Here is a 72,089-nt window from a genome sequence, read left to right as displayed (position 1 = left end):
TCTCTTCTTTTTCCTTGATGCACCATGTGCTAATTCATTACCACTGAATTTACTGCCGGTGAAAGGCTCCATTTAGAAGAAAAATCATAAGCCCCTAGCAGCCAGCTAATAGTTAAAAAGAAAAGTATATTTTACTGCAGCTTACAGCTTAGGAATGTAAAATATGCGATAAGCCCACCCCATCTTATCTATACTGACTGGGTCAGAGCGCCTTGACCCGGGAGCTTACTGACTACACTTGGTATCTTATCTAACACTTGACTACAGAATGTACTTTTCAAATGATTCTGTAATTTTCTGTAAACGCGTGCAATCTGGCCCAAACCCCTACCCCCCCTAACTAGTGGTCTTTTCCCTATAAATACCCTCAGTTTCAGTGGCTCGGGGTCGAACTCCTATAGGAGTCGGCCCCAGTGCACTGGCTCCTTAATAAATCTTTATCTTTTGCTCATGGCATCAAGGACGTAGTCTCTCGTGGTACTTGACGTCGCTTATCCCGAGGTTGATTGAGGGTCTCCCCTCGGCGGGGTCTTACACGGGCAGCACAAAAACTCATGCCTGAAGGAACTTACCTAGCACATGTATTTTCCCCAGAAGGTACCTCACAGCCTCCATCCACTTGGAACACTAGGCAACATGGCAGCACGATGCTTGGGGTCATTTGAAATCACCAACAAAAAAGAATAAAAATGAGAGGATATTTGTTCGTGGTGTGAGAGTTGGAGCAGGAAGACACAGTCTTGTCTTCCTCAAGGTCTGCTGGGAGTTTGCATTGAGCAAGTCAAATGTTCTGCTGCTCTGCCAATATCTGCGAATGACCATGAAAGCTCTACCAGTGTTGATGTTTGGGTGCTGTGTTCAAGGCTCTTAAGTCATCCTACTTAACCGACTTCCTCAGGGGACAACTTTTCCCTTTTGGTTCAATTGTAATCAAAGATGAGTCTTCAACACTGATGCTCAAGCAAAGATTTTAGAAGATGGACAGCAGGAGGATGGATATGGTGGCGCACACTTGTAATCCCCGCACTTGGGAGGTGGAGACAGGACGATGGCACAGGTTCAAAGCCAGCCTTGCTGGCTTAAGAGACCCTGTTTCCAAATAAAATATAAAAAATAGGTCTGAGAGTGTATACTGGAGGTAGAAGGCTTCCATCCCCAGTACCACCAAAAAAAAAAAAAAAAAAAAGAAGAAGAAGAAGAAGATGGACAGCAGTAGCAAGCTAGTGGCACAAGCCAGATACAGTCAGGGCTCAGATGACTGCCTGCCTAAGAGGGTCTTCTCACCCCCTTTCTTGTATCTGCCTTCTGTCCCAGTTAGTCACCAGGAGCATCTTTCATAAGCTGCTGGTGTGATGGTGGGCTTTGTGTGAAGCTTTATGAGGGTCTCATCTGTGGGGAGGTGGCCTTAATTCCTGGAAACCTAGGACCAAGGCTGGAAATCCCAGGGCCAGGATTCATCATTCTAAAGGGACACATAGTGTGGCTTCCTCGAATGACCTCATAGTCATTATTAGTCTTATTGCCATGATACATCGCTTATTGTATACCACATGGAGTTACAAAGAAATTTTACTTAGGAGGCAATTTTACAAGTATAGAAGCCACGAATAATAGGATCAATTGATTTGCAAAGCATTTATCTGAAAAAGGATGTATCCAGAACATACAAAGTCCAATAACAAGATAAACTAATTTTTAAAAGTTAGGCAAAAGATTTAAAGAGATACTTTCCCAAAGATAACATATGAATAACAAATAAAATACTCCAAACATTAGGGAAATGCAAATTAGAACCACAATGAGCTAACCCTACATTAATTAGACTGACAATTACCAATTTACATTAATTAGACTGACAATACAGAGCATTGTCAAGGCCAAAAACCACTGGAACTCACATACAGGCTGGTGGTGGGAATGTAAGATAGTCTAGTCAGTCTGGAAAACATTTTTTCAATTTCTTATAAAGGTGAACAAACAAATATCATGTAACCCAGAAACACTCCAAGATATTTACTTAAGAGAAATGAACACATGTAACCACACAATGACTTGTACATCAATGGTTTTTTTTTTAGCAGCTTTATTCAAATAGTCCAAACCTGGGAACAACTCAAATGTTTTTCAGCTAACAAATTGTATATATTAATACAGTGGAATACACCTCACCAATGCAAAGGAGCAAACTACAATAACACGCAAAAATGTATGAGACACAGTGCATTTCAAAAGCATTATTCCAAGTGATCATTACCACCTGCTTAAATATTGTCTGATCCTATTTTGTAACATTTTAGAAAAAATCAAATCTAAAAATGCCCAAAGGTTGCAACAGGCCAGATATTAGAGAAGGGGAATGAGCACAAAGCAGCAGATAGAAAATTTTAGAGGTGGAGGAAATCTTCTACATTGTACCAGTATTGGGAATGGCCTAGGAAGATTTGAGAAAGCTCTGATTATTAATATATTCCAAAAATTGGGTGAGGGGCAAATCTGTGAAAGGACTTGGTTTCTGCCTAAAAGCAGGCAACTATTCCAATGTAAATTAACCTAGTTAAAGGTAATTAGCAAGTCTATAGGAGAGGAGAACTAGGCCTTTCTCTGTCTAAAGACAGATCTATAAGATTAGATAAGCTAGCTAGGATGGATGGAGGGATCAAGGTTCCTGAAAGGAGACACCTTTCCACACTTTTCTAGGGGAGGTACCTTACAGGGGTGTTTACTACGGCAGAATCACGTAAACAAGATGGAGGTCATGGGTATTAAAAGTCCGGTCCATGTGCTGTATCTTTGGGTGGTGAATTGGCTCGGGCCACCCCTCTCATGCCATTCTGGCATGGGGCTGTAACTATCTTCTGTATTTCTATCTTTTTAATAAAGTTCTTTAAATTTTCAGCAAGAATCTGGGCTAATGCATATTGACGCTTAGCTCAGGACAAGAACCCGCGGTTTTTCTGTTTTTTCTGTTTTGGGTTTTGTTGTGGTTTGAGGGAAATTGTGTCCGGGACCCTAACAGGGGTCCTCGGGGACAGTTTCCCCAAAACCATAGCATTCCCACACCGTAACATATTTCATCATAACATATTTATCAAGTATGGAGTCCCTCCCCCAACATACACATTTGCCAAATAACAAAAATTGTACAACTAAAAATGTGAAAAATACCCCAATGGAGACAATTTTTAAAAACAAACAAATATACTATCCTGGCAAAAGAAGCAAAAACAAAAACAAAAAGACTCAAGCCACACAATTTTGGAAGCTGGAAAACAGATGACTTCACAGACCCAGGAAAGCTGGAAAAACAGCTGGACTAACTGCTGCAATCGGAACCAGAAAGGTCCCCCACGGACCCACACGTGGAAGGCTTGGTCCCCAGCCTGTGGCACGATCAGGAGCTGGTGGAACCTCTAGGAGGTGGAGCTTAGTAAAGGAAGTTATGTCACTGGGGGTTTGCCTTTGAAGGGTACATTGGGATACTAGTTTCTCCCCCTTCTCCCTTTCTTTGCTTTCACTTTCTCTATCATGAGACCCCTACCATGATGTTCTACCTTACCACAAGCCCAAAAGCAGCAAAGCAAGCCAACCATGAACTAAAATGTGAGACCCTGAGCCAAAATAAGGCTTTCCTCCCTGTGAGTTGACTCTCTCAACTTACAGGTATTTATGGCAGTAATAGGAATCTGGCAAACACATTGCCCAAAGATTCAGGTATTGGTAGATCCATGTTTCTCTCATAGGAATAGACATGGGGCTGAAAATGGGAGTTTGGTTCAAAGACCATTTGAGAAGCAGTTAAGCCCCTGGATATAGTTATCAGGTAATATAGGTCGCCCAGTTAAATTTGAATTTCAGATAATTAATGAATATTTTTAGTGTAAGTATGTCCAAAAATATTTCCTGAATAATATTTAGATTAAAAAAATACTTGTTGTTTGAGCTGGATGTATAACTTAGTTGTAGAGCACTTGCCTAATATGCCTAAGGCCCTGGGTTCAGACCCAACACTGAAAAAACAAGGAAGTACTTACATATGTGAAATTTCACTAGGCATCGTATATTGTTTGTTTGTTTTTATTTTTATAGTGTGTGTGTATGTGTGTGTGTGTGTATTACTGGAAATTGAACCCAGGGACATTCTCCTACTGAGCTACCTTCTCAGCCCTTTTTATTTTGAAACAGGTTCTCGCTAGGTTTCTGAGAGTCTCACAAACCTGCCCTCTTCCTGTCTTGACCTCCCAAGAACTGGGATTATCTTACCAGCATGTGCCAACCACGTCCAGCTCTAACCGCTATTTGTTTAATCTCTCGACCTACTCAGATGGCTTCTCTGACTTTGCCAGAAGCCTGGAAGGTTATTTTCTGGAGATGGTAAAAATAGAGTGTTGCGCAAATCCATTTGAATGTGGACCTAGTGGGTGAAAAGAGGAGTGTTTATTTAATTGGTGGTGAGTCGTTCAATATCTGCGCAGACACCTGAGAACCAGGCCTAGGAGTTTGGGAGATTCTTCCCTGTTTGAAAGATTCTTTGAGCTGAGATGATCAACCCAAAGCAAAAGACTTAAAAATGCTGACGTTGGAACTTGTCCAGATAATTACCCTGCCAGGTCACCCAGCAGCGAACACCACGGTTGATAAGCCTCCTCGCGCCATATGCACACAGAGCTGTCAATCAACTGTACAGGCTCCTCTCTCACATAGGAACAGCTAGCCAAGGGGTATCAGATGAATGGGGTGTCCAATATGGAAAGTAAACACACGGGAAAAAAGGCGACATGAGAAAAAAAGCAAAAAGACAGTCTTCGGTATTAGCATGTAATTGAGAAAATACTGGGTGCATGGAAAGAAAATTGTTCTAAAAAAAAGTGGAACGGAGAACACAAAAAAGCTTCTAAAAATTAGATATATGCTTGAAAAATTAAAATTAAGGTTACAAAATAAACTTGGAGAAATTTCCCTAGCGGTAAGCCAAAAGACAAAGAGACAGAAAGTAAGGGGTAAATAATAAGAAAATGAATGGCCCAATGTAGAGATCGACCTTCAGTGGTATGCAGTTTCAGAAGATGAGAAAAATGAATGGGTGGAAAATCTTGGGCTGGGTGACCATGTGCCCAGCTATAAATTATATTTCTGGGTAGGAAGGCAAGAACACATTCCAGAGACAAGTGGCCGATTTAGCACAATAATAAACATACATGTTAGGAAAATTAGTCTGGTTATGGTTGAAGGGTAGATCGGGAGGAAAAAGGCTTAGTAAATTGTGGTGGTTAGTGTTTGTTGAATAAGGAGAGAACTGTTAAGCCCCTGGATATAATTAGGAGATAGAATGATAATAAATACACATGTGTAGGGACGAGATGAAGATGCAGACTGGACAACAGCCGTAGATATGGGCAAGTTTGGAAATATCTGAGAGGAAATTTGCAAAACAAAATGGTACCTTTTGGTGAACAGAGGAAACCAGGTTTGAATCTCTTCTGGCCTGGGTGTCAGCAGAGTAATTTCACTCCTGAAAATACTCGGGATTGGGAGGGAGCTGTCTTGTAGAAGCTAAGATGATAAGTTCTGTCTTGAATATTTTGAGTTAATTGAGGGGGAAAAGAGGCCTGGCAGTGAATAAGGTGCTTTTTAAATGGCGAACATGTAAGAATGAGTAGTAAAATAGTCTCAGAGGAATGCTGATTATCTCAAAAGAAAAGAACAGTTTGGAAGTTATTTTTTAATGGATCAAAATTGCCTCTCAGCAAATGTAATGTGGTAATATAGACCTGGGCCCTACCAAACAGATTAGAGAGAAGCAATTAATATAAAAAGCAAAGCTAGACTTGGTGCCTTGAATGCTCAGGGGGGAAAAAAAAGTCAACCTGCAAATTTGTTCTGAGCTCAAATTGCCAATAAATAAGCTCAGCTTCAGCTAGCTTCAGGGTTATGGAGGGTCATGGGGCCATTTTAAAGCCAGGATCACTTCCTGGAGAACAGACACCAGACCTCCAGCCTTGGGATTCTGGTCAGGTTGGTGTGTGGCCAAGGGACAGAAGGGACTGTGTTGCTCAGGAACATGAAAGAATTTATATATGAACGAGAAAGTGAGATTCATTTCTATGAGTTATTTAAAATTTTCCTCCAGCTCCCCAGAGATAGAGGGGTTCAGAATTCCAGATGTGGGGCTTTGGGATTCTCCATGTTGGTGTGACCCTGCATCAAGTAGCTAGAGGCCTGTTACTTTTGTCTCATTGCTGATGTTTGGTGTTTGCTACTGTCTGGATATTTGTGTGCCCCATATTCACATGTTGAAATTTTGCCCAAAGGTGATGATATCCTTTGGGGAGGTGAACAGATCATGAAGTTGGAGCCATCGTTAATGGAATTAGTGCCCCTTTAAAATAGGCCCACGAGGCTCATTCGTCCTTCTACCAAATGGGGACAAGCGCAAGAAAGTACAATCCATGAACCAGAAAGCAGCCCCCACTTGACACCAAGTTACCACGGCTTATTTCAAACTTATCAGCCTCTAGAACTGTAAGAAATATATATTTTTTTTGGTTCACAAGCCACCCAGTCTAGGCTATTTTATTCTATAGCCTGATAGGGCTAAGGGCTAAACTAGTGTGTTAATCCTATTTTCTTTTGGTTCTGTAACCTTATAAGAATAGACTTAGGGAACACAATGACTTAGAAATGGCTCAACATATATATCAAGCCTAGATATTTACAAAGGGCTTCAGGGTTAAGTTTCTAAGAAGAGCAAAAGGGTTGTGCTAATCTATGGAACACATTTTTGGCAATGTGTATGCTAATTCCAAGAACATGCTGGTTCAACATGACTTGCAGTCATCACCAAGTATCTAAATAAATATCTTTGTAATTTCTCCCGTGTGTGTGTGTGTGTGTGTGTGTGTGTGTGTGTGTGTGTATGGTACTAGAGATTGAACCCAGTGGCATTCTACTTCTGAGCTTCCCCCCCAGCCCTATTTTATTGTTTGTTTTGAAATAAGGGCTTGCTGAGTCCTAAGTAAGGACTATATTGCATTGCTGAGGCTGGCCTTGAACCTGTGATCCTCCTATCTCAGGCTCCCAAGTACTAGGATTACAGATGTGTACCACCACAAATGACTACAATTTCTTCTTAAAATATATCACAAAACTAATAAACCCCAAACACAGGGAAGCAAACAACAGGAGTGTGAGCAACTGTAAGATCTTTTCCAAAGCTGCACTAGACGTGGGAACCCGCAATTAACTGATGCTGTTTGAAGAACAGCCAGCAGGAAGGTAAGTTGCTCTTTAGGGTCATAGCAGTTGTTCCCAGAAAGTACAAATTATTATTACTGAACTAGAAGAAAAGGGGTAATTTCATTCTGAAAGAACAAGCCACAGTTATTATGATAACACAATCAACTAGAACACAGTCAGCAAGATTTTCACCAAAGCCTAGCCCACTCTGGATCCTGCAGTATGTTTGGAATTTAAGGAGACAGACGCAGTCTTCAGGCCCTTGGGGACTAGTTAGTGATGCGCTGTCTAGACAGCTCTCAGCACTGACTTGCTGAAGGAGGAGTAGAGATAAAGGGGAAATGGCTGCAATTACTCGTTAAGTGCTGTGTGAACACAGTGGTAACATCTGACATAAGTTAAGCAGAATCTCTTTCCAGAGATCTCTAAAATTATTTTGCTTCTCTACCCTTGTTTTAAAATTTTATTTCTTTTTTAAAAAATCACTTCTGATAATATACATACTTATGGGTATGTGATAGTTCAATGAACGTATATGATGTGCAATGATGTATCAGAGTTCCTGGCATATCCATCACCTTTACCATTTATAATTTTTTTAATTTTTGTGTGGAGAACAAACAAAAACCTCTCTAACAGCTTTTTTGAAATATATAATTAATTGTTGCCAACCATAGCTATCTTATGCTGTTATAGAACATCAAAAGTTATTCCTCTTACTGCTTCAACATGTTGGTGGCAGATCCTGCCAGACCAGATCAACTCCAGAACTTAAAGATAACGGAACCCTTTAGGGTCCCAAGGACTTTGTAAGCTGGAGGATGAGTATCCAGTGGGCATGAGAGAATGAGAAGATTCAACCTCCCTTCAACCTCGGTGTAGATCATTTCCGTTTCTGTAGATTGGAGCCAAGGAGCACAGGAGCATAAGAAAGTGTCCTGGTGGAACAGGAAATTTAATCCAAGCCAAGAAATAAACTCGGGATGTAGCCTCTGCCCCAGAGACTTCATAGGAAGCAGAGCCCATAGAACTTGTAGAAACTGCTGGGTACGAAAACGTGGACCCTACTTATGAATCTTTACAGCTTGTGGTCATCTTCGACCTGACTCATTGTGACTCTGTTGTGATGGTTGGTGAAAGGAGGTGGCCAAGGAGGGACTGAGGGAGGCTGCACCAGGACCTTGCAGTGATGACTGAGGACGTGTCCAGGGGACTTGTCCAGAGGTGTCTCTGTGGCCACCCCCACTCCCAGAAATGCCAGGGATGAAGGAGCTATAGTACAGAGACCTTCTGCTACTGTTAGATGTCCAATCTGCCGAGTCGTGCAGAATGGACATTCCATTGCTTCTACAGAATATGGCCATGTCTTCTGCAGCCAGTGCCTCCATGATTCCCTTAAAAATGTTAACGCTTTCCCAACTTGTAGAAAAAAGACAAACTGCGAATGGTGACACCGCTTTTCTATAATGAAATGTTCAGAACTGCTCAGAAGAAACAATGGGCAGACAGCCCTCCTGGGCTCTCGGCATGGTATCTGCCTCCAATTCCCTGAGCTCAAAAAGGCTGTTTCAAAGCCAACATCTGACATGTGAACTGCTCTTCTGTTTCCAACACCCCTTGACTTTTTATTATCTCCAGTACAAGGCTACAGAGCTGGAACCCGGGAACCTCTCCGTCTGCCAATACATGTTTGCTCCTCTCGGGTGGTCTCATCCCAGAGCAGGAGAAAGGGAGTCAGGCAAATCAGAGTTGAGATTTGTAGTTCTAGCCTTTCTGGAACTTACATGTTTGCCAGGAAGTTTCCCTATTTGGAAAGACTTGCCTCAACTCTCCTGGTCAACCCAGCTCCCTGCCACACAGTGACCAAGCCAGACAGGGTCTACCTGGCCCAGGGACCCCAAGTATAGCAGCAACCCCCTGGAAAGCGCACCCACTGGACGTTTTTCCTTCCCTGGAGAGTCAGAGGTGACCTGTGAAACTGCTGGCACCTTGTGGATGTGCAGTATATCTTGCAAATCATGCCCATTTCTAAGAATGAGAAATGCAATAAGCTTGTTCTTGACCAACTTTTCAACCGCCCAGGAGATGAACCCTCATGTTACCCGGGCAACAGTGCCCCGCCCACCCCATCTCTGCTCACCAACTGTTCTTAGGGACCTTACTTATGTTCCACAGGGCATTCAGTCAATACAGTGGACACATGTTAGGGTGTGCACTCTCTTTTCTGATAAACACTTGTCCTGTCTTGGCTACATTCCCTCCTGTCCTCAGCTCCTCGGTCCCCACTGCCCAAGGTCTGCCCAAGCGTGGATACCAGAAGGTGGAGGCCACTCACCTCCATGCTTTATCCAGGTCACTGGCGCCCCCTGTTTCAAAGATGGTGGCGCCCGTGACCTGGCACTGACTTGGCGTCTCCCCTTTCCCTCCAGTCCACACTTCTGCGGAAGCTTTTCTTGCCACTTGGGCTTCTGACTGCTCCACAGGTTTCAGTTGTCAAAGGATGGTGACTCTTCCTCTCGAGGCACCCAGATAACAACCTTTGTTACTCTCTGTAGGAGTTTTCTCGGAAGGTTATCTTAGAGGCAGCAAGGGGATCCAGACCGCCCCTGAGGGCATCCGTCCAGGGATGGCTGGTAGGGGAAAGGCCTCGAAGTGCCAACCTGCCTCCACCGCCATAGCCCTCCTTCCTCAGAGGGCTGCAAGCCAAGCCTGCAGCCTCCTCATATGATGTCTTCCAGGTAGAAAAGTGGCACTTCTGGCTCTTCTAGCAGTAACTGACCTTCAGTGGGTTCTTATGATGGAGGAGCAGGGACTCAGCATAGAATTCACTTTAAACAGGGCCTTTATGTGAAAAGAAAATAGCTATATTCTTTTTTTTTTTTTTTTCAGTACTGGGGATGGAACGCAGGGGCATTCTACCTCTGAGCTACACCCCCAGCTCTATTTGTTAGTATTTTTTTATTTTTTGAAACAGGGTCTCACTGAGTTGCAAAGGGCCCCGCTTAGTCGCTGAGGCTGTCCTCAAACCGTGATCCTCCAGTCTCTGCCTCCCAAATGCTGGGATAACAAGCGTGTGTCACCACTCCCGGTTAGTTTCATCCTTTATTCTGACATTTTAACTGTTTGGTTTACTTCTAGTTAGTTTAAATGAGAATAATAACTTTCCCCATGGAGCTGAAGCGGGTAGGGGCGTCAGCTCTCATGATTGTGTCCTCTGCTTGGATGCCATGGCTACTAAGTTCCCTCCAGGCTTCACGGAAATGCTCCCACGTGCTAATGTTACACCGATTTCAGGGGCTCAGGTGCCCATGCCAGCAAATCAGTAAATGTGGTAACACCAGTTAAAACATTATGTTTTAGCCGGGCGTGGTGGCGCACACTTGTAATCCCCGCACTTGGGAGACGGAGGCAGGAGGATCACGCAGGTTCAAAGTCAGTCTCACTGGCTTAGGAGACCCTGTTTCCAAATTAAAATTATATATAAAAAATAGGCCTGGGCATGTAGCCCGGAGGTAGAAGGGCTTCCAGGAACCCCAGTACTACAAAAAAACACAAAAACATGTTTTATCCTTAAAGACAACTCATGTGGTTTATTAGAGAAATATATTATTTCATTCAAAAATAAATTGGGAAAATTGTGTTTAGTTTCTCGTAATAAGAAAGCGCAAACTAGGAAAAGGCTCCTGTGGGGGGGAAAAATCCCCTTTATTTCCTCAGTGTACAAAGTTCAACTTTTTCTTTGATACATTTCAACTATATTTATGAATATATGTCTGTTTTGGACTTCTCTGCTAGTGCTAAAGGTGGAAATAAAACCATTCATTTGAACAAAAAAAAATACAATGATGGTCTAGGCATAAATTAATATCTGTGGATCCAAAATCTTCATCTGTTGAATGGAGATACTGTTTTTCAGCAAAAGGCACAGTTAATAAAAATTGCCATAGGATTGCCTGTCCTGTTTAGAGTTTGAAATTCTTATATTGGATTCTACTACATTCTCCCCCATGTTCATTCTACAAGTCTAGAAGTAACTGTGGTGGTTAATCTTGGTTGTCAATTTGACTAGGTTGATAGATGCCCAGAAAATTAGTCAAGCACACTCCCAGGTGTATCTATGAGGGTGTTTTCGGAGAGGATTGGTATGTGGTTAGCAAAATGAGCGGGGAAGACACATGCTGAAAGTGAGTGGCACCATTCAATAGACTGAGGGCCTGGATGGAACAAGAGAAAAAAAGTGGGAGCTCGCACAGATGTGCCCCTCTGCTCTGCTTGAGCAGGTGGTCTGTAGACTTCAATAGATGCTACAATATAAACATAATAGGAGCTTAAACTATTTTAAAGGAGTTTATTAAAAAGATAGAAATACAGAAGACAGTTGCAGCCCCATGCCATTCAGGAGTGGTGTGTGTGTGTGTGTGGGGGGGTGTCAAATGAATTCACCCAGGATCATAAACTATTAACCTACAACAAGAGATGTAAGCAAAGAAATGAATGAAATTGAGGAGTGAGAGTGATTCCCACATGCTGCATGAAAACCAGAACTGTGGTTTCAAGAAAGTAGACTGAACACATTCCCCAGACTCTTTCACACACCAAACACCAGGAATGGCTAAAAAGACTGCACATGTGTGAATGCTCCTAAGCTGGATTTCCTGTGAAGGGTAGGAAGAGCCAAGAGTTACAGGCTGTTCTAGATGAGGAGGGAAGCAAATTGTTAGGTAAACATTTCTGGTAAACTTCCTTAAGAAATCTCAGAAGAAAGGAATTGGAAGCTCAAAGACTCCTAAAATGTGTTGTGGTTTATCTTTTTCATTCTAAATAACTTCACTTTCATAAATTATTTTGTATATTTTTTTACAGGAAACATTCAAACTGTATCAGAGAGATAAGAAGTATAATCATGGAGCAAGTATAGTGAGTTATCAAAAAGAACACACGCTGGCAATGTTGAAAATGAAAATTATAATTGTTGAAATTTTAAAACAACTGATTAAGTGCTTTTGAGTAGAACAAATGGATATAAAGAGCGAAGCAGTGGCCTGGAAAGTTTAGGTAGGAGTTCTTACAAAATTTCATGCAGATGAAAATTTAAAAGTTGAGAGATGCGGAGGACAGATCTTTGTCAAGGGCTCTCCAAAACAATCAGGATACTGGAAGACAGCAATATGCAAAGAATGAAACCACAGAAAACCTAGCAAACCCTCTAGCTTCACTAGCTTTAAGTTTTTAGGAACTGCTTTTAAAAATCAATAATGCTGGAGGCCGTTAGCTCAGCCATCTAGTAGCCTCCTACCAGCTTTGTTGTCAGTTGCGGGCTATGATGACAACAGTTGCCTAGTTACTTTGTATGTGTGTGGGGGGCGGGGGTACTGGGGATTGAACTCAGAGGCATTCTACCTTTGAGCTATATCCCCAGCCCAATTTTTTTATTTCTTATTTGGAAACAGGGTCTCAATAGGTTGGCGAGAGTCTTATTACTTGCTGAGGCTGTCCTTGAACCTGCGATCCTCCTGTCTCAGCCTCCCAAGTATTGGGATTACAGGCGTGTGCCGCCAAACCCAGCCCTAGGTTACTTTTTAAGGACTGAAGGGCACTTTTGTAGAAACCTCTAACTCTTGACTTGGACCAGTGTCCTCCAGTGAGTGACCTATGGACATCAGAAGGCTGTAACCCCCATCCTCAGATTGTTACCACTGCCAGTTTCTGAACATGTGTCTTATGAAGAGTCATGAAGTTTAATTACACATGCACAGACCCGTGGTTATTTCACCTTCAACCACCTTTCCCCATGCCTCATCACCCTGCTTCTTCACCCCATAAATATCCCAAATTCTATCCTTAGGAAGGTAGCTTTTAGACTTGGGTTTCTCACTCCATGAACATCGGCCTTGTGGATAAACCCTTTCTCTTTTGCTAAACTCATTGTCTCCGTACTGTGCACTGGGCAAACTGGGAATGGCTCAGTAACAGGAATGATGACTGAGAATTTCCCAGGACCACAGAAGATGTAAACTCTCAAAATGGCATGGCCCACTGAATATGTGAAGATAAAGAGGAAAAAAAGAAAGAAAGAAGCCAAGTATATAGTGGTGAACTTTCAAAATACCAAGGATAAAATTTCCAAAAGTGGCTAGTGAAGAAGCAGTTTATGTAAAAGGAAAAAAAAAGTCAAACTGACACTTGACATCTGCCCACTAGTATTGGAGGCGAGAAGATAATGGAGCACTATTTTTAAGAAATTAAGGAAAAACAATGTAATATAAACCTCTATATTTGGGGGAAATATCTGGTAATTATAGGGCAAGATCAATATACTTTTCAGCATCCAAGAACTCAGAAAGCTTCATGTCTCCTTTCTGAAAGGAGTGTCCCAGCATGAAGGGAAATTTATCCAGGAGACAATGACATTCAAGAGTCACTAGCAAGTCGAATAGCTTAGTCAAATATGGTTTCGTCTAAACAAATACTAATTGCAGATTTTAAATTGGAACTAACAGTCCCAATGGTATTAAAAGGAAGAAAGTTTTTGGGGAATGCTCCATGGAGAGAATAGCAAAACAGAAGTGTGCTTGGAATCCGTGTGTGTGTGTGTGTGTGTGTGTGTGTGTGTGTGTGTGTGTGTTACTGAGGGTGAAACCCAGAAGCTTTTCTTCCTTCAGGCAATACTCCCAGACCTAATATATATATTTTGGTGGTACTGGGGTTCCTGGAAGCCCTTCTACCTCCGGGCTACACTCCCAGACCTATTTTATTTTTGGAAACAGGGTCTCTTAAGCCAGGGTGGCTGGCTTCGAACCTGCGCGATCCTCTGTATCCGCCTCCCAAGCGGGAGGATTACAAGCGTGCGCCACCACGCCCGGCGACCTACTTTATATTTTATTTGGAAACAGGGTCTCACTACGTTGCTGAGAGCCTCACTAAGTAGCTGAGGCTGGCTTGGAACCCGTGTGATTCTCCTGTCTCAGCCTCCCAAGCACGGGGATTACAAGTGTGCACCACCATGCCCAGACTCCTTGGAATTTTATTTTGATAAGGAGATATTGATTCTGGCCAATGCAATATGTTAGGAGTAGGTTTAAGCAATTGCTAGGTTTTTGGGGGTTAACTCCTGGGAATAGATGCATAATTACATAATCAGTGAAGGTGGGAAAAGTGTAAAAAGAAAATGAAATCAATCTACTTGGAATCAAGAAAAGAAGAAAAAAAGCAAAGGGAAAATCCACTGGAAAATGAGAAAGGAGAGGGGAAAGCAATTGTATATAAAAAGAACAAAATGAGATGGGAAACATAGGTCAAACTTGACTGGTCACAGTAAATGCAAACAGGATATGTGAGGGAAAATATGTTGAGCATTATACAAATGAAAATATCTATATGTTTTTAAACCACACTGCAATCTCTCTCTCTCTCTCTCTCTCTCTCTCTCTCTCTCTCTCTCTCTCTCTCTCTCTCTCTCTCTCTCTCTGTTTTTGCAAAGAAGGGCCACTGGAACTTCTGACCATGTCAAAAAGAGATTCTTCATCAGGATTTGTTTCTTCAATAGTAATACAAAAAACGAAAACACATCTGAATATTGGAAGTTATCAGTTCTGAACTGTGTAAGTATGAGAATTCATCAAATTAATCCTTTACCTATCTGCATTTTTCAATTTCCTGAAAATGGTATTTAATAGAAGAAAGAGAAGGAAGGGAAGGGAAAGCAAATGGCTCGCTGTCACGGCTGATTTGGCTCTGACAGCTTCAGGAGAAAGCACATCCTTTCAGGGCAGTGGAGGGGAGGGAGGCAGACAGACAGGGGGAGGGGAGGAGGGCAGGTGTCAGCAGGCAGGAGTAGAGGGACTACATACATCAGAGCCACTTGCAAATGTCCTGGAATGAAAATCATCACTCACCATGTCTCACAAATGTTACTTTCAACTTTTCAAAAAGAAATCTATTATGTGAAATTTCCTCCCATAGCTTTAAAAATTAGAAATCAACATTAACGAAAGACGAGGGAGGCCTTTTCTACAAGCTATAGCTTCCTACTGACTCTCATCATTTCGTTTTTGGGGACCGCAGTTCCTTGCTGATCCTTCCTTTGGCTGCGGGTGCTCAGTTTGCCACCTTTCAGAAGCAATAGTTTTTTTGGTACTGAAAGAAAGTTAAATGTTGAGCTTGAGCACTGAGCTGTGGCCTAGGAACAGAAATACAAATCGTTTCCAGGGAAGTTCTGAAGTACCTACTCCATTCCTTGAGAGCCCAAAATTATTATTAGATGTCTTTCTCATTTGTTTCTCAGTGCCGGTTCTAACATATAAACTATTCTGCATTCTTGGATAAATTTTACACATGGGCTCAGAGATCATCTCTGCATAGTGATTTGTAGATTTCCTTTCATTGATTTTTTTGAGGAATTGAAGATAGTATCTAAAAGATAAATGTTGAACAAAAGTCATTAGGGAAAAAACATGGTCATTGCATTAGAAGGCACTCCCCTAATAAGCATGTCTCCAAACTTCGAGGTCAGAAAGCTCAAAAATCCACAGTAAAATGTGTCATTATTTTAAGGATTTAATTTATCAAGCTCAGTGAAAAAATTTTTAAATACATTATTTTCATCTGACTTAGGAAAAATTGATGACAAAATATACGCCAAGCCCTTTGGAACATCAGCTGTACTTCTTTTTGTAGTGGCTGCTCTAGATATTGCAATGTACTTTTGTAACTAATCCAAGTCCATTTTCAAATAACACTGCATTGCTTCATGCTAAGTATGCATACCTTATAATAACAAAATGATAAAATGATTCCAATTTCTCCCTCCTGTCTCTTGTGTCATGGCTATCACTCATTTTATTTATATATAAATATTCATAAATGTATAATATAAATATGCTTACATATAAACTTAATATATGCCTATATATTAAATTGTGTATGCTTATGAGTATATCTACAACGATATCTATCTATCTATATACTGATATACCTAAGTATAAATAATTAGACTGCTTGTACCTTTCAATCAGGCTTGTATGGAGCAGCAATGAGCGCACGAGCTATTTCAAGGAAAAGCGAGTTTTACTGATCCACGTCAGTAAGTGTACATATGTTTATTTTTACAGTCCAGTTCGAAGCTTTATGTTTAAAATACTAAAGTACGAAGCTGGGCGTGGTGCTGGATGCTTGTAATCCCCACGCTTGGGAGGCGGAGACAGGAGGATCGCTCAGGTTCGAAGCCAGCCTCGCTGGCTTTAAGAGACCCTGTTTCCAAATAAAATATAAAATAGGTCTGGGAGTGTAGCCCGGAGGTAGAAGGGTTTCCAGGAACCCCAGTACCACCAAAGAAAAAAAATACTAAAGTACAAAAACACTATTTTATATACTATTTTTAAGCACAGTAGTCTTTCTGCAGGCAGTATTCATTACACGTTTGTGACTTTTGCCTGAAGCTACAATTTAGTTTTGCTCCCAGAACAATCTCTCCCTTCATATACCACGCCTCTAAATTCAACCTACAGTGAGTTCGGGTATTTGCATAACATAGGCTGTTTCCTATTTAATTTGCCAATCCAAGTCTTTCATTCCTAATCTTCCAAATGCTTCATTAAAACAATCATTGAAAGGAATAAATGCATGGAAATGGAACGAGCCCTACAGTTTTATGAATAGGCAGATACAAAAGACATCTGTGTAGGAGTAATCCAGGAATCAGATTACTCTCCTTTGCCTTATTTTTTTCAAAAATGGTAGAAGGAAAGGATGTAACCATGGAAATGTTCTTTCCAAAAACACAAATCTTAAAACCCCAAAGCCTAGTAACACAGGAAACCAGAAGCTCCAGCCTTCCAACAGAGAACTCAACATCACCATGACAAAGAATAGCTAAAAAGAAATTCCTTCCAAAACGGAGAAAAGTGCTACAAAGACCACAGCCTTTCCCTTTTACATCAGGGGAATATGTTTTATTCTGTAAAATACTCATCAGTAACTACAGAAATTAGCGATGTGTCTAAAAATTTTTAAGGACTATTATTCAGTAGGTAAATTTCTTCATTTTCTGTAAATAATTGTGATATGGCATTTAAATCCTAAATTAAAACTGGATGTTCCTTATCTGCTGGTTGAAACAGGAGTAGTCCTATTGTGGGGCATTATTCTGTCCTAGACTACACTTAAATGGAACCAAATAAAATTTGCACAAATTCATGTAAAATCAACAGTCTTTTTGGTCAAAGTGCCTGGAGTATGGACTAACAACACTGAAATTAATTAAACAAATACTTATCATATGCCTCATATGCTATGCACTGTTAAATGCTAGGCAAATGGCAGCCAACAAAAACAAACAAGACCTTTGATTTTAGAGAATTCACATCTAATTTGGTGATCAATTATTAAAATAAAAGGGACAATTGTATGAGGTGTCAGGGGATGGTACCCAGCAGCATTCTACCTCGGAGCTATATCCCCAGCCCTATTTTTTTTATTTTTATTTTGAAACAGGGCCTCACTAAGTAGCTGAGGCTGGCCGTGAACCGCGATCCTCCTGTCTCAGCCTCCCAGATTCTGGGATTACAAGCCTGCACCACCATGCCCGTCTCAGAATGACTTTTGATTTTTGTTGTTGTTGTTGGGTTCTTTGGGGTTTTTTTTTTTTAAGCATTTATTAAATGGCTGTGAATGTATTATTATAAATTTCCGAAGTGTCTTCTAGGCCCTTAGAAGCAGAATTGTTTTAGTTGGTGAGATCTGTCACCACCAGTTTAATGCTAATTAGATTTATTTATTTATTTATTTATTTATTTATTTATTTTTGGTGGTACTGGGGTTCCTGGAAGCCCTTCTATCTCCGGGCTACACTCCCAGACCTATTTTTACATTTTTATTTGGAAACAGGGTCTCCTAAGCCAGCGCGCGCGGCTAGCTTCGAACCTGCGCGATCCTCCTGTCTCTGCCTCCCAAGCGCGGGGATTACAAGCGTGTGCCACCACGCCCGGCAAATGCTAATTAGATTTAAAAAGGCAAGTACCAGTCTGTTTACTATAAAATACATATATATTATAAAATTTCCTCTTACTATATTCACTTCTACTGTTATAGGGCAGTGAGTTTCCCTTAGTTCTTGTTTCTCCAAAAGAAATATTTTATTCAGGGGACTGAGATATAGTAAGCAAGAAAGGCTTTATTGGGTAGGTTCCATGGGAGGAAAACAGAGCTGGCTAGTCAGGAAACAGAGTAAGGGAGAGACGGAAGGTCCAGTCTGCCACATGATGTGTCTTTGTAGTGTCCAGAAATTCCATCCTTCCTCATGCATAGTAACTTGGGGTGATTACTTTTGGGTTCTGAGTCTCAGCTTATTGCGATGCTCATGATTGCGGCATGTGGGAAATCTAAAGCTGCAGTGTAGTAGGCTGGAAGTCTCTGACCACAGCTGGGCAGGGCAATCTCTGTCCCATTTTTCCTCTGCTCATAGCTAGCTAGTCACTACCACTACCACTCAAATCTCTTACTTGATGTCTGCTTCTATTCCTTTTCCCCCAAAGCAGCAAAGTGATGTTTCAAAATATTAGTCAAAGCAAAACTCTGTCAGTGTTTTCCTATATAAGTTTTTTTTTTTTTTTTAAGTCATCCTTGCAACAGGTAGGAGCGACTTCTGTCCTTCTTGATGTAAGAGCAGCTTCGGCCATCATGATATGAAAGCAACTTCTAGCATCCATAATATGACAGGGGCTTCCAGCCACCATGATGTGAGAACAGCTTCTGTGCTCCATGACGTGACAGGGGCTTCTGGTCTTCATGATATGAAAGCGACTTCTGTCCTCCATGATGTGAGAGCGGCTCCGTACTCTGCGACATTTGGGCAGTGTCCCTCCATCCTCTCTGCCACTGCAGCTGCTGTCACTTATGCTTCGGAGCTGGCCCTATGGACTGAAACCACATTGCCCTGTACTTCAAGAAGGCCTTTCCTTAGGACTTTTGCAAAGAGAAGGTCAGGGAAAGACTCCGGTTCCCCTATCTTATCATATACAACAGAACAGCTTCGTTTTCGTTTTCATTTTCATTATACATTAAGTTTCCATGTAAGTTTCACTTGGAAAATTGTTTTCACCATTATGGAATGAGGAATTGCATCATTAAAAATGAACTTTTTTTTTTTTTTTTGCAGTACTGAGGATTGAACCCAGAAGTATTTTACCTCTGAGCTACACCCCCAGCCCTATTTTGAATTTTTTATTTTGAAACAGGGTCTCACTAAGTTTCTGAGGGGCTAAGTAGCTGAGGCTGGCTGGGAACCTGTGATCCTCCTGTCTCAGCCTCTCAAGTACTGGTATTACAAGCGTGTGCCACCACGCCTGGCTAAAAAAGAACCTTTTAAAATGAAAATAAATAAATAAATAAATAAAATGAAGAGTGGGAAAGACACTATAAAGATAGTGACTTGAAACCTAATCTTGTCACTTATCCATAATCCTGAAAAGTTTCTAAAGATCTTTGAATATTATTTCTTTTTTTTGCAAATGAGATGAGTTTAAATGTTTTAACAAATATCTAAGTTTTATGAATATCTGATGGCTTATTGTGCAAAGAGTTCTACAACCCCTATTATATCACTGTACAAATTTACATTGAAAGTTAAGAAAATCAGCTGTTGAGTATGTATATTGTAAATGTTTTACATATTTTTACTTTAATATTCTAACAATAATTCTGTAAATACTTATTATTTACATAGTCCAATGCTATTTTATGGCTCTTTTATTATTTAGAAATTATTTTCTAACTCAAGTATAATAAATGTTTACTATTTTTCTTTCAAAAAATCATCCTTGCAACAAAGCTGCTTATTGAAAGCTGGTGACTAGTATGAGGTCGAAAGCAAAAGTTCAGATCATAAAACTTTAGCTATTTAATATAAGACATGAAATTCTAGTCAAGGCTGAGAAAATATGAAAGACAGTAAAAAAGATGCATGTATGTTTTAGGAATATACATAAAAACATAAAAAGTATAAGAACAGCATTTAAAGTAATATACTATATATTACTGCAATAAAATATTTTGTATTCAAAAGAGATATGCAATGATTGTCTAAACTTAAAAAGAGATATAAATCAATGGATTTTACCTAATGTCAACGTTTTAGACCTATAGGAAAGAAAAGTCTATGTTTAGGGTATTATCTGTAGGTAAAACAGGCTTTTCAAATGTTTAAACCACTGTTTTAGTAAGTATTAATTGCAGTGATTATTTCAGAGATTATTTCCCATAAAATTCACTGGCCTCCTCAACATAGCTTAAAATTTCAAAGAAGACTGTCAAAAGACTTTAAATATATATGTATATATATATACATATATATGTATAAATATATATGTATAAATATATACATACATATATATGTATAAATATATATGTATAAATATATACATATATATGTATAAATATATATACATATATATGTATATATTTAGAACTAGAGTATAACTCAGAGGTAGAATGTTTATCTAGCATTGCCTGGGAATATATATACACACACATTTAACAGAGAAATACTTTCTAATGAAGAGTGTGATAACAGCAATATGATACATTCACATTTTTTTTTGTTTTTTTGATACTGAGGAATGAACCCAGAGGCATTCTACCACCAAGCTACACCCCCAGCCCTATTTTTTATTCTTTATTTTGAAACAGGGTCTCACTGAGTTGCAAAGGACCTAAGTAGCTGAGGCTGGCTGCGAACCATGATCCTCCTCTCTCGGCCTCCCAAATGCTGGGATTACAAACGTGTGCCACCACACTCAGTTTACATTCACGTTTTTTAACCACTGGCAGGAGCTGGCTAGCTACAGCACTGAGGAGAGCAGGATCCTGGAGGCCCCTCATGGTGCAGGTGTTAACCCTTTAGCTGCTGGAGAATAGAGGGGGGAGTCCAATCAGAAGGATTTAGAGGGCTCAAGGCAGCACCATTTACCAGTATAAATAAATGTCTTTCCATATTTTAGTGACCAGAATGGCTCTTCCAGCTGTGTGGAGGGTAGTAGCAGAGCATCAGTCCTGAGCCTGTCCACATAATACAGTACTCTGCAGTCAGTATATCCATTAATCACAGAGTCATCTCATGATACGGGATGTGAATAAGGTAGTTTATTTAACAGACTGCTTATTTTTACTCTTTAAGTATGTCAGCATGTGGGGGAGGGATTCATAGCCTCTAGTAAAGTTCTCTCTCTCTCTTTCTTTTTGTGGTACCAGTATTGGGTATTGAACCCAGGTGCTATACCTCTAGCCCTATTTTTTTATCCTTTATTTTGAAACATGGTCTCATTGAGTTGCAAAGGGCCTAAATAGCTGAGACTGTCCTTGAACCTTGATCCTCCTGTCTCAGCCTCCTGAATACTGAGATTTTAAGAGTGCACCACCACTGATTTTTTTTAATGCTTGTGTTTTTTACATTTCTTACAATAAGAATAAATCATAAGTTAAAGCTCTGATTTAGTCAAAGGAATCAGCAATCCACAATTGTTCTCCCTGATTCTTCCCTTCTTATTTTAAACAATAGCTTTGTTGAGACTCTAGGCCTGAAAATGAAATTCTATCAAACTGAAGCTGAGTTGGAGTTTTATGCCAAGAAAGACTGTAAAAATCATAGCCTCTATGCTGAGGTTATGTGGACAGGCTTCTGCTTAGGTATACTTGGGAGAAATTTATCCTGCCCTTGGCTGGGTTTGTTAAAATTCATGGATCTGCCTTTCACTGACAACACACAATACTTCTACTGGAGGGTTCGAGAACAAAGTTTAAAATGAAATTCTTTGCTATTCCATGCTTATCAAAAGTTTAGTCTCATGTAAGCCCTGCATTCGGGAGGCTGAGTCTGAAGGATTGTGGTTCGTGGACAGCCTCAGCTACTTAGTGAGGCCCTTCACAACTCAGTGAGACTCTGTTTCAAAAAAAAAAAAAAAAAATAGGGCAGAGGGTGTAGTTCGGAGGTCAAATGCCCCTGGGTTCCATCCCAAGACCCTAAGGGAAAAAAAATAGTCCCAAAACATGTATTCATGGAGGGTTGCTCAGAAGACATGGGGTCCATCTGTTCACCTGGTTGATGTATAATCCATCCCTGAATCACAGCATACAACTGACAAGTCACATCAGAATCATAAGATATTGGTTCCTAGCTATACATGGTGGTACACACCTGTAATCCCAATACTTTAAAGGCTGAGACAGGAGGATTGCAGGTTTAAGGGCAACCTCAGCAACTTAATGAGGCTCTCAGCAACTTAGTGAGACCCTGTTTCAAAATAAAAAGTAAAAAGGGCTGGGGTATAGTTCAGAGGCAGAATGCCCTTAGGTTCATTCTCCAGTACCAAAAAAGAAAAGAGAAAGAAGGAAAAAAGATATTGGTTCTTCACAGATTCCTCATGTAAAAAAAAATTTCTTCATACTATTTATTGGAGGTTTGTTATGAAGAAGTATTCACAATGTCATATGGCATTAATTTCATAAATATCCAAAGAAAAATTTTTCCAGGCTTAATGCCTGAGAAACTTGCATTTCTAAGCAACTGCTTTGCTTTATGATACATGCCCTGTAAGCCTTATAAATAACCATGCTGGCTTGCTTACTTTCTTTCTCCTCTTCCTCCTTCTCATTTTGTTTTTACTTCTTGGCACCTCCAGAACATTTTTGGTCCTAACTTATGACATGCATATGTGAATTATTCTTCAGTGGCAGCTTTGATAATAATAGCACACTAGTTCAGGGCATAAGATCCAGACCTCTCTATTTAATCACCTGTGATCATAGGCAAGTCACTTACGGATCTATGACTGTTTTCGCAACTGTAAAACGGGAATGCTAATACCTATTCCACAGAATTGTTTTGGGAACTCAATGAGTAAATATACATAGCACTTTGAATAGTACCCAGCACACAGTACCTACCGTTATTAATTCAGACTTTTTGTTTGCTATAAAGAAATAGACCATACCAATCTTCTCTTCACGATTTAAAAAAAAAAAAGGCAGCTGCACAAATAAAAACAAAGAAACTGTTCAGGGAAAGTGCAGGAAATGGAGGATTTCTTCCTTCTCTTCCTCGTTCTTTCTCTTTCTCTCTCCCCCTCTCCCTCTCCTGCCTTGGGCAAATGGCAAACACCAATCAAAGCAATGGAGCCAAAGGAGCACAAAAATGACCAGAGGAAAAGAATCTGTTTTTATTGTTATCATTTTATTATTTCCTGTTTATGACAGAGCTGGCTGAATCAAATAATTTTACTAATTTACACACATAAAATACAGTCATGTTTTAGAATAGAAAGAAACAATCATCACAGCTGATGTGCCGATGTATTTGTAACAGTTAATGACTTTTCTATTAATTTTTCCCCTTTGGAAAGCCTGAAGTGGCAAAAAAAAAAAAAACCAAACCAAAACAAACAAAAAACAACTAAAACCAAACCAAAACAGAAACTGGATCCAATTTTTTTCCTTTCTTTTAAAGTATGGATTCCAGCATTGAAAGTAATTAGTAAGAAATGATATCTCTACTTTTCACATTGACAGCCAAACCTAAATGGATTTTGAGACGATGAAACTTAAAAAATATGTGATATGCTCAATTATTGAACACAATGCCAGAAATCTTTGAGTCATTTGTGACCACCAGTTTGCAAAAGGATTTCAATCGTTTCTGTGGAGGTGAACAAAAACCAGCAGCTGCTGGGGATTTCAAATTCTGTCAACAATAGGCCGGGCGTGGTGGTCCATGTTTGTCATTCCCACAAGTGGGAGGCTGAGACAGGAGGATCGCACAGGTTCGAAGCCAGCCTCAGCTACTGAGTGAGGCTCTCAGCAACTTAGTGAGACCCTGTTTCCAAATAAAGTATACAATAGGTCTGGGAGTATAGCCCGGAGGTAGAAAGCCTCTGGGTTCCACCCCCAGTACCACAAAACAAACCAACAACAACAACAAATTTGTTGACAAAATCTGTCAACAAATCATTGAACAAAAGTTACAGCACAAAAGTTATTAATCAGGAAATTTCTTTAAAACTTGAAACTTTTCTTTATATTACCATAAAATGTAAATGAACTATAATTGCCTCCACCTTATAGTTAAGACAATTTATAAGGAAGGTCGTTTTAAGAATTACTCCAGTGATGTCAGATAAAAGGCTTTGCGAACATTCATCAGGAACAAAAGGAATGAAGAGAAGCGTCTCCAAATGACACAAAGAATGTGACATGGCAGTCTACAGAAGAAGAAAAATCTTTGCCAGCTACTCTTCTGATAGAGGGCTAGTATATAGTATAAGAAACTCAAAAAAACTTAACACCAAAAACCAAATAACCCAAGGCTTAAATACCAAACCCTTTCCACCATAGCCTGGAGGCGGAGTTCAGTGGTCAGAAACTTGAGTATTTGCTTCCCTTGCAGAAAGACACCTTGCTCAGGAAGCCGGTACAGGGTAACTGGGCAAGGAGTGGGCATAGAGACATGGCCATCTTGACCTGACAGGGGAAAGCTGACGAGCAATATGAACTCTAGACACAGGACCTGCCAGCACCACGGCTCCACTTCCTGCATACCACTTCCTCACTCCTCCTTTCAAAAGCATTGAGTTTACAATCCAAACTCAGTGCTTGCTTCTGCAAAACCTAATCTGTGCCAGTGCCTCATTTTATACTGTTAAGTGAGAAAAGTAAGTTCTAGAATAGTGTGGGTTGTGTAGTACCACCTTAATAACAATGAGCTCTGTATGCATGGGAAAAAGTATTGGACACTATGACACAGAATTTTAACTACTGTTATCATCAGAAGTGTGCCATCACAGGGAACTTTCTGCTTCTACTCTACGTCTGTGGAAAGGACCACAGACGATAGCGGGACGCAGGCTGTGGCAAGTGGCCCGGGCCAGCATTCAATAACTGGGCTATCACTAATACTCAGTTCATGTGAGAGAACCTACTGTGCAGTACAAACATGATGTTAGACCATCTAAGACAGAAACAAGGTAAAAGTGCAGTTATGCCCTCAGTTTTCCCTCCTCTTGGAAGATTTCTAATAAGTTCACAGTATGAGCCAATCTCTGGTGAAAATACAAGATAAGAATAACATCATGCTGGTCCTTTGCTGCCCTCTTATGGAAAATGTAGACAGATACGTAGAAATTCCCAGCTAATAACTGTAGTTTCACTTTGCCCTAATAAGCAATTTCAGGGATACCTGTCTTTACATGATGGATGAGTTTCTAGGACAATGCAGCTAGTTTTTAAGTGGCACAAAATAAATGTAGAACTTAGTTGAAAGCTTAAGCTACTGAACTTTGATATGTACTGAGTTTGATTTTATAATCTGATTAGTCAAATAACTAGTCACTCTCTGATTTAATCTTTGTCATATACAGATTTGTATATATCACATTTATTTAAAATTACAAAATTGCATCATTCAAGAAAGTTGTAGATTGGCAAATACTGTTATCAAAAATTTTCAGTTATACCACCTGTTTCAAGCACCTTTGTTTTGTTGTTGTTGTTGTTTTGGTACTGAGGATGGAACCCACGGGCATTCTACCTCTGTGTGACACTCCCAGCCCTATTTTTTATTCCTTATATTGAAACAAGGTCTCATTGAGTTGCAAAGGGCCTCACTAAGTAGCTGAGGCTGTCTGCGAATCGTGATCCTCCTGTCTCAGCTTTCCAAATGCTGGGATTACAAGTGTGCGCCACCACACCCAGCAAACCTTTGCCTTTTTAAAAGTGAAAATCAGAGCCGGGTGTTATGCTCTATAATCCTAGTACTTGGGAGCTGAAGCAGGAGGATCACAGGTTTGAGGTTAACCTTAGCAACTTAGTGAGACTCTTGGTAACTTAGCAAGAGCTGTTTTTTAAAAAAAATGGGGCTGGGGTTTATCTCAGAGGTAGATCATCCCTGGGTTCGATCCCCAATAACAAACACACAGAGGTATATTTCTATTAGGACCAAGGCAAATACTCCTATTAGGAAAAGGGCTCTCTGTGGAACTGACATTGAAGCTAATCCTTGAAGAATAAGTTATAGTAATCAATAAGAAGAGCGAGAAGAGAGAAATTCAGGCAGCAGAAACAGCAGAAACCCTAAGCTTCAAGGTAGGAAAAGTATGACATGTTTTAGGATGAGCAAAAGGACAGAGTAGCTAAAAGATGAGACTGGAAAATAGGCAGTACTTAAATCAAGACCTTACAGGCCATGAAAAGAAGCTGGACTTTACACGAAATGCTACAGTACCATTCAGTGGTTTTAAACAGGAACATGACATGAACTAACTATACTTTTAAAAGGTTACTCCAGTTTCTGGGCAGAGAAAAGTTTGGAGCACAGCAAAGGCAGAAGCCGAGAAATCATAAAGAGGTAATGCCAGGAGTTCCAAGAAGATAGAGGCTTGGATTAAAGTGGTGAAATGAACTAGGAGACAAAAGATGAATTCGATATAGTGGTAAAATTAATAGAGCTAGATAGGTTTGAGCAACTGACAAATGAGTGTGGCATATGCTGAGATCAGGAAGGCAGGAGCCAGCCAGGATAGGGAGGACACAGAGTAAGAATTCAGTTTTAGACATGTCCAGTGTAAGATTTCTATGAGATATTCAAGTAAATTTATCAAGTAGTCAACACATAGCTGAGAAAATAATGGTGGATGAAATCACTTAAAGAGAACATAAAAGTAAAGAGGATTGGGACCAAGCCAAAGACCCATACAACAGAGGTCGATAGAGTACGGACTTATTAGCACAACCTAACCAGACAGGCCTTTCCACTCAGTCTCTTAGTGCTAGATCAGACCCTTTTTGCCCAGTCCCATTTCTACATGGTTGCTCATGCTTCCATCGTGCGTATAAAATGAAGTTCTCAGAAAAACCCAAAAGGACAGGTTCTGAGAGTTCCTGTGGAGGCTCCTGGAGGCTCGCGCACCAGCAAGGGCCTGGAAGCTCCTTTCTGGAAGCTCCTTGCCCCTGCTCCCCTACGAACCTCACCCTCTGCAACTCTGCATCTGGACACTTGGTAATGTCCTTCATAGTAAATCAGTAAGTAGTATTTCCCTGAGTTCTGTAAGCCACATAAGCAAATTAATAGACCCTAAGGAGGGGGCTGTGGTTCTCTGCTTTATAGTAGGTTGGTAGGAAGCACAGTTACAACAACCTGTGGTTTACAAATGGCATCTAAAGAGGAAGGGCAGTGTTGGGGATTGAGACTTCAATCTCAAGGTAGATAGTGTCAGAATTGAGTTGGAGGACCCCCCAGTAATGTCTACTGTAGAACTGACTATTCCATATTCTAAGTTAGTCTTCAGATCATTTTCACACTCAGTAAACTTTGAGAAGCGCTATTAACCTGAAAGAATTAGTCATTTTTAAGTGCTAGATTCATAGAAAAGATCAAAGGACTAATAAAATGGATGGTAATGACAAGTTAAAAAAATGGCCCTTTTTGGTATTTAATTCTTTAGCATATAAAGTTCGTATTTTGTGAGTCTACCTGTCAGCACTTCAATACCATAATGAAATACCTGGGGCAGGCTAACTTATAAAAAGGTTTATTAAACTCATAAGAAAGTCCAAAAGGCAGGGCACAGGCTCTAGCGAGGGTCCCGTGACAACAGTGAGACATGCAGGAGGAAGCACCACTCTTAAACCAGAAAGCAGAGGGAGGTGACAGTCTTGCTCCTTTCATATCCATGCTCTTTGGAGAACTACCAAGGGAGATCTATCCCAATCCCTTGAGGACATACTTCCACTTAATCAACTAAAATATGTTTCCCAAGGATACAGAATGCACACAACATAACAGATTTTCAGGAGCCATGCAAGAAATATTTGGAATCCATGCTTGTTGTTTACTGTGCTAAAAACTGGAGAGTTTGGGTTTCTTGTGATATGCAATAAAAGGATTTAACCTGCTATCTTAAGGATAGAAAACTGGACAAAATATATTTTCAGGTGTTGGACAACAGATAGCACAGAACTATGATCCCTCAGAGAAGATAACCAAAGGAAGGCAGCCCTAAAATTGCCAGACCTTTTGACCTGAAGGCACAGTAAGACTGCAGGAAAGGGAAGAGGATTTCAAATAGATTACAGTGGTCATACAGTTGTGCTATTGGAGGCTGGTATTTTCAAATTTGAAGAAACTGAAAGTTGCAGGGCAGGGTTCTGGAGAGGGGAGAGATAAAAGTAGTTCCAGAAACCTTCAGTTGATCCTCTGGGCTCTGCTCAACACCATAATGCGCATGCATAGTGTAATTCTACTTGAGGCTGCACAAAGAGGAAATGCACAACTATGAACTAGATGGTTCCAGTAGCTTACAAATAACCGAATGTGAGAATAAGGACACTCACATTTAGTAGTTCTATTCAACACAGTACTAGAAATCCTAGCCAGAGCAATGAACCAAGGAAGAGAAATAAAAGGCATCCAAATTACAAAGGCAAAAGCAAAACTGGTACTGTGTGTAGATGATATGATCATATGAGGGAAGACTAAGGAATCCACAAGAACAATAAATTAATTCAGTAAAGTTGCAGGATACAAAATCAATATACAAGTCAGTTGGTTTCTATTTACTAACAAAGTATCTGAAGAAATATAACTAAGAAACAAACAAACCTTATTTACGGTAGCATCAAAAAGAATAAAGACTTAGGAATAACTTTAAGCAGGGAAGGGAAATATCTGTGTATTGTTATTAGGAAAATAATAATGTATTTTGCAATGTTTTGCAAATATACATTGCCAAGATTACAATTTGCCAAGAGGGTGTGTTTTCCCCAAAAAGAGAGATCAGTGCCAGGAATGGTGGTACATGCCTATAATTCCAGTACTTGGAAGACTGAGATAGGAGAATCGCAGGTTCGAGGCCTGCCTCAGCAACTTAGGGAGACCCTGAATGACTTGGCAAAAACATTGTTTCAAAATAAAAAGCAAAAAGAGCTGGGGGAGGGTATAGCTTGGAGGTAGAATGTCCCTGGGTTCAATACCCAGTACAAAAAAAAAAAAAAAAAAAGAAGAAGCAAGCATATGGTTCATTAGCTTGCTTATAGAAATTATCTCACAATGTACAACATATTACACATTGAAACATCACACAGCATATCCTAAACATATATAATGCTTATTTGTCAATTACATATCAATAAAGCTGGGGGAAATTTTTGTGATAGTTGACAATTACATAAATTTGCTAAAAATCATTGAGGTGTAACTTAAATTGGGTGATTTTATGTAAATGATACCTCAACAAAATTGTGTAGAAATTATACACCTAAAAAGGTAATTTTACAAAATATTTACATAATGTATTGTTAGGCCTAAAACATAAAAAAGTTAATTTATTTTCTAATGATAGTACAAAGCAAGTGAATAGGAAGGAGCAAAGCTGTTTGGAACTGAGTTAAAGAAACTACTCCAGATGGTAACTTGAGCCCACAAGAACAAGAAATGAACAGAATATGAAATGGTAAGGCTAAGATGACAAAAGATATACATATATATACTTTCTCTTCTTTGTTCTTTCATTTCCTTTAAAATTCATAAAGTAAACTGGGCCTGGTGGTACACACCCAGTCGTCTTACAATTCAGGAGGCTGAGGTAGGAGGATCGCAAGTTCAAGGCCAGCTTGGGCAACTTCTTGAGATCCTGTCTCAAAATAAAAAGGGTTGGAGATATAGCTCAGTGTTAAGAGTTCACTGGAGTCAATTCCCATCACTGTAAAATACATTTAAAAAATGATAATCTTAAAATAAATGTATTGTAAATGCTACTGGCTGGCTTTAAACCTGTGCGATCCTCCTGTCTCAGCCTCCCAAGCGCTGGAATTACAAGTGTGCGCCACCACACCCGGCCTCAAAGAGCAGGATAACAGAATAAAACTATATTAGAGTAAGATTTTTATATCTCACCGGAATTAGGTTATATATATCTGAAGCTGATTCTAGTAATCAAAAATGTATATGATAAGCCCTAGAGCAGCCATTAAGGAAATAAGGGGAAGAAAGGAAGAAAAAAATCACTAAAGAAATGAAAATACTACATTAGAAAACATTGCTGGATACTAAAGAAAGCAGTAAAGGGCAACAAAAAATAAAGACATTAAAAACAAAAATATGGCAGACACAAGTCCAACTACAGAGATGTTAGATGTGATTAAACAATAAATTATGAGGCAGAGATTGTCAAACTGTATTTTAAAGAAAAGAAGTAAGACCTAACATGAATCTATAATAGTACAAAACTGAAACAACCAGACATCTAGTAACAAGGAAAAGAATACAGTGTAGGTATAAAAATGTTCACTGAAACCTGATTTATGTAAAAAACGGAGACACATTACATTAAACGCAAACTATTACAGCCTACATATGAGAGTAAGAAAATTTACTACTTCATATGAGAAAAAGCCAGCTAGGTGCGGTGACACTTTATCTCAGTTCTTGGGAGGTTCAAGTAGGAGGATCGAAGGTTCAAGGCCAGCCTCAGTAATTTAGCATGACTGTTTCAAAGTAGGAGGATCGCAGGTTCAAGGCCAGCCTCAGTAATTTAGCATGACTGTTTCAAAGTAGGAGGATGGCAGGTTCAAGGCCAGCCTCAGTAATTTAGCATGACTGTTTTTTAAAAAAAAAAGCTAAACTAGATTTTCATGGAATAAAGAGTAAAGTCACGGTATGTTTTATAATTAAGAAAAACAGTTAATATTTCCAAACAGCTTCCAACCCGAAGTCCAAATAGAGCATTAAGTGTTATCAAAACGGTAATCCACGCTTTCAATTGCCATGGGCCAATACATTTCTGTAAAAGATTTCATGACACTCGTTATTTTCCTTTGCAGCCCACGTTACAATTAGCCTAAGGGCTTACTGGGATTGATGATGGCCCTGTAGATTAGAAGGTTCAAATTTAATGACTTTCCAAGGGAGGAACATGAAGAGTATCTTAAAAAGAGAACGGGCAAACATGGGGGAAGAAAATCGAAGCGTTCACAAAGGCAAACTTGTCCCCAAAACCTTCTCTCCGGGCCAGTAAACTATGCGTTGTTTGCGGGCGGCGGGGCGCCAAGTGAGTGGGATCCACGGTTTCGGTCAGCAAACACTGCCGACCTCTGCTCTCGGACGCGGCGCCGTCACCCAGGGGGGAAGCCAAGGCGGCCACGCCGGCGCTTCCCGCCCGGCCTCTCCCACCGACTTGCTCCTTGGGACCGCCGGGCTCCGGACGCGGCCAAAGCGCCGCCGCCGCCACTAGGGCGGGGAGAGCCGGCCTAGACTCGTGGCGGGAGGAGGAGACGCACGGGATAGGCAGCGGGGCACGCAGGCAGCGACCAGAAGGGGCAGGCTGCCCTCAGTCGGGGCGGGCGGCTTCAAAGAGGGCACCGCGACTGCCTGGGGTCCCCTTGCCTCGGATCCGTCCACGCCTTCCCCCGCAGACGCAAGCACGCATGCGCCGCCCAGGTAGCCCAGGACTTCCGGGGCTCGGGTTCCGCCGCTGAGCTGTCCCTTCCGCCGGTCCGCCCAAACGGCTCCAGACCCGGACCGCGGTCCAGAACAAAGGTTCCCGAGTGGAATTTAAGGCCGCCAGAAAGAAATGCTGGCCATTAAATGGGTCGCTTCCTAAATATGGTGATTAAATTGATTACTTACGTTGATATTTGTTTTATATTTAATTTCGCCTTTAATAAATCTCTCACAAAACTACAAACAACCAGGTTTCGGGTGAGTCCCTAAAATAGTCCTAATTCAGTCTCCAAATTGGTAGTACCGTGCAAGTGAATTTGGCAAGAATTTTTTAAAGGAAATATTTGCTATCACATTTTTCTGAGTGTCTTCACTATGCTTAAAAAAAACTTGAATGGCTTTAGGCAAGTCTAGACTTGGCTTCAAAGTCACAATCTGGCATCAAACGGAACAATCCGAGCAACTGTATTTATTCTGTGCATTCTTCCCCACGATCGGGATGCTTAAACTCCACAAAAAGAAGGTAGACTAAAAGGGTACCGGGGAAATAACCGAGTTTATGGTTGAAGACACGAAAACCGACCTATCAGCGCTCCACTAATCAGCAACCAGGAAAAGAAATAGGAAAAAATTAAATTTTCACCTATTTCTGGGACCAAGAGCGAGCCAGCATTCGGAACTGCACCCATGGTACCAAGCCATTCCCCTCGTTACCCTCCCCAGCAGGGTATGAGGATTAATAAACGCCCAGTTCCTACAATAACTGGAGCTCCAGCCTAGCAGAAAGATTTGCCCTTAGTCTGCACAGGCACCGCCCCCAAGGTCCCGGAAATGACGTCAGGACGCTCTGCGTCCCGTTCCCGGATGTGGGGTTTTATATCCGGATTCTTAGCTTGGACTCTAGGGTACCGCTTTTCCCTACGCGCGTTGCACATGCGCGACAGCTTTTTTTTTTTTTTTTTTTCTTTTTTCTTTTTTTCCCCTTCCTCCTCTTCCACTAGCTTCCACCGTCCGGGGATCCTCCGCTACCGCGGCTGAGAGTCAGGAAGTTCAAGATGGCCGCCGCGGAGACTCAGTTGCTGCGGGAGCAGCCAGAGTAAGTAGTGTCTGTCCGTGGGCCGAAGGCCGGAGCGCGGGCCACCGAGTGGGAAACGGCGGAGACCTGGACGGACGCGCGGGAAAGTTCAGGCCTAACGGCGAGAGCCAAACTTTGCCTTTCCCCGCGCGATCCGCTGCGGGGCGGGAGGCGTGGAGTGCCGGGCGGCCTTGCGCTCCACTCCCCGAGGCCGCGGCTGTTGGCGACGGAGGCGGCGGCCCGCAGCGCGGCGTTGCCCGGAGGCGGAGCGCGAGCGGCCTCTACGGGTCCAGTGCGCGTGGCGGCCGCCGCCGCACCGAGGTCGCGCCTTCCTGCTCCGCCCTCGGCACCCAGAGTAGTTTCCTGGACACACAGTCGGCGGCCTCGGGTTGGGGACGGGAGGGATGGTGGCGCCGGGCGGGGCGAGCCCTAAGCTTTTTCTTCCGCTCACACGCCGCCCTCGGGGTCCTGGCTGCAGGTCTAAGTTTTGGGACCTAAAAGCCCGCTCACACGCCGCCCTCGGGGTCCTGGCTGCAGGTCTAAGTTTTGGGACCTAAAAGCCTGCAGGAGGGGTGCTAGAGTCACCCTCTGACTGTCCCGGAGCTAGTCTGTGGCTAGCCGGATCTCCCCACCTTGTACTTTTACTCCCAGTAACCACCCGATATTTTTTTCTCCTGCTTATTAGCAGCTTATTTGTCAACTTGCAAACTTAAGGCAAAGTAGGAGATCTTGATTGTGAGGCCTGCCATTTGGTTTTGCCTGAGTTTATAGCCGTTCTTTTAGTAGGACGAATGGACGAAGAGTGGGAATTGCTAGCTGCTTCCTAACCAAACCACTAATTAAGCTAATATAAAGAATCCATGTGGCCAAATGAACGCATATTAAGCAAAGGCTCACCGTTGCTTAACTAAAAGTATTTTCTTTATGCCTATATTAGGAAAATCCAACCTAAAAAGCAGTGAGTTTTAAAAGAATACTGTAGCACTTTTCTTTTTGCACCGTTATTATTTGATTTATTTCCAGTCGTCTTAGGAAACATATTCTCCCAGCTACTTGTGATTGAGAGGAGAAATCTTTACTACCAGAAAACTTGACACTTCGTTGCTGTGCATTCAGTTCTGGGCTCTTTGCTCAATGAATAGCTGGAAAAAATTACAATTTTTTTTTTAGGGCTTTTGAATGTTGAATTTTTATTTTCACGATTTGACTTAGGAGAGAACAAGTAGATTCTAAGTTTTAAGTAGACTTAGCTTGTTATTGTTTCTTATTGAGTTGACTGTGGCACAGTTACAGTATACATTACAGCGGATACATCTTATACAGCTATCTATACAGCTGAATTTCTTAGTCATCCGAAATGTTTTATACTGCTGTGTCCACTTGATTTTAGGGTCAGTTCAGATTCATTTTGAGGAGTGAGTCAGCTATATTTTATTTACATACGCAAATAACATTTAATAAATGCATATTTGTTTAGGTCCTTGCACTGTAAATAACACTGAGCCTTTAATTTCTCCTCTTTCACAGAATACTTGATGTGAGTGGAACATTTAGTCTGTATGTGTTCTACTTTCACTAATTTGAAAATAAAACAACAGTTTTAATATGAAAGTGACTGTTGTGTATGCTGGTCATAGTGAGTACCCAGCTGAAAATTTATAGTTATGTGGAATCAACTCAAAATAGGAAATTTTGAAGTGATAACTATCAAAGTTTTTTAAGCTCCCCAAAGATTTAAATAGTGACTTTTGTATTTGGCAATCTCTTTAGTTTGAACTTACTTGCATGTACCAAAGACTGGGTATTCTTTGGGCACTGTTGAACAAATGTTAACTTGCCTAATTCATGTAAACCCTATGGAGGTAGGTAGATGCTGTTCTTTTTCATACTTTTCAGATGATGAAACTGTAACACTGAGTAACTTGCCCTAAGTCATGCTAAGTGACAGATTCATTTAAATGCCTATAGTCAGACTATTTTACTGTCTGGCCTTTTGTTATACATTTCAGCTCCTTTTTAAATTGCCCTTAAGGTTTCAGATTATTTTTACTTACTTTTTAGTGTCCCGGAAGGGTCCTTTGAGGGGAAAGGGGATGTAGCAGGGATTGCACAAAGGACCCCACCCCTGAGCTACAAACTTTTATATCTGTGTTAATTCTGCACCAGATTTTTTTTTTTTTTTAGTTTGTCAGAAACAGACTTAATAACTTGTATAGAAGCATTGGCATTCATTTTGATCACTATTAAAAAGATTTTTTTTTTCCCACTACTGGGAATTGAACCCAGAGGGGGCTCTACCTCTGAGCTATACCCCTAGCCCTAAATTTTATTCCTTATTTTGAAACAAGGTCTCACTAGGTTGATGAGAGTTGCTGAGGCTGCCCTCAAACCTGTGATCCTCCTGTCTCAGCCTCTCAAGCACTGGGATTACAGGTGTGCACCACTGCACCCATCTTTTGAAGAAGTATCTATCTTGAAAATGGTTACATTTATGCACAGATTTAAATTATTTCTGTGTGTTTCTAAAGCATAGATTGAATGTTTCCCAAATGAATTCGTTAGAACTATTCTTTAGCTTAGGCAGTGATTTATGCCTATACTCTCAGTATTTAAGAGGCTGAGGCAGGAGGATCAAGGCCAGCAAGAGCAACTTAGGGAGATTGTGATTCAAAATTTAAAAAATAATATTTTTATTTTAAAGTGAACATAAGAGGTTTATTTTGGGAAGCAGGGGGTATAATTTAGAGTTCATGATAAATGGTTACATTCCAGAGAAAGGATCTGCAACAGCCTGTTTGCAGAAGCAGAAAATGACCATAATGAATTTTAAAAAGGGCTGGAATATTGTATAGCTTAGAAGCAGAATGCTCCTGGTGTCGATTCCTAGTACAAAAAAACAAATAAAATTGTTTTATGATAAACGTGTTGAAGGTGGGTTGGTATGCATAGCCACATGCTAAGTAAGATGTAAATACAAAGTATAAATTTATACTTAGAGAATTAATGCATAGCCACATGCTAAGTAAGATGTAAATACAAAGTATAAATTTATACTTAGAGAATTATATAGCTGGCATTGTCTTTTTAAATTATGCAAGAAGTTTCCTTAACAATGAACCTTTTCCTAAGGCTTAAGCAATGAACCTTTTCCTAAGGCTTAAGGAGAAAGTTGTTTATAATGAACAACTCCTGTCTCAGCTTCCCAAATACTGGGATTATAGGCATGCAACACTGTGCCAAGCTTCATTATTTTGAGATAATAATAGTTATTAACTTACAGTAGAAACTGGGGTCGCTCCTAGAAATGGCTCTTATCTGGTAACATTGGACATCATGATGTAGCTCCTGAATCCTCAGAAGCATGAGGAGTTAGATTTCTTCTTTATGGGTAAGAATTTTGAATTGGAACTGCTAAGACTCTTTGTAAATCATCTTAGAAAGCATTTAAAAAGTTCAAAAGAGCCGGGTGTGGTGGCGCACGCTTGTAATCCCTGCTCTGGGGAGGCTGAGACAGGAGGATCGCACAGGTTCGGGGCCAGCCTCAGCTACTTAGTGAGGCTCTCAGCAACTTAGTGAGACCCTGTTTCCAAATAGGTCTGGAAGTATAGCCCGGAGGTAGAAAGTCTCTGGATTCTACCCCCAGTACCACCAAAAAAAAAAGTTCAAAAGCAGATTTTTCTTTAGAGAGAGTATAGCTAAATTTGATCAGCTATTGCACATTAAACAAATAGTGTACCTATTGTGTGTGTGAGCACAGATACTGTAAATATAACTATGAGCACTTTCAAGAGCTACGAGTCTATAATAGATTATAAAAGAAAACAACTTTAGTGTAGCAAATTCAGCTTTTATCTTTTCCTAGAATACTAGCTGTAGGTTAAATATTCTTTTAGGTCATAGGGATAGAGCAGTGAACTAAATAGATAAGGAATTTTTCTCTCATAGTGCTTATAATATAGAGAAACCATCAAGAATTATATTGGGTGGTGGTTACTTTGCAAAAAAAAAAAAGTAAGCACAAAAAGTAAAGATGTATGAGGTGGGGTCTGATGGCATGAAAAGGCAACGACGACCTGAGGTACACAGGACTGGTGATGCATGTCGGGGAAGCCTGCTAGGAGAAAGATCTAAGTACAAATGCCAAAGCCCCGAGATGAGAGGTACCTGCTGTTCTAGAAAAGTGGTTTGGCAGGTGCATGTAGGAGGAGAATGGTAGGTTCGGTGTTGAGGTTGGGTGGTAAGTATAGGGTTTTTTAAAGTATTTTAACTTTTACTTTGAATGAGATAGGAAGCAATAATCAAATTTCATAGAGTACTGACATAATCTGGCATTTTAAAAGCATCTTCGATCAAATGGTAGAATTTTTGACTGACTTGGAATATAATAACAGCCTTCTCACTGCTATGATGTATGTATGGCCTTAGATAAGTCCCTTAAACTTCCCTGACCCTCAGTCTTTTCTGTCATGGAGAAACATTCTTGAGCCTTTAATATAACCTCCTTTCCCTCCCTTCCAGTACTGAGGATTGAATCCAGGGACATTCTGCCTTCGAGCTATATATTCCTTTTGGTTTCTGTTTTGAAACAGGATCTTGCTAAATTTGCTGAGGCTGGCCTCGAGCCTGTGATCCTTCTGTTTGAACTGGTTTTACAGGAATGTACTGTCATAGCTGGCTATGACAGCCTTTTATAGTGTGAACTCATCCACTTGTTGTAACAAAACTTTTATCTGTACTGTTATTTCTCCAATTTTTGTAGCTGAAGAGTGATGCACAGAGGCGTGAGTGACTTGCCTAAGGTTGTAGTAGCTGTGTCATGTTGGAGGCATTTGAGCCCAAGGAGTCCATGTTCTTTGAAAGCCTTCCTTAAATTAACATTCTTAGTACTCTGTGTCAGCTCCATAATGATTTTGTGAATAGATACATTAACCTGTATCTATATAGTTAACAACTTACTTTTTAGAGCTCTTGGTTCATGTGCAAACAAGTGAGGTTTTTATGAATGAATACATTAACCAGTGTGTATACAATAACAAGCTTACATTTTGGAGCACTTAGTTTGGGCTGAGAAGCTTGTAAATATTTAAACATTATTAACCCATGTAAACCTTACAACAGCTTTTCAGAAAGGTGCTGTTTTGTCCTTGGTAAAGATGAGCTAAGAATTTAGAGCTTAAGCTTTCCAAAAGCCTTACAATTGGTAAGTTGTGGAACCAAGATTTTAACCCAGGCAGTTTGGCTGTAGACTTCTTGACCTACTCAGCTATCCTTTATCTTGAGAGTCTTAGGTAGTTTGACTTCTAACTTAATGACTAGAATCTTTTATTTTGGGCACTTTTATATACTTAACAATCATTCTCAGTCTTTGGAAAGGTACTCCATACCTTGAATTAGCCTATTTTTTTCTCAAAAAGATGCATGCCCATCTTCTGAATTGTAGTATAAGAGATTTCTGGCAAAAGGAGGTAGTTAGCTATGTAGCCTGTATCAAAAACAAACTTGAAATGTCTTTGGATCTTCAAAATCTATATAATTATTTTCCCGTTCATAATAGAGAAATGTTGGTGGTGTTGGTTTTTTTTTTTAATACAAAGATAATGCTTTTTTCTTTGAGACAAAATGATGAATCAGTGAAAGCTATTATGTTTATCTCACACCATCTCATATTCAGAGAGGAGTTGGCCCAGACTGACACCTGCCTATTAGCTTCTCTGCACATCTTTTCAATACTTTTTACTTTCTCATGTTCCCTGATATGGAGATTAGAAAAATCATCATTCTTTGTATTTGATGCCTAGTGGTGGATATGTGTTCACTACATTCCCGTTGTCACCTAATAACTTTTTAGTTATACCTCCTTTCATTCTTAACCCACACTTCAAGTTTATTGAAGATTGAGATCTGGATGGAGAGCCAGGCTCTATGGCCAATTCCTGCAGTAATCCTCAGAGGTGGCAGTGCCATAATGGACACCCAGCCAGCAAATTAACCCTGCAGTTTTGGGCCCCTGTGACTCTAGTGAACCTTTAGTTCCATTTCAACCACTCAGTCCCAGAGCCATGTATCTTATCCTCTTGGAATTGGTCCACATGGAATATTAATTTCTCTTAGACCAGTTTCTTCCACAATTCTGATGCCTTGGTTATTCTGGAGTTTCCTGTATATAACTATCTTTCATCACCAGCTCTTGCTCATGCACGGGGTGTGTGTGTCTCTGTCTCTCTCTCTCTCTCTCTCTCTCTCTCTCTCTGACTTTTCCTTGCTCAGTTTCTAGTACAGTGATACTGCTTAGCCTTTATTTTTTAATCCACATTACTTCTTGGCCAACTTCTTCTCTCCCATCAAAGTTCCTACTTAAGAAACTTGGGTTTTTTCCTGTGGTCTACAAAACATTTTCCTGACCATTCTCAAAGTGGGTTTAGGTGATCCTTCAGTGCTACCCATCATTCAGTGCTTCACATCATTGCAGTTCTTTTTTTTTTTTTTTTTTTTTGTGTGTGTGTGTGTGTGCTTAAGCCGTACTGTGTTTTTTTTTTGGGGGGGGGGTTGTGTCATGGGACTTTCTTTTTGCATAGACTCTTAATTTTGTTGAGGGGGCAAGATATTGATCTTGTACATTTTTGTTTTCCTGTCACCTGGCTTATTGCCTATGTCGCAGGTCATTAAAAATATGTGTATATATGTGTGTGTGCATATATGTATGTATGTACAGCCAGACATAGTTACCCAGCCGGCTGAGGCAAGAGGATCTCAAGGCAATTTAGTGAAACTGTGTATCAAAATTAAAGGAGGTTGGGGGGAGGGGGCTGGTAGGAATGTAGCTCAGTGATAGAGCAGCACCACTGGGTTTAATACACAGTACTTTAAAAAGTTCAGAGATTAGTAAACAGGCTCATGAAATCTTAAAAGGGATTATCTGTAGTATACTTATTAAAAGTTTAGGAGTTTATATTCATTTTCCATCAGTGTTCAAAATACCTAAGAAAAACAAAAGATGAAAGATTTGGGATCATTGTTTCGGAGATTTCAGCCCATGGCCTCTTGGCCCCATTGGGTGGGAGCGTTTGGTAGGGCAAGGCTGCTCACCTCATGGTGGACAGGAAGCAGAAGGGGGAGAGGTGGCTGGGAACAAAATAAATCCTTCAAAGATAGGCCCAGTGACTTAATTCCTCCAGTTAGGCCCCACCTCCTAAAGTTTTTCACTATCTTCTCAAAGCACCAACAACTGTGGACAAGCCTTCAACACCTGAGCCTTTGGGGATGCTGCAGAACCATACTGTAACAGAGTATGTCATTTGAAGCCCTGACAAAATTATCCATATCTTCCTTCAGAAAATAATGGCCTAATGCAGTTTAAAGTTTGGTTTTGATCTCATATTTTAGAATGTGTTGATTTGTTATGGAGAGTGACTTTAAAAGGGAAAATTAACATTCTGTGTTCTTAAGCAGTGACGTTTGGCACAATCAGTCTATTGTATATTTAAAATATTTCCAATTTACGATGGACTTATCAGGACATAACCCCATCATAAGTCAGAGAGGATCTGTAATACTTTTGAACCTGTATTTTACCTAGAATTACTAAGCACTGAAGGCTTTGGTAAATTTAGTTTTGTTTTTACATAGCACCATAGGAGTATAGTTTGAGAAATCAATTTCTCAATTGAAATCCAGAAAGATTAAACAATTTGCTGAACAAATATTGGGTTAAACTGTATGAAATCACTGATTCTATACTGTTGTTGAATTACAAGATGTCCTCCCTTGTGGTTGTTTAGTGGTAGGTAGGCAGGCACAAGAGTCCTTTTTCCTGTTTAGTTCTCCTTGAACCCCTGGGGATTTGTTAACTGTCAACATCAACATTAGCTACCAGCACACACTGATTGTTTATTTTGGGTTTAGCTCAGTATTGGCTCATCAGATTTTTTTCAGAGTGCGCAAGGGGTTGAATAGGTGTAATGCTCAAAACAAATGACCTGCTAAATTTTTTTTTTCAAATACATAGTTTTCTGAATCTCAAGTAGAGGTTAGTCTCCTGATCTTAGGATTCCTGTGTTTTATGAAAAAAGTCTTTTATTTAAGTATATAGTGAGGAATGCTGATTTAAAAACCAAGTTAACACTAGCTAGGCATGTAGCTCAGCGATAGAGCACTTACCTACAATGCAAGAGGAACCATGCAGGTTCAGCCCACATCGCTGCAAGACAAAATTCAAGTTACTGGGTGACTTTGCTAAATTACTATACTTCTGTACTTGGTTTGGATTCTCTTTTCAATTAACTTTTTTTAACCTTTCCTCAGTATGTGTATGTATATGTATATAATATGTGTATTTCCTCTAATACTTTTGCTTTGTGAGTTCAACCATTAGAAATAAATTAAAGTTGTATCACCACCCACCTCAGTTCTTACCATATATATTCTTTTTAATAAAATATCTAAAACTTCGTCAAAATTTTTAGTGACTAACAAGATATATTTTATCACTATTGTTATTTTGTTGTGACTCTGACCACTGTATAAAGAGTGTAGTTTTAATATGCATTTTCTATACTTCTAGGATGGAAGATGCTGATAATTCTGAAAAGAGTGTAAATGAAGAAAATGGAGAAGTATCAGAAGACCAATCTCAAAATAAGCACAGTCGTCACAAAAAAAAGAAGCATAAACACAGAAGTAAACATAAGAAGCATAAACATTCCTCAGAAGAAGACAAGGATAAAAAACATAAACATAAGCATAAACATAAGAAACACAAAAGAAAAGAAGTTATGGATGCTTCTGACAAAGAAGGTATGTCTCCAACAAAAAGAACTAAACTTGATGATTTAGCTTTGCTAGAAGACTTAGAAAAACAGAGAGCGTTGATTAAAGCTGAACTTGACAATGAGTTAATGGAAGGAAAGGTCCAATCTGGGATGGGGCTCATTTTACAAGGTTATGAGTCTGGCTCTGAAGAAGAAGGAGAGATTCATGAAAAGGCAAGAAATGGAAATAGGTCTAGCACTAGATCTTCCAGTACAAAGGGAAAACTTGACCTTGTGGACAATAAAAATAGTACAAAAAAAAGAAGTAAAAGCAGATCCAAAGAACGGACTAGACATAGGTCGGATAAAAAGAAAAGTAAGGGAGGTATTGAAATAGTTAAAGAGAAAACAACTAGGAGCAAGTCAAAGGAGAGGAAAAAGTCCAAAAGTCCGTCTAAGAGAAGCAAGTCTCAAGATCAAGTAAGGAAATCAAAGTCCCCAACTCTTAGAAGGCGATCGCAAGAGAAAATTGGGAAGACCAGATCTCCTGATGAGAAGGTTAAAATCGAAGAGAAAAGTAAGACAAAAGATAGAAAAAAATCCCCAATCATAAATGAAAGAAGTCGTGATCGAAGTAAAAAATCCAGGTCCCCAGTTGACTTAAGAGGTAAATCCAAAGACGGAAGGTCACGGTCCAAAGAGAGAAAATCAAAGAGGTCTGAAACAGATAAAGAAAAGAAGCCAATTAAATCTCCCTCTAAAGATGCTTCTTCTGGGAAAGAAAATCGGTCACCCAGCAGAAGACCTGGTCGTAGTCCCAAAAGAAGAAGTTTGTCTCCAAAACAGCGTGAAAAATCAAGGAGAAGCAGATCTCCACTCCTAAATGATAGAAGATCTAAGCAGAGCAAATCGCCTTCTCGAACTCTGTCTCCAAATAGAAGAGCCAAGAGCCGGTCCTTAGAAAGAAAACGAAGAGAGCCAGAGAGGAGACGACTTTCTTCTCCAAGGTACTGGTTAATAAAATGCTAATGCTTTTTACCAGTGTAGCATACCTCAGAGGGAAGGTAGAACTTGAGGACAAGGAGAGTTAATAAATGAGGTAGTGAGTTTCATAATTTTAAATATAATCTAGTCTGTTATTAACATTCTTTTAAATTCAAGAAGTTGTAACTGATAAATCTTCATGAGATTGTCTTAACCCATGAGATGGGAGCTTTCAGACATATATTTCAAATGATATAAAGTCAGAAATTAAGTGATTTACCCAGGATCATAGAGCTAAGGGGCTTTTTAGGGGGGAAGTGTCATGTAGACCAGTCTAAATTACTTTAGAAACTGATTTATTAGTATCTTCTCTATATGCAGTAATTTTGTATTTTGAAATTACCAACCAAGCTTTGCTTATTAAAAGTAGCTAGCTAAGCTGGGCGTGGTGGCACACGCTTATAATCCCCACGCTTGGGAAGCTGAGACAGGAGGATTGCACGGGTTTGAAGCCAGCCTCAGATGCTTAGTGAGGCTCTCAGCAACTTAGTGAGACCCTGTTTCCAAATAAAGTATAAAAAAAAGGTCTGGGAGTATAGCCCAGAGGTAGAAAGCCTCTGGGTTCCACCCCCAGTACCACACACACCAAAAAAAGTAGCTAGCTAATAAAGATGTTATAAATTCTGATCGTTTTAATATTTTAAGTATGGTTATAAGCATAATTTTAGAGCTTAAGTCATCACATTCTCAGCAATTTCAAGAATGTTCTTTTTTTGTGTGTGTGTGTGGTGCTGGGGATTGAAACCAGGGGTATTCTACCTCCAAACTATACCCCCAGCCTGCTTTTTTTTTTTTTTTTTTTTTTTTTTTAGTATTTTTTTATCTTGAAACAGGGTCTAAGTTGTGGAGGGCTCACTAAGTAGCTGAAGCTGGCCACAAATCTGCGATCCTCCTCTTTCAGCATTCCAGGTTCTGGGATTACAAGCATGTGCCACCATGCCTGGCAGAATGAGAATGTTCTTTTAAAAGTGCTCTATCTTAAGCAACGCTTTTGATTCTTTACTACAAAATGCATTGTAATGAAATAGCCTCCTTTTTTCCTTAACTTTCTGTATTGAGGTACTTGATAAAGACCAGACCTGAGTATTTGGAACAAAGATGTGTATGTATTTTATTATAGAAAAGGTATATAGTAATTAAGGAGAAATCCAAATAATGCAGGAGGTTATTAAATACTCTGCACTTTATCCTTCCACAACCACTCCAAGTAGTTTATGTCCTGGTCCTTTTTCATGCACGTACAAGTGAAGTTATATATACTTACATGGTATACACTTTTAACAAAATGCTTCACTGACAGTACATATATCTTATTCATACTTTATATAGCAACATGGTACTTAACATTGTAGATATACCATAATTATTCCTTTTCTAAAACTAATAAAAATTTAGATTGGTTGCATGTGAAGTTTTTTGTAGACTAAAGATAAAGAGGAAACGTGTTTAAATACCTTAGATCAAAATGAAGTTAAGTATTTTTATTTAATCAAGTAACATTCTGTAGTTATTTTGTCCCATTTGTAATTTTTAACCGCTCTTTAGAGACTAAACAAATTATATGAAAAAAAAATTTTTGTCGGCTAGCCTTAAGAAGTATTACAGATGGAGTCAATGTCTACCTTGCTTATTTTGACTAGATTAGAGAAATAGTCTTAGATTTTATATGCCATGTCCAAACATGCAAGGCAGGTTATGTTTTTATCCAATGGAGGAAATATTGTAATATTATTTAATTGTAGAGACACGCCTTTTCATAAGCTGTCCTGGTGTCAGATTAAATAGTCTTATCCAAATCTGAAACATTGATAAATGTTCAAAACCTAAAAAAAAATTAAGTTTTAGAAAGTCCTGTAGTAATATACACATCACTTTAAACATTAAAATTCATTGGAAGGCACTTACAGCTTTTGAAAAGTTGGTTGTAAATAGGAGAGACTGAGATATTTTCTTAATTTCTGAGAAATATTGATTGTAAGGTACTGTTATATTTAATTGACATTAACAATGAAATGTTTAATGCAGAAATGTTAAGATAGAAAGAATTGTAGAATGAGGAAATAGAATATTACCATCCACTTGGACAGATTTCATTGTTTATTTGAAGAATCAGTAGCTGGGATGGTGGCACACACTGTCATCCCAGTACTTGGGAGGCTGAGACTGGAGGATTGTAGGTTTGCAGCCGGTCTCTACTTAGCAAGACCCTCTGCAACTCACTGAGATTTTGTTTCAAAATAAAGAATAAAACATAGTTCCAGGCATGTTAGCGCACACTTGTAATCCCAGCATTCGTGAGGCTGAGATTGGAGGATTTCGGTTAGTGGACAGCCTCAGCTACTTAGGCTCTCAGTAACTTAGTGAGACCCTGTTTCAAAATAAAGAATAAAATACAGGGCAGGTGGTGTAGCTCAGAGGTCGAATGCCCTTAGGTTCCACCCCCAGATCTGTTAAAAAAAAAAAATAAAAAAATAGGACAAGGGGTATAGCTTGGAGGTAAAATCATTTGCCTCTGGGTTTAATCCCTAATCACGGGGGGGTGGGGGGGATTAGAATCAGTGGCTTTAATGAGTAGCCTTTCATGCTTCAAATTGTGAGGCCATAGTAAATAGACTTTTACTATATGCTTACCATAACACCAAAGTATCATTATGGTTATGTGAATTTTGTGTTATCATTAGGTTAGTTCTTTTCTTAAATAGTCTTTACATGTAGGGTAAGTTCATTTAGTTTGGTTTTTTTTTTTTGTTAACTTGTATTTGCTCCCCTTAAGAACACGACCTCGAGACGATATCCTTAGTAGACGCGAAAGATCAAAAGATGCCAGCCCCATCAATAGGTGGTCGCCAACCCGAAGAAGAAGTAGATCTCCCATCAGAAGGCGGTCCCGTTCCCCACTCCGCCGTAGCAGGTCTCCAAGAAGAAGAAGCAGATCTCCTCGGAGAAGGTAATTGCGCATGTTGATGCCCTCTTAATTCGTTAACCTTCAAATGCTTCTGAAGCTTCACCTAGTTCACTTGGTAGGTATTCCTATAAAATATTTTTCTCTGCTGGGCGTGGTGGTACATACTTGTAATCCCCGTGCTTGGGAGGCTGAGACAGGAGGATCGTGCAGGTTCGAAGCCAGCCTTTGCTGGCTTAAGAGACCCTGTTTCCAAGTAAAAAATATAAAATAGTCTGGGAGTATAGCCTGGAGGTAGAAGGCCCCTGGGTTCCATCCCAGTACTACCAAAAAAAAAAAGAGAGAAATATATTTTTCTCTGAAAATTTTTAGCTGTGATCCTGTCGTTTCTAATGTTTTCCTTTCAGATTTATACAAATCAATGATGCTGGGGATGGAACCCAGGGGCCTTCTACCTCCAAGCTACACCCAGCCCAATTTTTTATTCTTTATTTTGAAGCAGGGTCTCACTAAGTTATGGAGGGCCTCACTAAGTAGCTGAGGCTATATGAGAACCTACGATCCTGTCTCAGCCTCCCAAGTACTGGGATTACAAGTGTGCACCACCATGCGCGGCTTATACAAATCAGTCTTTTTAAACCGATACTTTTATAAGAGAGGAATACTAAAATAAGCTAGGCTTAATATAGGATCAGAAGATAAATAGTCCAGTTTATTGTCATTTTATAATTATATGTAATTTGTTCTTCATGAAGAATTTTTGGCAAAAACCTGTTTAGTTCACTGTTAGAAAACCATTTTATCAGCTGAGTACAGTGTGGTACATACCTGTAATACCAGTACTTGATAGGCTAAACAGGAGGATTGCACATTCAGGACCAGTGTGTAGTAACTTGAGACCCTCTTTCCAAGAAATAAATACAGTAGGGGTGGGAGGTGTAGCTCACAGATGGAATGCCCCTGGGTTCAATCACTGTCAATACCCAAAAAAAGAAAAGGGGGGGGGGACATTTTATCAGAAGAACATGCAGTTAGTTGGTTAAAATAAATAAATAAAATGGTTTATAAAGCAGGAAATCATTTTTATAAATCCGCATATTCATTAATAACCTAATCTAAACCTTTTAACATTTATATATACACGTAAATATATATATATATATGGGGGGTATTGGGGATGGCTTTCTACCTCTGGGCTATACTCCCAGACCTATTTTATATTTTATCAGGAAACAGAGTCTCACTAAGTTGCTGAGAGCCTCATCAAGTAGCTGAGGCTGGCTTCGAACCTGTGCGATCCTCCTATCTCAGACACCCAAGTACTGGGATTACAAGCGTGCGCCACCACACCCAGCTCTTACTGAATATATTTTTAAAAGATAGCACACAGAACGCTTTATTGCAACCATCTTTATATATCTCTTGAGAAATTTTATGTATTACATTCCTGGAAAAGAAAATGCATGGTGTGAGAGTTCTTTTGGATTGTGAGTTTTTATGCCACCCATACCCATATTTCTCTTCTGCCTGATTTTATGACATTGTGTGTGCTTCCAGAGTCAATATAATCATTTTGATCATGTGCTTATTGTTCATTACTGAGCAAATAGTGGGAGAGGAGAAGGGAAAAGAGGACACTTCTTATACATAGTGTTCCTAGTCTTCCACGCTCTTCTCTAGGGCTGCTCACAGCCGTCTTCTTACTGCTTTCCCTCTGCCCTCTCTGGGTATTCCTTTGTTGCTTATGTGTTGTGTCTACATTTTCTTTGCCCAGTGTCATTTTTTCTTGACTTACTCCTCTGTTTCAGTAACCCATCTTCAACAGCTTCATAAAGAAATCACATGAAAGGAACATTTTGGGGGCCCTTTTATCTCTTTTTTTCTTTAAATGCCTTTTATTCTTGCTGATTTGGAAAAGAATTAAGTTCCAGTTTAAAATCTTTTAAGACTTTTTTTAAGTCATTTTTTTTTTCATTGATTTCTAGTTTTCAATATTGCTCTTCAGAGTCCTATTCTGATTCTTGTGCTTTTTCTTTTTTGTGGGTCTGAGGATGGAACCCAGGGGCATTCGACCTCTGAGCTACACCCCCTGCCCTATTTTTTATTCTTTATTTTGAAACCAGTTCTCACTGAGTTGCAGAGAGCCTCACTAAGTAGCTGAGGCTGTCCACAAACCGCGATCCTCCGGTCTCAGCCTCCCGAATGCTGGGATTACAAGCGTGCGCCACCACACCCGGCTTCTTGGGCATTTTTAAAGGACTCCCCCCTTTTTTTTTCTTTCTACATGTGTGTGTCTTCTGGAATTTCACTAGATTGTGCCTTAGTGTGTGGCTCTCTCCCCACTCCCATTTATAATGTCGGTCACTCGGTAAGTCATTTACAGAAGGAGGATGTGTGTGACCTTCTGAGAAATATTCTCTCTCTTTCTCTTTTCTATTTTTTTTCCACTTGGACTGTCTCTTGTTCCACTTATTTTTTTTTTACTTATCTGTCCTATTTGTCATTTTGTTCTCTTTTCAGTTTAGATTTTTCTCATTCTATTTTTAAACATTTTATTATTTTATGGAAATAGCATTTCTTCTCAGGTGATGCTGAGTTTATTTTTGGAGGCTTTGTTTTTTATAGTTTTCTTCTCTTTGCTCTACTTTTTATCCTCAAGGGTACCTATGCTATTGTTTACATTTTCATTTGAACACTTCTTTAAGCATCTGGCTCGTTGCAGGCTGTTCTGATTTCATAATAAGGGACTGAGAGCTGGGTGTGGTGGTGCACACTTGTAATCCCAGCATTTGGAGACTGAGACAGGAGGATCACGGTTCTCAAGCAGCCTCAGCTACTTTGAGGCTCTTTGCAACTCAGTGAGACTCTGTTTCAAAATAATATGGAGGTAGAATCCCCCTGGGTTTCATCCCCAGTACCAAAAAATAAATAAGGCACTGGAAAAGCTCGATAGAAGTTTTTCCATTCTGACAATGTAGAAATTATCAGCTAGAAGCTATCACTTCGGGGTAATTTGGAGATTTTAGGACACCAGCAACTAGAGATCTTTTTTCTTGGGTTGGTAACTTTTCCAGAATTCTCTCAGGGCATGTAGACTGGCTGCGTAGAGTTTTGATTTTTCATAATGTTAACTTCCTCTGTCTCTATTTTGGATTCAAAAACACCAAATATATCTTGTCAGGTTTTAGTAACAACCACTAATAACCTCTGAAGAAAGAAAGTAAATCCCTTTTTTTTTCTCTTTTGTGGTGCTTTGGATTGAACCTAGGGCCTCATATGTTAACCAAGTGATTTTTCTGGCAAAGTATATATACTCCTAATCCCCCAAGGAAGTAAATCTTAAGTATTCTGTCACATTGTGAGGACAGTGTTGGGCATTTTCCACTGAAATGTAGAGGGAAATATACACGAGTCTATCTGTTTCTAAGTGCTTTTCACGAGTAATTTTCAACTTTTATCTTACCATCTTTTAGCAAACATGGAATCTCAGGTTTCCATACTGTATGGTTGTTTTAACATGCACTGATAATGTCTCCGGTTTATCTTGTCTATTCCTATTGTACTAATAGCTTGACTCCATTCAGTTTACATATTTTAAAACTGGATGTGATGGTGCACAAAGCTACTCAGGATATGGAGATCAGGGTAGGTCATGAGTTTGAGACCCACCAGGGCAACATAGTGAAACTCCTTCTCATTTCAAGGATTTTGTTGATGTTTCTGCTATCCCTTGTCTCTCTGCCTATAGATTTTCTTAAGTGTTACGTTACTGTCATTTTATCTTAGTAAGATTTCAGAAGGAACCGGAACTGAACATGGTGGTCAGATGTGACATTAACAGGGAACTTGCAAATTCTTTGATGTAGACCTATAACCTCTTTTTGGACTGTGATACCAGTTTCTGTTTGTTTAACATGGGCCAAAACCTTGAGATATTAATAGAAACATTTGAAGGTCATGTTCAGATTTAAGATTTTGATCACATTTTCTGACCTTGTCAGCAGCATTCTTTGGGTGGGTTTATTAAAATATACATAACTTAATGTCAAATAAAAGTCACCCTCTTTAGTGTAAAGTGGAAGTTTTGGCAGCATAGTCATGTCATCACCAACGGTTATGGCAGAGAACATCTCAGTGCCCCTTAGTAGTTGGTCTCTCCTTTCCCTATAGCTTTTGATAGCCATTCATATATTTTTCTTGTTCCTACAGTTTCAACTTAGTTTTCCATAGAAAACCTCTTTTATATTTACTTCATAAGTTTACATAGTCAATAATGTTATGAAAAATGAATAGTTATCAGCATGAACAACTTAAGAGAACAAACACAGTGAACTTTTGGTGATCATATCATTCAAATGTTAAGACCTGAAAGAAACCTCCTTTATACTGTATTCATTAGCAAGGATGGATAAAGTTATCATTCTGTGTACCTCAGCATTGGTGCTATAAAAACATAAAGAGGGTCTGGGAGGATAGCTCAGTAACAGAGTACTTGCCTAGCATGTACAAGGCCTTGGGTTCCATCCATAAGAATACAAAGAAACAGTAGATATTTATTTCCATAGAGCTTATATTCAAGTGTGTATTTATGAGAAACTTTTAAATTTAAAATTAGATCAGAATGGTAGCTGTTTCAATTATCTTTTTGACTGACTATTCCAGTAGTTCTGATATTGTTTTTTAAGACTAATTTTTAAAGGAGTTTTGAATTCATAGCAAAATTGTGCAGACAGTACAGAATTCCCTTATACTTCTCCCCACATTTGTATGCCTTCTTCCACTTTAATTCACATTTTTAAGGATATATCTGCCTCCTTTTTTCTTCAAATAGAGACAGAGGCCGGAGGAGTAGGTCACGCTTAAGAAGAAGGTCTCGATCACGGGGTGGTCGGAGACGAAGAAGCAGAAGCAAAGTAAAGGAAGATAAATTTAAAGGAAGTCTTTCTGAAGGAATGAAGGCTGAGCAAGAGTCTTCATCTGATGATAAGTAAGAATGGAACTTTTCCATAATTTTGTTGTTCCTGTTTAGAGAAATCATGTTTGCCTGGAAACCTTAAAATATTTTTCACCTGAATATCGTACGTGTATCCAGTGATTTGATCTTGAGTTAAGTTAATCTTTTGTGATTATTTGGTACTAGTGGGAAATAATGCCTGTTAAAATACGAAGGTGGGAGCCGGGTGTGGTGGTGCACACTTGTAATGCCAGCATTCAGGAGGCAGAGACAAGAGAATCACTGTTCATGGACAGCCTCAGCTACTCAGTGAGCCCCTTCACAACTCAGTGAGACCCTGCTTCAGAATTAAAAGAATAAAAAATAGTGCTGGGGGTGTAGCTCAGAGGTACAATGCCTTTAGGTTCTATCCCCGGTACTGGGGGGGGGGGGAATGAAGTGGGGAAACCATTTTCATGACCAATAAAATATTAGAAAAGGTTTTAAAATGCAAACTTGGTTGTCTAAATGGAATATCTTATGAACCAATTTAGTTCAGTAGTTCTGAAATGGGAGGGGAATATTTGCCTCCTCCATAGAGACATTTTGGAGTGTCTTAAGATATTTTTGGTTGCCATCTAGTGGTAGAAAGCCAAGTATAATGTGTCCTGCACAAGTTAATTCCCCAAAAGAAAAACTATCCATACCAGAAACAATAGTGCTAAGGTTGAGAAACCTTGATTAAAGTTTAGAGTGATCAGATAAGTTGGATAGGGGAAAGGTGTTCTATATAGATTGTGATACAGTCAGAATGCAGTTAGCTTTTGTTTCTGCAGTGAATAGTTACCAGATAGGGCAATAGAAAAGGTTGCACTGAACGGGGTTATAAAGATTGGGGAGAGCCGGGCATGGTGTCTCACACTTACAGTCTCAGCACTTGGGAGGCTGAGGCAGGGGGATCGTGCAGGTTTGAAGCCAGCCTTAGCTTATAGTGAGGCTCTCAGCAACTTAGCGAGACCCTGTTTCCAAATAAAATATGAAAAAATAGGTCTGAGAGTGTGGCCTGGGGGTGAAAAGCCCCTGGGTTTCATCCCCAGTACCACACACACAAAAGTTTGGTGGGGGGGGGCGTGAATGGGAGGAGGATTGGGGTCAGTATTTAGGTTATCAAGCCACATTTCCATGCATATTCAAATGTTTGCATGTGCACTTTTTTTTTTTTTTTTTTTTTTGTGGTACTGGGGGTGGAACCCAGGGGCTTTTCTACCTCTGGGCTATACTCCCGGGCCTATTTTATACTATATTTGGGAACAGGGTCTCACTAAGTTGCCGAGAGCCTCACTAAGTAACTGAGGCTGGCTTCGAACCTGTGCGATCCTCCTGTCTCAGCCTCCCAAGTGCTGGGATTACAAGCATGAGCCACCACTCCTGGTGTTCGCATGTGTACTTTCTTTAAGGGTTAATTGATCTGTACTTCTTTATTTTTGTGTGTGTGTGTGATACTGGGAATTGAACCCAGGGGTGTTCTACTACTGAGCTACATCCAGAGTCTTTTTCATTTTCTGTTTTGAGACAAAGTCTTGCTAAGTTGCCCAGGCGGCCTCAAGCTTTCCGTCCTCCTGCTTTAAGCTTTCCAAATGGCTGGGATTACCAGGCATGTGCTGCCCCATGCAGCTCGCATGTGTATTTTGGATAGGGAAGGACTGATAGCTTTCAGAAGCTTGCAGGGAATATAATCCAAAAAAAGTTAATTCAGAGCAATTTGCATACCTGTCCCAGGTCTCTCTCTTTTTTTTAGTGAGGTTAGAGAGAATTTTATTAATGCCATGAAAGAGCCAGTGGTGACTTTTATTTTATTTATTTATTTTTATTTTTGTGGTGCTGGGGACTTTTTTTAAACCTAGAGATCTTTATTCTTTCCATTGTTGGTGAGAAGAAAACTGAGACATGGGAAGGAGTAAATGACTAAGAAACCTGGGAACTGAGGCAGTTTAGAAACAGCACGGCCTAGCACTTGGCTCTCACTTCATGACAGACGACCTTTTGTAGAGTCACATTTTAGAATCTTCAAGGGTATTTGAAATTATCTTTTTTTTTTTTAAGTCTCGAAGATTTTGATGTAGAGGAGGAGGATGAAGAAGCTCTAATAGAACAGAGAAGAATACAAAGGCAGGCAATTGTTCAGGTATGTGATTTGAGTAATTATCTTATCAGCTCTCTTAAATAATATCTTAACTAATTCTAGTAAGTAAAGATTTTTAACAAAGAAGTGACAGTCCTGACAACCTATGAGATCTTTAGAAAAGGACCATGTATACATAAGATTTGTGATACATGGGAGATGGACAGTTCCCTAGTTATTAAAACACAAATGTTGCCCTTTGTTATACCTAGAATTCTGTCTGGTTTAAACTTTGTGAAATATTTGGAATTTAAAGTATAGTTTCTTTTTAAATGAACATAAAAATTCTCAGGCATAAAATAGAAGAATTTTATGTAGCAAAAAAGTATACCTGTTGTGTGGAAAAGAAAACATTTTAGTTTCTAAAATAATGTAAATCTAGTTGTTTAAATGAAACATGTAAAATAACTTTAAGACTAATAATTTTTAGAGCTAGATGATGACAATTAGGTGGGAAAGGGTGCTTTACACAGATATTGATGAGGTCATTTAATGATGATGTTCGCTGCCTTGCAAAACTATCGGCTCTGCCTTGGCTACCCTGAGATAAATCTATACATGGCCACTAGATGCACCGTGGAGGGCAGCCCCTGTACAGTGCCTTCTCTCAAAAACAGAAGACAAAAGGAAAGAGCAGCCATGGCAGCTCACCTAAACATAGCACACCAAACCACAAAGCAGGTCGCAGCGTGTCAGAGTGAAGGAAAGACCTTGAGTCACTAAGAGGAAGTAGGGCAAAACAGAAGGTTTTCTGGGACACAAGAAAAATTGTTATTAAACTAATACCCCTGAAAACTTCGTTGAATCTCTTTTTGTTCTTGCCCAGGTCCTCAATCCCTTATCTCCAATCCTTGGGGCCAGATGTGCTTCAGAACTCAGAAATTTTTGAATTTTAGAAAGGTAATATGGTGCATCATCTGTATACATCACTTAGTGCCATCAGTGGGGTCTCAAGCAGCCCATGATCAACATGTATTAACATTTCTACAGTGCGACGTACTCATGGTCGCACTGGGGGATAAGTACGATGATAAGCATGATCTTACCTCATCAGTCAGGTTAACTACATGATTAATGTGCACCAAACAAAAACCTTTTCAGAGTTTTGTGAATTCTGAAATTTCATAAGGGATTGTGGATCTGGCTCAAGTAAGGTAAAAATAACCTTTTGTTGTTGTTGTTTTACATTGTCACTCTTTTCAGTGAAGCTACTGCTAACAGTATATTCACATAGCATCCAGTTTTGTGAAATGATATATTGTATTATAATTTCAGAAATATAAGTACCTTGCTGAAGACAGCAATATGTCTGTGCCGTCTGAACCAAGCAGCCCTCAAAGCAGTACCAGAACACGATCGCCTTCTCCAGAGGACATCCTGGAGCGGGTAGCTGCTGATGTTAAAGAGTATGAACGGGAAAACGTCGATACATTTGAGGCCTCAGTAAAAGCCAAGCATAATCTAATGACCGTTGAACAGAATAATGGTAGGAGTCGTCTTTTTTTTTTTGTCCTAGCCATGCTTTTCTCTGAATATTTAGCTGTGTGACTTCATAATGAGGGACTGTATTTGGGGTGAAATTTTGAACTGAGCAAAGATCAAAAGTGATAGCTATGTTGCTCCTGTTAAATACTACAGTAGTATAATACTAAGTGTATCCTAATGAGTATTCCATATAAATGTGTGTTCATTAATTCATATAATCTGAAGAGTATATTGAGCTTCTACACTCACCTTAAGTGTTCTGCTTAGGAATATTTTAAAGCAGATCTTAGATGTGATTTCATTTGACCTGTAAATAGCTGTTTGTATGTGTCAAAAAGAACTTTTTAAAACAATAGTTATTTCCTCCTGTTTTGTTATTTGCTCTTTTTATCATGTACTTGTGAGGATACTGAACTGGGTGTTATATAAATTTTTCTCTTGGTTTTTAACTGGCCAGATTCTTGTGTAAATCCTCTGTCCCTAGTATTTTTTGAAAACTAGTAGTTAGTGTTAAAGGGCCATGAGTATTTTCTCAGTTCTTGTTCACCAATAGAAATGAGAAACTTTATTGGATAAATTCCACAGGAGGATTCAGGTGGAGTAAGGGGAGAGGGGGCTTAAAGGAGAAGGGAAGGGGAGTGTCCCAAACACAGTGAGCGAGCCCCTGCTGCATGGTGGGCTTTTAAAATTTCCTTTTTATGTATGTTAATTTGGGGTGCCATGCTACAGCCCAGTGTGGCTGCACAAAACTACATCGTGTAGGAAACTCAAAGCTGCAATGTAATGGACTGGAAGTCTCTGATAAACAGCTGGGTGGGACAATTTTTGTCTTTCAGGAAGGTCTTTCTGTCCTTTTTTCTCTCTCTGCCCTACCTTATTTTTTATCTGTCTAACATTAAAGACAAATAGATCTAGTTTGATTTTTAAGCAAAAATGTACTTTTTAACTTATTAACTTTCTATTGGTACATTGTAATTATACAGGCTAGTGATATTTATATATGCAAATAGTATTTGGTCTGTTTCCTATACCCCCACTCCCCCATTCCCTTCCACTGTTATACTGATGTCCTATTTTTTTTTTTTTTTTCCCTTGGTGGAACTGAGGATTGAATTCAAGGACATTCTACTTCTAAGCCTACACTCCCAGCCCTATTTTTTATTATTTTATGAAGGGCTTCACTAAGTAGCTGAGGTTGGTCACAAACCTGTGCTCCTCTTGTCTCAGCCTCCCAAGTACTGGGATTACAAGCATGAGCCACTAGGCCCTGCTCTGATGTCCTAAATTTTCGTGAGATACCTTTGGCAAGAATGCTTTTTCTAAGTGGTGCTGTGTATTTATATCACACCATGTGATATATGAAGTACTATTTTTATTGACATTTAAGTTGTGTATTTAAACCACATCTATCCAATATAGTTTCCCTTCTACTATCTGATCATTTTAACATTAGACCTTGATAATCATTACTTAAATCCATTATTTCATTGAGGATTCTAGTATGGCAATTTCTTATTTTTATCTTTTTTTAATAACTGGATTTCTTCTATGAAAGAAGTTTCCACTCTGAATATTCTGGAATATAGTTTGTATAAGAAAGGCAGATAAATGTGTGTTTATTTTCCATTATTGACCAACTTTTAGAATAAAATATAGCTGGTGCCCTAGCAACTTCCAGAGATAATGGGTTTTTATTTTTGGGTGCAGGAGGCATAATGGGGTTTGAATCCATAGCCGTTCTGTCTCAGAGCTACATCCTGAGGCCTTTATTTTGTTATTTTTTATTTTGAAACAGTCTCACTAAGTTGTAGGTGGCCTCACAAAGTTGCTGAGGCTGGTCTTGAACCTGCATTCCTCCTGTTTCGGCCTTCTAAATACTGGGATTACAGGCATGCGTCACCACTTCTGGCATGGATTTTGACTTTTTGATTTTTTTTTATTACATAGGTTCTCAAAATAGATGACATCTTCTCAAATGTTGGAATAAACTTTAGATGCATAAAAAGTAGAAGTTTGTCATGGCATCTTTTTATTTGCTTAAAGAAGGCAGATTTCAGGGGTGGGAAAGATGAGTAACTTTTTTCTGAAAAGGGGGGAGGGAAAACCAAGTAAGTGGGAATTTATGTTTTAGTACCACTTAATAGGTTTCAGTGATTCTACTGATGTTATTTTAGTTTTGAAGCTAAAATTATTTTCTCTTCAACCACAATATGGAGGGAGTCCACCTCAGTAGGTTTCTTTTATCTTTCTTTCTTTTTTTTTTTTTTGTTAGTACTGGGGGTGGAACCCAGGGGCGTTTCTACCTCTGGGCTATACTCCCAGACCTATTTGGAAACAGGGTCTCACTAAGTTGCTGAGAGCCTCACTAAGTAGCTGAGGCTGGCTTTGAACCTGTACGATCCTTCTGTCTCAGCCTCCTAAGCACTGGGATTACAAGCATGTGCCACCATGCCTGGCTCTCAGTAGGTTTCTAATGTCCTTTTTTTTTAAAAGAATAATTTTATTTATTTATTTATTATTTATTTATTATTATTATTAATTTTTTTAATTGGTGCACTGTATTCATACATCATAGTGGGATACAAACTTTTGTAGACATACATGCACACATCGCCCAGTCAGCCCCCACCCGATCCCCACCCCATTCCCTCCCCATCCCCCTCCTTCCCATGCTTGGCTTAGTGGTTGACATCTAGTATTTTAGCAATTTATCCAAAAATAAAAATGATAATCTCACATAACAGTTTCATTTGTCTGATACCAAGCTTTTGATGACTTAAAGATAACATTTCAATATTTCTTTTTGCTTTCTTTCTTACCAGAGAATATTTTTTTTTCTATTTTTTAGGTGAAACTATCATATATTTATATATTTATTTTTCAGAAAAAAATCTATCCTAATATGGAATATGGATTCTAGATACCCAAAACAATCTTGAAAAAGAACAAAGCTAGAAGATATATATTTTCTGATTTCAAACCATATAAAGCTACAATAATTGAAACAGTGTAGTACTGTTCTAAAGGCAGATATATAAACCATTGGAGTTAAATACAAGCCTAGAGCTAAATTCTTCCCTATATTATCAAGTTATTTTTGACAAGGTTTCCACGAACATTTGGTGGTGGAAATAATAATCTTTTAACTAAATATTGTTGAAAAATAATAATTAATGGAAAAGAATAAAATTGGACCCTTACCTAATCCCATATACAAGTATTAACTCAAAATAGATAAAAGACCTAAATATAAATCTTAAGACTATAAACTTTTAGAAGAAAATCTGGGTCATAAAACCTCACAACATTGAAATTGGCAGTCATTTCTTGGATATGATTTCAATGGCACAGGCAACAGAAGAGTATACAAACTCCCTAAAAAATAAAAAAATATTGTATATCCAAAGACAATGTAAACAGAGTTAAAAGTTACTAATAGAATTGGATAAAATATTTCCAAATGCTATATCTGAAGGTATATTAATATTCCAACTAGAAATCCTAAAAATTAACAACAATAAAGGCAAACAATACCATTTAGAGATAGGTAAAAGACTAACATAAATAATGAATCTCCACAGATAACCAATCCTAGTTGTCTGTTGGATGGAAACTCTTGTTTCTCTGGTTCTGGTGTGTGTTACCTATTTCTTCTTTGTAGTTAATCTCTTTGAGTATTTTCTCTAGCACTGGTTTTGAAGACATAAATTCCTTCAGTTTCTGTTTGTCATGGAAGCTTCTTATTTCTCCATCTAATTTGATAGAAAGTTTTACTGGGTAGAAGATTTTTGGCTGGAAGTTGTTTTCTTTCAGAGTTTGGAATATGTTACTCCAAGCCCTTCTGGCTCTCATGACTTGGTTTGGGAAGTCTGGAGTGATTCTAATTGCTTTGCCTCTGAATGTCACTTGGCCGTTTGTTTTTGTTGCCTTTAAGATTCTCTGCTTGGCTTCCACATTGGTCATTTTGACAATTATGTGGCGTGGGGATCCTCTTCTCCGATCCTCTCTAACGGGAGTTCTATAAGTTTCCTGGATCTGTGTATCAACCTCTTGCTCTATTTGGAAAATTTTCTGCTATTACTTCCTTGAAGAGATTGTTGATCCCTTTGGTATCACTTTCTTTTCCCTCCTCTATTCCAATTATTCTTAGGTTAGCTCTCTTAAAATGGGCCCATATTTCTTCAATGTCAGATTCCTGCTGTTGGATATTTTTTTCTAGATTAGAAACTGCATTCATTTTTTGAATGATCATCTTCTAAGAGCGAGATTCTGTTCTCCATGTGGTCTAATCGGTTGTTTGTGCTTTGAATTGAGGCCTTTACTTCATTAATTGCATCCTTTATCTCTTTTTGGCTCTCTCTGAGTTCTTTTCGAAGTACCTCTATCATTTCTACAGTTATTTTCCTGATTTGATCTTCTAGAAATCTCTGATTTTCTGTTTTATCGGGTTCTGATGTTGTGGGGTTGTGGGCATTCATTGCTCCATTGTTATTCCTCTTTCCCATGATTTCGGAAGTTTGTGCCTTCTCTGGGTTCTTCCCTTGGGTCACTATGACTTCGCTTAAGGTGCTCTGGATCTCGAGTCTGTAGTATCTCAGACCCCACTATTCCTTTACTGGGTTGTATCACAGAGTCTCCGACCCAGGGAGTCGATAGAGGCTGCTTTAAACTATGGGGGATGCCAGGTTGCACGTTCTCCTATGGTGTGATATCTCTGCTACCGCCACTCCCCCACTGGGTCAAGTCCCAGGAAGTACAGTACTGGGATTTTTCCTCTGTGGCCCGCAATTTGACTCACTGTTCTTGAGTTCGCAGATGTAGCTGTACTGGACTTGTTGAATTCTCTGCTGCTGCCGCCGGTGACAATATGGCGCTGCTGCTACGCCCTCGGCCGTGAGGCTGGCTTATTTCTTCTTGGTTTTGAATTCCACTCTGAGAACTTGCAGCGTGTGCTGAGCTCAGCCACTGGGAGCTTTAGATGTTCCCTGCGCTGAAAAATCCCTCCTGGCTGTTCCGCAGCGGCTCACCTCGGCTTGCTGTAGCCGTCCGGTGAATTCGCCACTGCTGCCGGCAATATGGCGCTGCTGCCGCGTCCTCGGGCGTGAGGCCGGTGTATCTCCTCTGTGGCTCTGAGCTCTGTTCTCAGTCCACTTTCTCTCTGGAGCCTGGTGATTTTTTGTTTCTCTGGTGATGGTTTTTTCGGGCTATGAAAGGCGCTGATTTTGTGGTAATGGAGATTGGTTGTTAGCGGGGCTCATAAGCCCCGCTTTTCTCGGTCGCCATCTTCCTGGCTCTAATGTCCTTTTGAATCAACTCAAAGTAATAATGCTTTCTAGGACAGAAGCCAGAAAATTTGTCTTCACATTGTTTTTACTTTATTTTCTATATAATTAACTCTTATTGTGGTATAGAACTAGCCACAGATAATACATCAGTGAACATGCTGTGTTTTTTTAACTTTGCAGACATTGAAAATTTTGATCATTTTTATTTGTTACAAAATATTCTTCCTGCTTTTTTTTTTCTTATCTCATAATCCCTTAAAGAATGTAAGAACAGGCCATATGGAAACCATCAGTGGGGTAGATTTGGCCCAGTCTTTATGTAGTAACTTATTTGGTTTTACATTTCTTTTTTTCTCTTACAATGAAGAACTTAGTAACTAATGATACAATTACTGATGGGGTATTATATTCAAACTTTTATACATATCAAACATGAGTATGATTTATTCCTATTGCAAATGAAACATGAAATTTCAGTGGTTCTTTATGTCCTTAGGACCCATTCTAAGGTGTGTATAGTCATAATTGGTTTAGGGTTTTTTCCATTTGCTTTTGCTTTTTAGGAATTATCTGTTTTCATTTTAATTATTAAGAATTTATCTTAATCTTTACCTCCCCCTTTGTATTATGGCTGCATACATAAAGCATACTAAATCCACACCCACATTATTATGATCTTCCTCATTCCTTTCTAAAGTATATTTCATAGTTTATTCAGTCAATCTTTTAATAGAGAATATTTGAATTGTATATAGTTGTTGAGTATCCATTGAAGGCCAGTTTAATAGCATCAACCATTTTAATGCTCGGCTACCGTGTTTTAGGGTAGTTTACTAGAAGTAGAATTGCTGGGTAAGAACAGTTGGACAAATATGTGCTTCTGCTATATATTGTCAGTTCTATTATAAGAGCTTACAATTTTGCCATCCAGTAAACAGCATCTGAATGCTAATATACCCAGACACTTGTTAGCAAAATAATGTTTAACTTTTGGATTTATAGCTAGTATCATAAGTGAGAAATACTACTCATAGTTTCAATTTTCATTTTTCTTATTATAAGTGGGAATATGTTCACATGCTTGAAGCTGTTATACTTTTAAACTCGGTTTTTGCCCAGCTTGCCATGGGACTTTTTAAGGGAAGAAATGTATATAGATACTGATCTGTATATCTCTTTAAATAACTTTGGGATTTAAGGTACAAATTGCTTTTAAAGAGAACTTTGTTTTTTTTAATATAAAGTAATTGTTTAGCTGTGAGCTCACTCACTTTAACTGGCTGAAACTGTAAATAGGTCTTTCTAAAAAAATAGATAATTTTATAAAGTGTGATAAAGTGGTTCTATGTTTTGATATTACTTGAAAACTAGTGTTATTGAAGGGAAAAAGCTTGAATTATTAACTGACTTTCCCTTTTGTGTGTCTTCATTTTTCAAATATTAATCCCCATTTTAAGGTTCATCTCAGAAGAAGCTGTTGGCACCTGATATGTTTACAGAATCTGATGATATGTTTGCTGCATATTTTGATGTAAGTAATTTAAATCAGCTATCCAATGGGGGGAAGTTAGCATATATAATAGCAAATATATATGTGTGTGTGCACACATATAGGTAAAACTAAGTGCTAATGTCGGGGCTAAAACAAAGTAGAATAATTTGAGAGCTTCATGAAAGCCTTTCATCAAATGACTTAAACGCTTAGTTACTTGAGTTGTAGGCAATTGAGAACTTCAGGATTTGGTGCTTAATAGCATTCATTATCAGTGCCTTTTTTTTTTTTTTTTTTGCAGTACTGGGGATTGGAACCTAGAGTTATAGCCCCAGCCCTATTTTTTATTCTTTATTTTGAAACAGTCTTACTGAGTTGCAAGGGGCCTCACTAAGTAGCTGAAGCTGTCCTCAAACCACGATCCTCCTTTCTCAGCCTCCCAAATGCTGGGGATACGCGTGCGCCACCACATTCCACATTGAAAAATCTTAAACTATAAGCACATTTAAAAGTGTGAGACCATTTTTAATATAAATTTTAAAGGATATGAGAAATATGAGAACATGGTAAGTAGTAGGAAGATAAACATAATAGGGAAATAAAAATGGGGTAGAATATATAATAAGACATTGATAACTGGCTCAAGTAGTCTGTGATAATACAGAGACTATAGTGGGAATATTAAACTTGAGTGGGTTTAAGAAAGAATAAGCTTGAATGTTGAACTACTTTCAAGTATTGCCACCATTATTTGCTTCAATGTACCCATATTAGTTGGCTTTCTGTCACTGTGATGGAAATCTGAGATAGTCAACTTATAAAGAGAAAATGTTTATTTTGGCTCATAGTTTTGGAGATTTTAGTCCATGCTCACTTGGCCCAATTGCTTTGGATCTGTGGCAAGGCAGCATATCATGAAAATCTAAACTATAGCAGTATGAAAGGATTGTCTGGGTATCAGAGATATGCAGTAGATTCTTCCCAAGTACTTGATATTTGTATTTATAAATATTTCTCATAGGCTCAGCTGGGGAAACCATTGAATGTCACTACATTACAAGCCTAAATGAAAAGAGCACAGATTTTGTCGGTATGCACAAGACAGTGAAAGAAATTGTGAAGATTGCTAGGCAAGAATTGGACACTGTAAGCCAGACATAAAAGCGCAAGCCTGTAATCCCAATACTAGGGAGGCTTGACAAAGGGGGATTGAAGGTTCAAGGCTCAGCAACTTAGTGAGACTCTGTTTCGAAATTAAAAAGTTCTGAGGGACTAAATTAAATTTGTGTGTGTGGTGCTGGGTTAAATTCCCAGTGCTGCACACAAAAAAAGAGAGAGTGAGAGTTGGAGACTGGTTTTTAACTGAATACCAGTCAGTTTTTAACCCAGTGTGTCTGGCATCAGCTAAAGAAAACCAGATCTGGTTTTGAATTTTTGTGTATAATGACTCAGGTTCACAAGAGCATTTAAAGATACTGTTTTTTTCCTTAGTGTTAATTGTGATTTGAGAGTTTAATAATGTTGTTTTGGCTGTATTTTGTTTACATGATAGTAGTTATTAATTTGGAATGAAATGCTGGCTTGCCCTTTTTGTGGAAGTGGCTTTTATGTCTAGTGGGTAAATAACTCATGTTGCCTCCTTAATTTCAGAGTGCTCGTCTTCGGGCTGCTGGCATTGGAAAAGATTTCAAAGAGAATCCCAACCTGAGAGATAACTGGACTGATGCAGAAGGCTATTATCGTAAGTTCATATTTCTTATTAAATTTATTGTGACGCTTTGTAAAAGCATGCTGCTTGATTTAGTCACCGGCTGGAAAGCTTTGAAAATCACACCACAGTGTCATCACTTAAAAAGTATGGCACAATCCAGCTGTTCCATGAACCTCTGTTATATTCTAGTAAGCAGCTCAGACTGAGGTGAGATAAAGACTTTGTGTATAACCTAAATCTGTTCAGTTATTTTCAGCCATGATATAATCCTTCTGAAGGAGGAAGAGTTACATCTCTTGCTCATCTCAATCTGAAACCAAAAAAATTACATAAAGGGAGCTTTGGGTGCCAGTCATGCAGTATTTGTCATGCAGGACTACAATTGAAAACCCTGCAGTGAGCATGTTTCTTCCATGCTCATGTTAAAATTGTCAGCAGTTGATAGGACGACAGAAACTCTTCTTTTGGTCATCTGAACTGGACATGCAATTTCTAGTCACATTCAGAAAAAATGGCCTGTGGAAGCACGGCTTCGGTTCTCCATTGTGTTTAGGAAACCACAGAGTAGAAATTTGACACAGTTTTTAAGTGATTATACTATGTTTCCTGCTTTATGGTTATATTAGTTATGTTCAGACTTATAATTTTTTAATTTGCTTTTTAGGTGTGAACATAGGTGAAGTCCTAGATAAACGTTACAATGTGTATGGCTACACTGGACAAGGTGTATTCAGTAATGTTGTACGAGCTAGAGATAATGCAAGAGCCAACCAAGAAGTGGCTGTAAAGATCATCAGAAACAATGAGCTCATGTAAGTTCAGAAGACAGAAAGAGTTGATATTTACAAATGAACATATTTTTCAATTTCACTTTTTAAAATGTGGCACAGTCTATATAAAATAAGTATTGCCTTTATAAAGTGACATATATCTTTTTGGCTGGATTTTTAATTTATAAATGTTTGTTACATGTGAACCATGGGCTGGTTGTACTCAATTCATTTCAGTACCTACAGTGTGTGCAGGACAAACGTAGATTCTTCCCTCTGTTGCTTCTCTTCTGCCATCCTTTCTGTGAAGGGATCATGTTGATTAACTATCACTGAACATAGGGTGGCCTATAGAAAGAAAATGGTTTATTAGCAAATGATGGGAATTTTTTTATATCTTGTTTAACTCTTAGGTTTTAACTTAACTAGAATAGGTAATTGCTACATCCACATGTTTTAGTACATAATCTCTACCATGCAGTGAGCTCCTGTTAAAGTCAACTTATTGACTTTGAATTACTGGAGTATTTTTACTGATGTCTTTCGATCGGCCTAGGTTTAGAGAGTTCTTTGTTTTGATGAAGTCCCAAATTCTGTACAGTACACATTCACTTTAAAATGTAATTTATTGACAAACTATAATCAAATTTTCATAAGAAACCTAGTATTAAAACTTAGACATCCATTATGTGTGTGATGCTGGGGATTGAACCCAGAAGAGTTCTGCCTCTGAACTATACCTCTAGACTGATTTAATTGTTTATTTTTATTTTGAAACAGAATCTAGTTAACTTGCTGAGAGCCTTGCTAAGTTGCTCCAGCTGGCTTCAAACTTGCAATCCTCCTGTCTCAGACCCCCAACTACTGGGATTACAGGTTGTGGGCCACTAAACCTATCTATTATTACATTTTTAAAGGAATCAAAACAGTCATCAGCATGATTGCATTTTTTTAAAAATATTATATCAAGACACACATCTCACCTGTGATGCATCAAACTGAGCCTAATAGATAGACTCGGGAATTCTACATGTTTAATTTTGACCTAATTTTTTCTTATGGCAGGCAAAAAACTGGTTTAAAAGAATTAGAGTTCTTGAAAAAACTTAACGATGCTGATCCTGATGACAAATTTCATTGTCTGCGACTCTTCAGGCACTTTTATCACAAGCAGCATCTCTGTCTTGTATTTGAGCCTCTCAGGTAATATCAAAACCTGTACATTAAATTGAAAGTGAACTTCTTCTCTACCAAACTCTAAATGCTACGACAAATTTTCTGACTGTTAGATTAGTATTTTCCATTCAGCTCTGGTTTTTTTTTTTAGTTTTGGGTGGAGAGTTAGCTTCTTGACAATCATTAATATATAAATATTAGTTGACTATATACTGTATGCAAGGCACTAATCTCATGTAGTCTGCAGGTCAGCAGAGTCTTTGAAAATTAAATACTTAAAGAAGACATTAAGCCAGAATGAAAAGATTGGGGTGGTGAAATAGAATACAGTTATATCTTCAACAATATAACTTCATTGTTGGGCTTTCAAATGTAAATCCATTCTTAAATCAAAATAGGCATTTTATCATGTATCTCTTATTATCTTATAATTTGAATATGGTGCTAGAGATTGATCCTAGAGGTACCTAACCACCGAACTACTTCCCAGCCCTTTTGTTTTATTTCATATTTGAGACATGGTCTTGCTAAATTGCACAGGCTGGTCTCAAACTTGCCACCCTCTGCTTCAGATTCCTGAGTTGCTGGGATGATGGGCAAGTGCCAATGTGCTTAGCTCCTTTCGATTTATGTCGGAAGTTGAAATTTAGAGTGAAATTGTATTGTGTACACAGTTTGCTCTGATTTCAGTTCAAAATAATTTTACCAAGCACGGGGGAGACAGATTCCAGAACACAGTATTTTCAAGTTATATTTTGCACTTTATTTTACTTTGTGCTTGGAAATGGTTTGTCTTTACATTTCCATTTTATATTTAATCCCTTTGTTTTTGTTTTTTCTCTCTTAAAAGTATGAATTTACGAGAGGTATTAAAAAAATATGGTAAGGATGTTGGTCTTCATATTAAAGCTGTAAGATCCTATAGTCAGCAATTGTTCCTGGCATTGAAACTTCTTAAAAGATGCAATATTCTACATGCAGATATCAAGCCAGACAATATCCTGGTAAGTCAAACAACCTGGCCACCTTGTGTATCCATCTCCTTATCGGCAATGTGACTATTACTTTATTATTCCAGAAATAACATCTTAAAAGCATAATTCAGTGTATTAATAACTCACTGTGAATTCCTTCACCAATTTGTACCTTTTTGGAAATTGGGCTATGAAATTTTACAGAAAATGGGCCATTGTTCCATTATTTTTAAAGAGAAAATGGGCCATTGTTTCTCCCCCCCCTCCCCTTTCATTGATGGATTCAGAATATGCACAAACCCCCAAGAATATTTTAATGACTTCTGCATAACAACATATAGGTTGCATAATGTTTATATAACATTTTTGACATTTGGAAACATGTTGGTGTGATTAATGCACACACAGCGTTAATGCATGCCTCAGCTCCATTTCTTCACTCTGTACTGTGTGTTCACAGTTTGAGGCATATTCACAACTTGGAATAATTCTAGTCGTCTGCCAGTAAAATGGTTTGCTTTTTTGTTTTCTTTTTTTATGTTTGTCTTATATCAGCTCTCTTACAATGGATGCCTAGGAGAAATCCTTAAGAAAAGCCAAACATGTAAGATATTCCTTACTGGAAACTTTGGAGCTATGACAAAATTAATTATTTTTAAAATTGTGACATCACTAAAGTTTAAGAACTCCTTTAGTTCTTTAGACTTTTCTTTTTTAACATCTTAAAATAATTCCTTCCAGATTATCAAATTAATAATGAGACATTTCGTTTTCATGTTTGGTCTGAATTTACATTTTGTTATATTGTATCATAACTTGAGGTTAAAGCTGCTGTAATTACAGTGATGTAATAGGTGGATTATTCATTTATAAATGAATTGTAGAATTGAACACTTGTGTAGCCACCATGGAGGCTGAAGAATAAGGTATTTGCCACCATCTTAAAGCTCTTGTTTTTGACATCTCATTTTTTTGTTGTTGTTGAATTAATGCTATAACTATAGGTTTTCACATGGATTTTTCATGTTTTTCCTTTTTCCTGAGGAAGAAATAAAATAGACCTAGAGAATATATGGAGCTAATGTTGGGTAATGAAAAGCCAAAGCTTTTAGTCTGTGGTTTCAGCCATCAGTGTAGTAGAATACCACGGTCTTCATAGGAGGATTCAAAGTTATATTGCAAACCAAAGTTCACATGAAGGGATCGCTTAATGGTAGAGCCATTTGTTTAGCCTGCCATGAGGCCCTAGGTTCAGTCTCTAGATCACAAACAATTGTCAAAAGACACAAGTTTGGCTGGGCATGGTGGCACACGCTTGCAATCTCAGCATTTGGGAGGCAGAGACAGGAAGAACGTGGTTCATGAACAGCCTCAGTGAGGCCCTCTTCAACTCAGTAAGACCCTGTTTAAAAATGAATAAAAAATTGGACTGGGATTGTAGCTCGGAAGTAGAATGCCCCTGAGTTCCATCCCAGTACCACACATACACACACACACGTAAGTGTGGATACTTGGGGTGTTTAAGTAAGGTATTTTAGCCAACCAGGACTTCTACCAATAGATTGTACTTTAAAATGGTTCTGGAGTTTTCTCTGGTTATTTCAACTGCATTCTTAAGTAGCCAAATTTAGCTTATACTTAGAGCTTTAGAAGAATTTTTCCATTTTAAGATGTCCTTTTTCTTTATTTACCTGAGGTGAGTGAGAGAGAGAGAGAGAGACAGACAGACAGACAGACAGACAGACAGACAGACAGACTCACTGAGGATTGAACCTAGGGGCTACACCTCCAGCCCTATTTTATTTTTATTGGGAAACAGGGTCTCTTAAGTTGATGAGACTCTCCTTGAACCTGCAATCTCTTGTCTCAGCCTCCCAAGTACTGGGATTACAAGCATGTGCCACCATGCCTGCTAGAGAATGATAATTGATACGGCAGTTTAGAACAATCATTTCTGTTGTAGCTTAATTCTGTGGATATCATTTACAGTGGTCTAATCTATAAAACTGACCAGGCTTCATGATATCCTTTTAGAAAGTCCCTAGAGCTAAAGTGTTATGTTTCTTTGGGGTGGGAATAATAGGCCAAGTTCAAGTCCCAACTCAGAATTTGTGTGTCTCTTTTGAAGGGGGGAAGGGACTCTGGAATATGAATTATCTTCACTTGTTAATCCTGAACATGCTTCTGACTCATGAGTGGCAGCAGTCATGGGAGCAGCTCCAGCCTTTCTCAGCAGATGTCACTGTTACTGTGTATGTGGAAGTATTTAAAGGGAAACGAGAACAAATGACTAATACGGAGTTCATGTTTATCAGTTACGCCACATGTATTTAACATTTTCTTGACTAATACCTTCTTTATATTTTAAGGGACTTAATTTTTTAAAAACATGAAATGATAGCTAAATTTAGGAAAGTCTAGACCAGCTTCAGATATAATGTCTTAAGAAACTTTGAGTTCAGTCTAATCTGAACTATTCATTGCCATTGTAATTTTCATTGGCATTGTAATTTTCTGGCAACTGAAAGATTAAGTCCAATTCCTCTTTTAATGGATGTCTCCATGTTCTTTTAGACTTTACTCAGGTATTTGGAGGATTTCTAGAAGTTGAAATGAAAATTTTCTCTTACTACCCCACTCTTTTTTTAAATGCTGTTTGTTAAATTTGTGTATTTGGTATTATCCTGTGTTTCCTTGCTGAAATTTTTTTTTTTTACTAATTGTAATAAAATATTTGAGGGCTTTTAATTCATAAAATGAATAGAAAAGGGATTTTCAAATCAATGGCTTTTGTTCATAATATTAGGATTAATATGCCTTCTTAAGCCAATTTTTATTTGCCTTAATTTTTCCTGACATAAATTTTCTTGGAAAATGTTTTACAGGTTAATGAATCAAAAACGATTTTAAAGCTTTGTGATTTTGGGTCGGCTTCACATGTTGCAGATAATGACATAACACCTTATCTTGTCAGTAGATTTTATCGTGCTCCTGAGATCAGTAAGTTTCTTATAGTTTTCTTTGACCTGGGCCATAAATGTGGTGGAAACAGTATATTTAATGTCTAAGCACTGTTTTCCATCGCACTTCAGCAGCTGCTCATTCATGAGGAAGGGAACCATAGCAAGTTCATCCTCCTCAGGTGGAATGAAAGTAGTTGTGACAGGAGTCTTGGTCATGTCGAGCAAGAGTAGCCAAACATTTGTGGAATTCCTCGACTTTAGAAGACTGCTCTTGATTATTCAAGGTCTGATTATCATGCTTACGGATTGTACGGGACCTTTGTTTTTTCTCCTTTGCATTGGTTGAGGTTAATTAGTGCCTCCACTAAAGGTGAAATGAAAAAAGAATATGTGTTTTCTTTTGACCCTTCAATTCCTCTCCCACACTCCCATTTTTAAAGGTTATTATATTTAAGAATCTTTGTTATGAATTAGTGGGAAAGAACATGAAATTAATTTGCCAAACTGAGGGATTCAGATTGTGGTTATATTCTCCAGGCTTTGTTAGTCTCTCATTAATGGAAAAAGTTAATAGTAGTCCTTGTAATCCTTATGTGTAAGTTTTACATTTCATACTTGCTTTTGGCAGCACATATACTAAGATCTTGCATTTTGTTTTCAGTTATAGGTAAAAGCTATGACTATGGTATAGATATGTGGTCTGTAGGTTGTACCTTATATGAACTCTATACTGGAAAAATTTTATTCCCTGGCAAAACAAATAACCATATGTTGAAGCTCGCCATGGATCTCAAAGGAAAGATGCCAAATAAGGTAGGACATTAGCATGACCTTATTTTTTCAGGTCTTTAGGTCTAGAGACAAATGGACTATTGACACCAGGATAGCTGTAAAACAGATTTTAGAGGTTGTTAGGTATCTACCATGATTCCTTAGTTCCTTTCTTTTTTCTTTTTTTTTTTTTGGCTAATTAAATTAGTGGTTCTAATCAGCTGAGAGTTGTCAAAAGAGAGAATAGAGAACTTTTTCAGTGACAGAAGAGAAAAGAAATGCAATTTTATTTGGTAGATAGAACAAAAAGGATGTGGATCAGGTTATTTAAAATGTTATTTAGCCTGGCATGGTAGTGTGTGCTTGTAATTCCAGTCCTTGAGGAAGTGAGACAGGAGGAAGGCAAGTTCAGGGACAGCCTTACAACATAACAAGACTCTCAGCAACCTAGTGAGACCCTGTTTTCAAACTAAAAAGTAAAATAGGGCTGAGGGTGTGATTCAGAGGTAGAATTCCCCTGAGTTTAATCCCCAGCACCCCCCCACACATAATGTTATTTAGATTAGCATTGAATATTGTAAGAGGAACTTGATGGTAATGGTTTATTAAAGGTTCTGAGAGCAAGGGACTCTGGAATCAAACTATTTGTCAGAATTATTATTTATTTAAACTTTAGCAGGACCTATTTCATAATAGTTAAAACCTGAGTTTTTCTGTTTTGTTTTATAGATGATCCGGAAAGGTGTATTCAAAGACCAACATTTTGATCAAAATCTCAACTTTATGTACATAGAAGTTGATAAAGTAACAGAGAGGGTAAGTCTGTTTTAAGCATGCTGCATTATTTTATTATTAATGAATTGAGTATTAGGTGGTACATGGAGCTGTGAATATTTTTTAAGTGATATGTACTTTTTTCTGTTGACCAATTTCTGAATAAATGCATTGGTTTTGAAAAAGATGAAGTAATTTTAAAATCTTCCTCCAGTGTGAGTTGGTTGGGTGCTTGGTCATTGTCCGGCCCTCATCACCTCTCCCTTGGACCACTCATTGATTTGGCTTCCCACTCTACTGGTGTACTGTTGCTAAAGTGATATTTCTGGAGCAAAAAATCTGCTTATTATCTTCTCAGTGCTTAAAGCCCTGTTGGCTCCCAGTTACCTATCAGATATTTGAATTCTTCAGAAGGACAAACTAAGTTTTTGATGCTATGCATTCACTGTTCATGATCTGGATTCACAGTGTGAATCTGCTGCCTTCAGCAGATCTCTTCTCTCCACCAGTCCTTACTGGTTCCGACTTCTGAGCTTATTCGGCTCCTCATCTCCTAGGGGGAAATAATTCAAGCCTCAACAATCTGTTCTGTATCAGCTTTTCTAAGACCTCCAGCTTGAAGTAATGGTTTTCCCCCCATTAGATCCTGTGCCACTAACTTTGTGTCAAAGCACTTGTTCTCAGCTTATTTACATGTCTGTTTCTTGCCACTTCATAGTAGGTATAGGATGGTACAGATTAGGCAGTAAGTGCTTATTGTTATTCTTCATTAATTGAAGGGTCTTTTCCATTTAAGTTTTCTAAGATAGAGGATAGGGAATGCCATATAAAAATTTTTAAAGAGCAGTTGATTATTACTTATATAAATATTATGTGTATATTCTTAATATTTTTGATAGACAAAAAACAGACTGGTTTTATATATGTTTAGTAACTTTATTTAGAGATCCCCATTGTAAAAATTATTTTTAGGAGAAAGTTACTGTCATGAGCACCATTAATCCAACTAAGGACCTATTGGCTGACTTGATTGGGTGCCAGCGGCTTCCTGAAGACCAACGTAAAAAAGTACACCAGCTAAAGGACTTGTTGGACCAGATCCTAATGTTGGACCCAGCTAAACGAATTAGCATCAACCAGGCCCTACAGCATGCTTTCATCCAGGAAAAAATTTAAACGAGATAAAGAAACTCCAAGGGTTTGAGTAATTAAATACAAAGACTGAAGAAATTTCACAGCAGTTTATTATTAATGTATATAAACTTATAAATATTTCTCCAGCAAATTTAAGGAAGCATGATATATTTGAATTAACACCAAGGGTGATACTTCTTTTAGAAATGTTAGTTAATCTGTTTTGTGTCTTATGTGAAATTTCACTGTAGAATTGTTTTAATTGCCAAGACTGCACAAAATTACAGTGCTAATGTATATTGTTGCAGTTCACATAAAAGACAAAAGCATCTGTTATAAAATGAGTAGTAATACTGGGTGGTTGATTTGTTTTTAGCAGACTTGGCTTCATTTTGGTCTTCAAATAAAATGGCCAGCATAAATGCTGTTTATATTCACGTTTTCCTAGGTGTGTGTGTGCAGGCCACAGCAGCATGCCCTTGGTGTAGTCAGTGCCGAAAGGGGTCTGTTCCTTCTTGAGCCTGCCTGCAGGGATGGTCTCCTCTTTTAAAGCAGGTTGTGTACAACATTCAGTACACTGAAGGTAAGCTAAACCATCAACATCACTGGTGTTTTAAGATGTTATTTTATTGGAATAATTGACAAATAAGCGATAATAGCTTTGTGGCAGAATTCCCTGCATGTGTGATAACTGATCTTGTTTTATTTTTGTGGCATAGTTACAATTTCTGTTCTGTTCATCACATTTAAAATTTAAAGAGTATGCGCTTGATGGATAGAGCGCCTTCAGTGTACTGTTTCTTATTACTTTACTTTTTTAAAATCAACTTGCTATAGACTTTATATACATTTTGTTAAATACAGTTCCTAGTGACATAGAAACAATGCATAGTTTTCATTTACTAATTATAAATGTTGAGGCCTAATTCTCAAAGTCCTCATATTTAAAGGTTAGGTAGA

The 72,089-nt window shown here is 38.8% G+C and overlaps 1 protein-coding gene across 1 annotated transcript; it reads left to right on the top strand.

Moving 5' to 3' along the window:
* Window positions 1–32,751: 32,751 nt before the first annotated feature.
* PRP4K (pre-mRNA processing factor kinase PRP4K) lies at window positions 32,752–71,171 on the top strand (the record flags this gene model as incomplete). Its single annotated transcript, XM_080710882.1, has 15 exons — window positions 32,752–32,807; window positions 41,347–42,540; window positions 45,351–45,524; window positions 50,311–50,466; window positions 52,516–52,597; window positions 53,870–54,080; window positions 60,822–60,895; window positions 62,507–62,597; window positions 63,232–63,379; window positions 64,403–64,540; window positions 65,364–65,517; window positions 68,373–68,487; window positions 69,112–69,263; window positions 69,951–70,037; window positions 70,968–71,171. Exons 1-15 carry the CDS (start codon window positions 32,767–32,769, stop codon window positions 71,169–71,171), a joined length of 3,021 nt encoding a protein of 1,006 aa, XP_080567008.1. The 5' UTR covers window positions 32,752–32,766.
* Between the last annotated feature and the right edge of the window lie 918 nt (window positions 71,172–72,089).

The sequence above is a fragment of the Muscardinus avellanarius genome, assembly GCF_963383645.1.
Source record: "Muscardinus avellanarius genome assembly, chromosome: 14".
Classification (NCBI taxonomy): domain Eukaryota; kingdom Metazoa; phylum Chordata; class Mammalia; order Rodentia; family Gliridae; genus Muscardinus; species Muscardinus avellanarius.
The sequence above is the reverse complement of the archived record's forward strand: the minus strand, read 5'-3'. Positions and strand labels throughout refer to the sequence as shown.